The sequence below is a fragment of the Cyprinus carpio genome, chromosome A1, assembly GCF_018340385.1.
Source record: "Cyprinus carpio isolate SPL01 chromosome A1, ASM1834038v1, whole genome shotgun sequence".
Classification (NCBI taxonomy): domain Eukaryota; kingdom Metazoa; phylum Chordata; class Actinopteri; order Cypriniformes; family Cyprinidae; genus Cyprinus; species Cyprinus carpio.
Genome location: NC_056572.1, coordinates 22,773,639 through 22,845,727, shown reverse-complemented (window position 1 = coordinate 22,845,727; position 72,089 = coordinate 22,773,639). Strand labels below are relative to the sequence as shown.

Here is a 72,089-nt window from a genome sequence, read left to right as displayed (position 1 = left end):
AGAAATCACAGATTTGGAATGACCAACTTCTCTTGCTATGGCTGCTATTGGCCTTCATCTGGACAACCTGCTGTCAGAGGGTTTCAGTCACTTTAGAATGGCTCATTATCTTGCAAAGTCAGTGAAAACTGGAAAGTTAGGCTACCGGTTAAATAGGGTTTGTCAGATAATTAAGGAAATTAGCACCAGGTACCAGATTAACACCAATAACTCTGAAAGTGTTCTCTAATTTCTCATTTAAGTTTTTTATAATGTGCTTCAGAATATATTTAACTCAAGAAATATGCTTAAAAACCTGCGCTCTTACTCCTGTTAGGATCATTTCAAATTCAACTAAACAGTGACCTCGAAATTTAGGAGATTGTAGGTTGTACTCTAATTTTGTTTCCCAATAAAAAAATAATGAGTAATAAATAATATATTGGTGAGGATTTTGCACATATACACAATTGTTTTATTATTGTGTATTGTACATGAACAACTGAACATTTGTGCATAATGAAAATTCATTTTTAAATAAAAAATAAATATTACAACAAATTTTAGTTTGAATAAAACCATTGAATCCAATAAGTCATTTAGACCCTCTTTATGCATTCATGTAAGTTTTTGGGTCAAGCATTCTACGGTTAAACATCCATAGATGCTTTAGTGTCACAACAGGACTTATTTTCAGGACTTACAGGAAATGCTTAAGACCTGTAGCACTTTCTTCTATAACCGGGCAGGTGGCCGCTTCAATCACCGGGCTAAGCTCTCGGAAACAGCGTGTTACGTCTCACATAGTGGGTGCGTGCCGGAGTACGGTTGCCTCCGGGAGACTTGTAGTGTTGCAATAACCATGGAAAGACTTGCGGATGAAAAAGCCTGTTTGAGATCACCCTAAGTGAATGGGACAGCACGAGTAATACAGGGGTCTGTGTGGTTTTATAATTCAATGCCTGAGTTTTGAGCGTGCGCTCTTTTCAGCAACGTGGGTGGCGGGTTACACTATCATCCCTCCACCCTCCAACTCCCCTCAGTGCTGTATTGTCATTGGCTCTTTGCAGTCATCACTCAGCTGCTTGGAAAATGGTAATATTGTTTTTTTTTTAATAATGAAAGCCGAATTGAGGGCTGAATTCCTAAACAGATGGTCCGAAAGAGTTGTTGTAGCTGCAGATGTCCAAATTAGATTTACATATTAATTGTTTTCACTTAACTTAGCACCAATAGCAGCAGCAGAGTTACATTAGCACAAGTGTCCAACCCTTTCGGACTGCCTGCAAAGGCCCTCAGAGTGTCAATAAACAGAACTGAGAAAAATAACTATTGAAAGACAGAGAGAAACTTTCCACTTCTGTGTTTCCTTTTCTCCCCAGGTTCACTCTCGCTCCCTCCTCTCCTCTCTTAGCTTCTTCCATTTGTTTGCTTTTTATTTGTAATGCCAAGCTCGGCGTTAAATCTTATTTTTCGGTAAATAAACCAGTTTCTGGTAGGCATTACATACAACTTGGTGTGAGGTCTGCTTCATAAAAAGAGGCCTGGAACCTTTTATTTGAAATGTTTCTGTTTGTGTCCTGCTATAGATGCTTTCTGACAGCTTTGAACGAATAAGAGCAGGTTTTATTGCGTTTCTTGTAGTGAGTTTGTGGAATTTCTCGAGGCATTGTGGTCTGAGATATTAGATGAGGCTATATGTTCCTACATTTCATTCCTTTGTTCTTGGCTGTCCCGTAACAAGTTCCAGTGTTTCGAGTGCTCTCTATTTCTCTGTGAAAGTCCAATGTGACACCTGCCGTTGTGAACATGAATGGAGTAAGGGAGTCTGGATGCAGCTGCCCATTCCTACCGCTGCCAGAGCTCTCACAGTACCAGCAAGAGCTCGACCTGAGCTACAGTGCACTCGCATTTTCTCTACTTTCCCTTAATTATGTTGGTCAGCTTTTCCCGTACTATATCCTCTTCAATATAGAATTCAGAGAACCTGAGTGAACATACTGAAGCTCTATTAGATAAAATAATATGACATTAGTTAAGGTCTAGAAAACACATCTTTCCACCAGAGGTCAGTATTTTATTAAGAAGTACTGACGTCAGGAACTACTGAGACACTACAGTGGGAAGCAGTTTTGAGTGTTAAATAACTATACCAGTCCCCTTAAAATTGATGTGGAGAGAGAGAGAGAGAGAGAGAGAGAGAGAGAGAGAGAGAGAGACCATCAGACTCATTTATGTCTACAAAAGACAAAACTGATACAATAAGAAACCATCAAAAGATAAAATTAGCATTTCAGTTGAATACCACTTTGATTCAGTTCTATATAGGAACAATATGAATTCTCATACAACAATAAACCCTTTTTACAAACCCTTTTTACTGTGATGACGCATTTTTTTTAATTTTATGTATGTTTATAAAATATTTTTCTTCTTATATAGAAATGCTATCATGGATTTTTACTTTTGGTATTTGAGCAAATGTTAATGCAGAAATTATATATGTTGTAGTTTCCGTTCACCCAACCTTTACCCAACTATGACATTTCCACTTCTGAAAACCCTGGAAAAGCAAAAAGTGTTCATATGATTAAACAACACACAAAATCAAAAACTTTTGCTAAGGAATTCCAACAGATTCTAAACTAATGCAATCCCTGTTGTAACACTTACAATGGGATAAAAGCCAGGACAGAACAAGTGACTGCTTTAACCTCTGAAATGTGCACCTCTGTTAACAACAAGGTTAAAAGCCCAGAAGATATTTCCCTGGAATTCTGCAGCAACATTACATGGATATGCTGTGATGCTCATGCTCAGTATTAATTGTGACCTTTGCGTTAGTCATCTACAGGGTCGTAAACACTGTGGCTATTAAATTCTGTAATGAAAAGAGCAAAGCACAATATTCTTAAAGTGGCTCAAGGAGATAGAAAAGGTTTAAAAGTATTTAAAAGCTGAATGAACACTGACCTGCCTTATATTCTAAAATTCTTTTGAATGAGGACTTCTTAATATTGTTTCTACAGGGTCACTCTACAACTTTAGAGATCTTTTGACAGATGAACTGATAAATGTCCAGAGCAGGAGGAAAGTATCATGAACATTTAGGCTGAGGATTTGCTAATGATAGGTAAGAGCCATTAGCTTGCTATGTGGGGGTTGCTGAAATGCCCTGTATACTGCATGGGAAGCTGTCTCCACACCTGTTCTCAGTGGATGCCAAAGTGATATCTTTTGGCATTGGTTGCTTCACCTCTCTCCAACAATTCTGACAGTTCAAAGTAGGCTGTTTCCTACACCATCCCTTACCTAGCAACAATGTGCATTTAGAAAATTTCCCCTAAGTAAAAATGGGATTTTTTTTTTTTTTTTGTCATTATGCTATACAGTTTACTATATTTATTAATCATGGTCCTAGTAGTACTCATAGACCATAGGTTTAATCGTTACATGTTTAATTAATTTTCATAGGTCCAATTCATAATGCAAAAGCATTATGAACATCTAATTTTATCTAACAAAGTTTAACACAATGGAAGGTGGGATATGGCAACATTGGGAATGTGGGATCACCTTTGCAGGTTCTGTTATCTGAAGCCAAGTGGAGCCCTGGAGGACACAAAAAGCCCATTTCACCATCTCTTTCAATACGGCAACCAAACTGGCAGCAAAGGGAGGTGCAGTCCAATTTCTCTGGAGAGAAAGAAAAAAAAAAAAACTGGAAAAAGCAACACATACTGTTTATACACTCAAATATTATACTTGATATTATAAATGTAAAACAATTAGGACACACGGGAAATGTATACAGCATTAAATTTCCCTCTTACCACAAATGTGGCAACCAATTGGTTAAATAAAGTTTCAGCGACGAATGGAGCTCAAGCATAGTTCAGGCAGAACACGCCGTGACTGAAGCATCAGCTGATTCTCAGTTGATTGTAACTCCTCCCACTACAATTAATAAGATATATAAGACCATCCATACTCACCCTTGCCATAGTCTGTCACACAGATAAACAGTTCAGTTCTGTCGCACAGAGACTCACTTCTAGTTCAGCTCAAGACAGCTTCAAACGCTAATTTGTTACACTGATACTCGCCTAACATTCCTCTAGATGATCACAAACACTCAGGACAGGTTCAAATGGATTTAAGGACGTGACCATACAGTTTTCGCTTCAGATTCAGGTCATGTTTTGAACACACATTTCACCACATTGACCAGCGTACGCGGCATGATTTGGAAGGACAGTTCAGTCGAGATCGGCCCTCCCTGCATCGGGAGTAACCTACATCATCATGAAGATCAAGCATCCTAAACAGATGTGGATATACTCCATTCATCTGAACGTGTCTCCATGAAGCTAAGCAATTTTATTTTTCTTTTCTTTCATACTCCTGCTCACACAGTAATTCAATCTCATGTTAAACTTGAGTACATATAGAGTAGTACTGCATCCTTCATATCTCAAAAAGAATTTAGATCTCCAAAAGACTTTAGTTTATTATATTTACAAACAAAGCTACAGCTTTTCGATTATCTCTGGAAACAACCAAGCTCCTTGAGGCGCTTCGTGCGCGGAGCTAAAGATTGACGAGCATTTGAGCTTCAAATGCCAATGAACAGACATTTGATTCCGTATCACTTACCGTCTGCAGTTCTGAATCACGACCAGGATCTTTTATAGCTGGGACCGCTCCATCTTCAGAATCAAACGATGTGCAAATCCAGCATCGAACTGGGCCTTGTTTATAAAACATTCCTCAACAACAAAACTTGTGATACTCCTTTGCTGCCCCAGAAGACAACTGTATCTGCCGTTTACATAACGCTGGGTTCCTTAGGAAGCTGAACAAGTTATCTTTCCCTTACAACCAAAAACACACTTCTTTGGAGACCTTCTTCCCGAGCAAGTCCCATACAGCACTGCAGTCTTTCGCTTGATGACAAAAAGAGAGTTCTTTGTTGTTCTTCTTCTTGTGTATGTTTTGTGGAGGATTGGAGGCTTGCCCTCTTCAGGTTATCTGAAGAACTCCATCTCTTAGAATAAATCCTCAAATTAAGACCAGTGTGGAGTAAATAACTTATAACATTTGTTATTTGTTCTTTCATATTCCTTATTTTCAAGAATCAATTTTAAACATAAAGATGAGACTCTGCAGCATGAAGAATTTCACACTCCATTACTACATGCTTCACGGTTTCTAATTCTCCACAAACATCGCGTCTTGGATGCGATTTTCAGGGAGAAATGGCCATATAAGGAGTTTTACCCTCTCCACAACTCTCTAAACCTGTACGAACCCGGAAGTAAGAGATTTGGCACATAAATACTCCGTCATATGTCCTAATTATCTTGAAACTTGCCCATGCTTAGCATGAGAATTCATCTCTTTAACAGTGTTAACAATCCGGATGCATAAAGCAGCATTGCACCCCCTCCCCCGTTTTTAAGTTATTGGTATTGGCAGCACGCTCGTTGCTAAGCTAATTGCTCAGTACATGCTGTAGCTATATCTCCCTGGCCATAGCTGTTTGGAAACTGTGTTGCTTAAAGCTATTTAGTCACTATTCAAACCTACTGTTTACCAAGATTCATAGACTGCTCCAAACAGAAGGAAGGTAGAGCCTTCAGTAGCAGACCCAAAGGTGTGCTTCAACAGGACAGCGGAAAATATGCTAAAAAGCTAAACACAGCCCTGTTTCACCCCAATTCATATGTTGAGCCGTCAAAGACAACAGTTTCCTTCATAGTCACATCATCATGAAAGGACCTGTTCATGCTCATGAATGTTAGCGCCCTATCTTGACCAAGATCTTGAAGACACCATCTCTGCTAGCCAGATCAAAAGCCTGGACAAGATCATTGAGTCCATATTAAAGGGGTTACTGCTGCTCACTGTACTTTCTGCAACCGTAGGAGTGATAAGATCATGTTGACAGTGGATCTGTTGATTCAGAACCCACACCATGGCTTGAGATAAACTCTCTCAGCAAGAGCCTGAAGGTGCTTAAGGACAACTCAAAACGAACAGTTTCCCAACTACGATTAGGAGAGATATGCATGATATTTATTACAATCGCTTCTGATGTCCATGTTCTTATTGAGTATGACAATGCTTGCATCCCTCATATCCTGTGCACAGTGCCTTCTCTTTAACAGAGGCAAGGATTTTGTGCAGCTACTGAGCATTTTCAAGATCCAAGATTCAAGATTTTATTTGTCACATACAAGTTATATGACATACAAGCAGTAATAAATTGTCATATATTCCGTTGCTTCAGACAGTTGAAATAGTAACGAAATGCTCGTTAAATTCTGATAATTCAGATGTTTGTGACATATCCCATTAAAAATGCTGGATGGAAATGCCAAGATGCGCATAAATTCTAAAAATGTGTTACGATGGAAAACATGCTTTATTTGCATATGTTTTATGCAATATTCCAGTTTTGTGCATAAGTTAATTCGAATCTTTGGAAGGAAACCTAGCTATTGACTACAAAGTCTCTATACATAAGACATTGCTTGTCGCTAGGTGCTTGGAAAAGTCTTTAAAGGTCGGGAAGTCGTATCTAGCAATAAGTTGCATATTTGTCAACACCGATGGAAGGAAGTGCAGCACGCAGAGTGGCCGATAGGTCCCGCCTTCTAAGTTATGAGCAATTCATGATAGTTGCTTCGGCAGCTGTTGAAGGCTTCAGGTATCATGGAGGAAGCCGGTGTTCTGAGACGCGCATTAGGACAGCGCACAGAATTGACTGCTAAGCATGAGAAACACAATTTATCTTGTGTTTAGAAACCATTATGAGACAGTCATTGTCAGATTTATCGGTGATTTAAATGATGATGTTTAGTCAGAGACTGGTGATAACTTGTGAAGTGGTGTTTCCCCGGTCATGGATAAAGGAGCTGAGCTGCTTATCTGAGAGGCATTTCATGGACTGATTCGCATGAAGTCAACAAAAAGGGACTTTGATGACATGGACATTTCACTGGCTACATGTGATTTCATTTCAACTGTGTTATAGTTCGATTCAAGAGGGTACACATTAACGCCGCTATTTAGCTATTCATTATTCACATTATTTCTCTAGGGCTGCAGGTGGCGTAGCTACATTTGCAATATTATTAAATCACTCAATTAACAATAGTGTGATATGCTATTCATGCTAGCACATCACCATTTCAGGTAAGGTACATTTAAGGTACCTTTTCATTTTTAAAACAATTCAAACATCAGTTTTCAGTGTTTTATGTTTAAAATATCAAAACATTATTTATTCATTTGTAACTTCAGGTTAAAGTATTTCATGTCCCACAGAGCTGCATTAAACAGTGAGTAAAAACTTCTAAATGGCACTTCAGATGCAGCTTCTGTTTTCTCTGCATTGCAAATATCAATTTTGTTGATACTGATTGCATTTACTTGACAATTTACAATTTACACAGATAATGCAAGGTAGTGTAAATTGTAATTTGTTGTCATTTGATGGCATGTGAACAAACGAAAATAACATTTTTGTTTAAATTACTGTTGTTTACCCTGCAAGGGGGTAATATAGCTCCAACATATATGAACCTTGAGTGAGTTGCACATTTTTTTTCACAGACATGCAAAGTGGCAGAGCACCACGCTTATTATGAGATGACTGCACTTGATGACTCACCCTTAAAAGGCAAAACTCAAGTCAGTCTCATGTGGCACAGAATAAAAACGTGTGGCATTTCAACCACAGTACCTTTTTTAGTCTTAACAATGACACAATGAGTGCAGAGGAGAAGCAGTTTTGCAATGTATTTCACTGTGTTAAAGCTTCTTAGATTTGTCTAGTGCACCTCTGCACATCACTGGGTGGGTAGAAAGACCAGTTAGCATTATCTGCCTTTGACTCCCTGCCAAACCTCAGAGCCTGTTCATTGTGATAACACAATTAAACATAATCCTGGTACTTGAGCGAGTGTGCTATCATGCAGAGGCGATGCTAAGCTCCTGGGATGTCACAGTGTGTGGTTCTAAGATTGATGTGATGCCACCCACCCCCCTTCACCCCACCAGATGATTTAAATATTCGTATATCACATGACTTCACATAATTTTAAATGTATCACAGATTTCAGAAGGTCACTCATGGAAGTCATTGTACAAATGACAACAATATTTTCTGTCAAATAATCTTTGAGTTTACAGTGACACCAAGAAGTAGTGGAACAGTTAAGACATAATTAAATTAATCTCACTGAATATATATGAAAATATAAAAACAAAAAAATCAGAATTAACTTTACCTCTCTGAATTGTGTTTGAAAATTGCAAGCTGGCCCTAAGGATTTAAAGAGTATTTATGCAATATCACATAAGCAAGAGGATGGGAGTCACAAGGCCATTTTTAATTTTAATTTATAACCCCCTCCCCCCACCCCCCCAAAAAAAGACTACTCAGCCAGACTAAAATTTTGTGATTAGTTCCATAAACTGTAAACACATTTGTGATTGCCGGCTCAGTCCCCTTTAAATTTCATATGAAAATGGTGGCAGAATTCAATTGGCTCCTCCCCGTCTTTCGGCATATTATTTTTCAATTCGCAGACCACAGCGGCGCAGAGGGACAAACAGAGGACAAGGTGGGTGTGGGTGGAGATGCAAGATGAGGTACGGAGCTGAGGGGGGGAAAACCCTGCAGCCACGAGAGAAGTGGCTGGAGCCAGTGCACAAGCTACTCACCTGCAGGAATGCCGTAATCTTTTCCGTGATGGCTCAATCGCCTCTTTAGAGGTGTAAACATGAGATCCGCGTGAGTTGGACGTGAGCCAGGATGATGACGATGCTTCAGCCGGTGAAAGCACACATGCAGGTTTTGAGCTGTTGAGGAAGTGCCATCCTTCCATAACTGAAAAGGAGGTGAATAGGGTTGAGTCTGGCCCAGCACGGGTGCATGTTAAGCTGCCCAGGTCTGATGGATCTGTGCCTGCTGAGCCCTATTTTGCACAAGTGCAGCTGGCAGCCTGGCAGGCTGGGTGGAGTAAAGAGGATTCAGCACGTCAGCTGGCGCTAGCACTAGAAGTGCTGCTTGATCTCACAGAGCAGAGCAGAGAGACCAAGCGACTCTTACAGGGCCACTTGAACAGTGGTTCGGGGCACGGCAGACAGGAGAGCAAAGACGGGAGCAACTGGCCAGCAGACGGAGTTAAAAAGGGGAGAGTCTGGGTGCTATGTCCGCCAATGTGCGAGGATACTCACAGTGCTCCGCAGCTGCACAGGAGGAGCTGGATCTCCACGCATTCCTGCAAGCCCTGCAAGACAGCATGTTCGATTATCTGGCCCCGAAACCCTGACTCAAGTACTGGCAGAGGCAAAGAAGGTGGGGAAGGTGCTCTATTAGATGGGACCCATGTTACGGTTGTCGGGAGGTGGGGCATATGGCCCGTGATTGTCCCATCCCTGCACCCTTGCCCCGAAAGTCTGCGGTTCAGGAAAACTAGGAGTGAGCGTTCGGGTGGAGCGATGGCCTCTCCAACCACAGTCTACACCACTCCATGGGAAATGTTCATTGGTAGATCACAAACAGGGTTTGTAAATTTACTGTGTTCTAAACGGGCATGCCAGCAGAGCCCTCACTGATACGGTGTCCACTATTTCCATTGTCCGTCCGGGGACCCTGCCTGGAACGGAAGGGTCAACACTGACTAAGAATGGTAACTGGGGAGTGGGTGGACCTTAAAGGAGGAAGGCGCCTGCAGGTGACGGTGGGCACAAGTGTTTTCATCCATGAGTTTTGGTTGGCGGACATAGAAGATGCTTGTATTATGGGTCTACGCTTAGTGGGGCCTATATATGGGCATGGTTTACCTTCAAATTGGTTGGGAAGTCATTTCCTTAAAGAAAGGCAAAGGGCGGTTGATGTGCCCTTGGACCAAGTAAGGGAGCAGGCAGCTGGGCAGAATAGTCCAGCACTCACATTGAATGAATGAATGAATGAATGAATGAATGAATGAATGAATGAATGAGCACTTTTTAATTAATTCAGCACTCACATTAACAGCAACCAGGACATCTTTGCCGCACGAGATGAAGACTGTGGATGAATGGGGCTAGTACAGCACAACATTGATAGAATGGAATCAATGGAAAGGGAAGGTGTAATCAAGCCATCTAACAGCCTGCGGGCAGCCCCAGCTGTGCTCATCACTCCTCCTGGCGATTTTGCGTGGACTATCATCGCTTAAACGCGGTCAAGAGAAAAGACTCTTTCCCGTTACCATGAATCGATGACAACTTGGACTATATTGTGGGGTCTAGTTGGTTTAGCTCCCTTGACCTCAGTTCTGTGTAATGCCATTTGGCCTCTGTAACACTCCAGCCACCTTCTCCCGGTTGATGGAGCAGGTCTTGGCAGGTGTCTTTCGCCGTTGCTGCCAGGTGTATCTGGACGACCTGTTGGCACATGCACCAGATTTTGAAGGGGCACTACAGCATCTCCAGGTGGTTTTTGCTGCTATCCGCAGAGCTGGGTTATGACTCAATCCCAAAAAGTGCCACTTACTACAGAGAGAGACTGTCTACCTGTAGCTTGGTGAGTGCTGCAGGAGTCGCAACTGACCCCGCCAAGGTAGTGACAGTGAAGAAATGTCCTGTTCCAGAGCTTTTTGGGCCTGGCATCTTACTACTGGCACTTTGTCCAGAACTTTTCCACTATTGCCAGCCCACTGCACCAGCTAAACAGAAAAAGGGCCGATCCTTCATCTGGGATGAGGCATGTGAGATCCATGAGTTTTGGTTGGCGGACATAGAAGATGCTTGTATTATGGGTCTACGCTTAGTGGGGCCTATATATGGGCATGGTTTACCTTCAAATTGGTTGGGAAGTCATTTCCTTAAAGAAAGGCAAAGGGCGGTTGATGTGCCCTTGGACCAAGTAAGGGAGCAGGCAGCTGGGCAGAATAGTCCAGCACTCACATTGAATGAATGAATGAATGAAGTGAATGAGTAATTTTTAATTAATTCAGCACTCACATTAACAGCAACCAGGACATCTTTGCCGCACGAGATGAAGACTGTGGATGAATGGGGCTAGTACAGCACAACATTGATAGAATGGAATCAATGGAAAGGGATGGTGTAATCAAGCCATCTAACAGCCTGCGGGCAGCCCCAGCTGTGCTCATCACTCCTCCTGGCGATTTTGCGTGGACTATCATCGCTTAAATGCGGTCAAGAGAAAAGACTCTTTCCCGTTACCATGAATCGATGACAACTTGGACTATATTGTGGGGTCTAGTTGGTTTTAGCTCCCTTGACCTCAGTTCTGTGTAATGCCATTTGGCCTCTGTAACACTCCAGCCACCTTCTCCCGGTTGATGGAGCAGGTCTTGGCAGGTGTCTTTCGCCGTTGCTGCCAGGTGTATCTGGACGACCTGTTGGCACATGCACCAGATTTTGAAGGGGCACTACAGCATCTCCAGGTGGTTTTTGCTGCTATCCGCAGAGCTGGGTTATGACTCAATCCCAAAAAGTGCCACTTACTACAGAGAGAGACTGTCTACCTGTAGCATGTGGTGAGTGCTGCAGGAGTCGCAACTGACCCGGCCAAGGTAGTGACAGTGAAGAAATGTCCTGTTCCAGAGCTTTTTGGGCCTGGCATCTTACTACTGGCACTTTGTCCAGAACTTTTCCACTATTGCCAGCCCACTGCACCAGCTAACAGAAAAGGGCCGATCCTTCATCTGGGATGAGGCATGTGAGGCCACCTTCAACCACTTGTATGAGGTAATGACAAATGCTCCAGTACTGGCATTACCTGATGCAGGCTGGCCATTTATTATTGACACTGATGCCAGCAATGTTGGTATAGGTGCATTGTTGTCCCCAGAACGGGACAATGGAGAACACGCCATTACATCATTCCGCCAGGCCATGAAGAAAGCTGAGAGAAACTACTGTATTATCCGCAGAGAGCTGCTAGCCTAGTGGTGTTGGCACTTCATCACTTTCGGTCCTACCTGTATGAGAGGAGGTTCCAGTTGCGGACAGACCATGCATACATCGCCTGGCTGTTAAATTTCCAAAACCCTGAGGGTCAAGTGGCTCGGTGGTTGAAGATTCTTCAAGACTATGATTTTGAGGTACAACACCGAGCCAGCTGGAAGCATGAAAATGCGGATGCCCTGTCCCGCCGCCGCTGCAAAGTGGTCGACTGTCAAAATTGTGGAAAGCAGGAAGAATGGGAAAAGGCCGAAGACAAAGTGGTAGTGCGGCAGGTAGATGGAGGGGAGGGGGCCTGTGACCCCCTGGAACCTCAGGAGTTGCAGTGGCAACAGGAAGCAGATCCTGCCCTAAAGAAACTACTCAAGTGGCTGGTTGCAGGTGCGGCAGGAGGTAATGGCACTTAGACCGGAAGTGAAAGTCTATTACTCGCAGTGGGCTACCCATACCCTCCGTGACGGTCTGCTTTACCATCAGTGGCAGACACCCGACGGCGAAGCCACCTTACTGCAACTGCTAGTGCCCCGTTCCTTGCGGTTTCAGGTTCTACGTCTAGTGCACGGTTCAGTGGTGACCAGCCACTTTGGAGTACCAAAGACCCTGCAGAGATTGAGAAGCTGGATCTATTGGCCAGGATGCCAGGTGGATGTCGAGCTGTATGTTCACTGCTGTGATGCATGCACAGCCAAGAAGGGACCTACGCAGCGACCCCATGTGCCACTGCAACAGTACCTTCCAAAGTGGTTGGAGGCATATGCAATACCTGACCTGAGTGCAGCCACCATGGCAGAGAAACTGGTGGCGGAGATGTTCTGCAGATTCGGAGCCCCAGATGAGATCCACAGTGATCAGGGATGCAATTCCGAGGCTGAAGTGTTCCATGAAGTGTGTTACCTCCTGGGTATATGCAAGACACACACAACTCCCCTCCATCCACAGAGAGATGGATTGGTGGCACGCTTCACCCATACCCTGACCACCCAGCTAGCCATCCTAACCAGTGAGCACCAGTGTGACTGGGACGACACATATCCCTGGTACTCTGAGCCTACTGAACGGCAGTTTAAGAGTCTACGGGGTGCACACCGGCTGCCCTTATGTTCGACTGGGAACTACGAACACCGGTGGAATTTAGTTTTCAGCCCCCCACACAAACCAGAGATTCCAGGGATACCGGGGTTGGAGTATTTCCAAAAGCTGCAGAACAGTCTCCATGTAGTGCATGAGGGAGCCCAGGACTGACATTGAGCTGCATCAGCCAAGCAGAAACTGGTGTACAATGTCCATAGTAACAACAGAGACTTTGCTGCTGTGGACAAAGTTTGGGTTTACTCCCCTAAAAAGAAAAAGGGTTATTCTCCGAAGCTCTACAGTCATTGACGGGGCCTATGTGAGGTGATGGCCAAGATTTCTGATGTTGTGTACCAGGTCAAGCTGGGAGGACGATGACGGCAAACAGTAATGCTCCATCGTGATCGACTTGCCCGTACCATCCAATGGCCTTGGAACGCTCTGATGAGGACCCAGAGGAGGTGGTACCGCAGGCAAGCACGATACCACACAAAGCCTAAAGCCTATTCCCCGGCTAGTCTACCTGCTATGGCTACTGAGTTCTTTAATGGACACTGGGACAGTTGTCTCTTAAAAGAGGGGTAGTGTATTGCACAGAGTTTATAATCATTGGGAAATTGTTCTTATATATATTTTTTGTACCGGCAATGGTAGTGTTAATGCGGGGAGTTCAGGACCCAGAAGAGAGAGACGAGCGAGTTAGTCAGGCTGGTGCGGCTGTAAACGGCTGTTCTGCGTTGTAATTAAATGTGAATACACGGAAAGTCTTTTGTCTGTCATTCTTCATCTACTGTAAATGTATGTGTTTTGTATTTAATTGTTAATACACGGAAAGTCTTTTGTCTCAGCTGTTTCCTCCTGTGAAAATAAAGCACTTTATATACTTTATAAAACAATGTTGCCATTGTCCCTTGAATATATATATATATTCAAGTAAAACAATGTTGCCATTGTCACTTGATATATATATATATATATATATATATATATTGTTTTACTTGAATATATATATATATATATATATATATATATATATATATATATATATATATATATATATATATATATATATATATATCCTCATTGAGGGCTGAGCTCCCCTAAAATGAAAATCCTTGAATCGCCCCTGAGCAACACTACTGCTAGTTCTTTAAGCTTCACCAACGAAAATAGCTCCAAATAAAGCCACAGCAGAACATTGTGCATCTGTGAGTGACATGTAGTTGGCGATTCATTTCTGAATAAATCAATGTGCAAAGACGGGCAAAGTGATACAAACAGCAATCAAGTGCTGTTGGACTGTTGGATATGGGGACCAAAAACTAACCATTGCATAAATTAAAAGTATAGTTCACCCAAAATACTGTCATCGTTTACACACTCTCAAGCTGTTCCAAATTGTTATCACTATCTTTTTTTCTTTCATGACCTCTAGACTGGATTATTATAATGCACTTCTAGGTTGTTGTCCTACATTTTTAACAAACACGCAACAGTTAGTCCAAAATGCAGCTGCTAGAGTTCTTACCATATCAAGAAAATATGATTATATCACCCCAACTTTATAATCTCTACACTGGCTACCTATTAAACTCTGTATCAATTGCAAAATACTGCTACTTACTTATAAGATTTACACACAGTTTAGTTGAGTGATAACATTTGCCTTCTTTAATGCTTTTAAACTGAATCAGCATCACCACCTTAGGTGTGCATCATTTTCTAATAATTAAATGGCCCGTCTCAATTATTTCTTACATATAATGACCCCCCTGAAGGCCACTGTGTAAATTGTACTCTGGCTACAACCCATCATGCTCTTTAAGGTTGCAAAACTCTGGACTTTTTGTAGTGCCTAGGATAGCAAAGTCCACTAAAGGAAGTAGAGCATTTTCACATTTAGCTCCTAAACTCTGGAATTGTCTTCCTGATAATGTTCGGGGCTCCGACACACTCTCCCAGTTTAAATCTAGATTAAAGACATATCTCTTTAGCCAAGCATTTACATAATGCATCTCATAACCATGTACTTAAATCTGATCAAATGTATGATTATTCTTTGCTTGAAATATTATGAACAGCAACTACATTAATTATTCTCGATTCGATTTTCTATTTCTACCTCGGAATGCCCATCCTGTGGTAACTAGAGACTGCGCAAGCTCCAGTTTGGATCCAGCCTCTTATGAAGACATCAGAAGACCCAATGACCTGAGAGGAGATGGCACCGAACCATACGAATACCTCAGATAAAGCCAACTATAATTAAATATACAGAACAGCCAAATTTCCTTACATTTTAATCATTATTATCACAACATACAATCATTACCTTAATGGTGTTCATCGTTTGTGCTTGAATACATGTCATTAACTAACTGCATGATTTGTATTTTACTAGAAATGTACATTTCTGTCATATGGACATTACTTTGACATATTATCCTCTGGAAAAAAAAAAAAAAAAACTCTTAATTGTAACTTAATTGTAACTTTACATCTCTTGTAAAGCTGCTTTGAAATTATATGTATCATGAAAAGCACTATACTGTACAAATAAACTTGCATTGAATTGAATATGAGTAGCCTAAGTGATATAGAAGAACTGCCACCTTCCATCTCCCTTGAAAAAGAAAAGAAAATGATTTGTCCTGTGTGATGATTATCTGTTCACAGATGAAGCTTTGATGCAGTTTATTATGGAATGTCATTACACTCCATATTAGACTTGATAAATGTCATTTGGATATACTGAATATGCCATATTACTTCAAAGTTATGACATTTAAGAACTGAACCAAAGTTTCTTTGCCTCACAACCTATTGACCTCATGTTGAAAGTCTCTTATGTGAATAGTAGAGCTCTCTGATGTGTTCAACAGGTGCCAGGCAACGATGAACACAGCAGGGTCAAAGGTCTTAACTGGGCTTCTTCCAGGTGTTGGAGGTCATAGGCCAAGCCACGGGGTTCAGAGGGTGTGACAAGACACCTGCAGAGGGGCTGACAGGGCATCAGTGATGCATAACTGTGTGACATGTTTGACACAACAGGGGTGGGAGACCAAAATGATGAGCTCTTGGGTGGGTCATAGATGAAACAACTCAAGGTCAGGAAGGCCCATTGTTGTCCACCGATTCATTGGACAAGACATTCTATATACATGACACCTGTGGCAGCAATGATTTATTATGTTCTTACACGTCTTATATTTATCTTTAGTGTTGTTAGCATTTGAGCACACTGGTTATTTTGCCAGTTACATGCCATGCAGCTCATTCAGATGTGTTCATAAAAATCATTAAAGTTGAATAATTTTATGCTCTTCACATTGTGATATTGAGAAGTGCTTCACCAGCACTCCATGCAACATTTATTTCAATATCAACACACTCAAATATGTGTCTCAGTGCAAAGAGATCTTCTGAACTAACCAGGTCTGAAAAGGAATTATTCTAGGATAAATGTGTATTTTGGCACTGGAGATCACTTTTTGCTCCCAGTTATTTGTTAAAGGTGCATTCAGTAGTTTGGTGCTAATTTAATATATTGTATTTTTGTGAAGAGTCATCTGAATTGTGTACTCATTGAGATGAATTCTGTACTCATATTAGTTTTCCATAAAAAAGTTTTAATTCATCCCCCTCAGTGTACAGTATTCGCCACAATGAAATGATATTAAGGCCGGGACACACTGATCGATTTTCGGCTGATGTAGATGAAAGATTAGCAATTGCGTAACAATTGTGGCTCCTAATTGGTGGTCCGATGTTGTATAGTGAGAAAGGTTCGAAGATGGCCACTGTCACAGTCTTGTGACAAAAGGGGTGGGATTTGTGATGGTGGTTATGGAATTGTACTTTTAAACAGTAGGTCTGGGATTCGAGTCTTGGTGCTGGCAGGAGTTGTAGGTGGGGGGGAGTGAATGAACAGCGCTCTCTTCCACCCTCAATACCCATGGCTGAAGTGCCCTTGATTCAATTCAAGTTTATTTGTATAGTGCATTTTACGATACAAAACATTGCAAAGCAACTTTACAGAAAATTAAGTTTCTTTGTAGTAGTAGCTTATCAGTGATGACTGTCAGTTTATGTGCATACGGCAGAAATGTTCAGAAAAATCAAGAAAAGACGTAAACAAACAGACGATTAACACTATTAACAGCAATTATGCAATCAAACTTATAGCAAAATGTGATAGTTCTGTATGTAGTCTCTGGGTTAACATCATCTGAGGTCCTCAGAGGGGCTGGCATCATCTCTTTTAGGAGTTCTGGATCCAGACTGGAGCTTGTGTAAATCCTAGTTACAGAGAAACAAATAGAGACATAATTAGTGTAGCTGCTGTTCCAGCCAAGTAAAATTTATTAGTTTAACCCAAGCTAAAGAATAATAATGCACATTTGATCAGATATAACTGCAGTCCAAAATTATGAGATGCATTATTTGAATGCTTGGCCAAAGAGGTGTGTTTTTAATCTAGATTTAAACAGAGGAAGTGTGTCTGAACCCCGAACATTATCAGGAAGGCTATTCCAGAGTTTGGGAGCCAAATGCGAAAAAGCTCTACCTCTTTTAGTGGACTTTGCTATCCTAGGTACTATCAAAAGTCCAGCGTTTTGTGACCTTAGGGAGCATGATGGATTGTAGCGTGGTAGAAGACTAGTTAGGTACGCAGGAGCTAAGCCATTAAGGGCCTTATAAGTAAGTAATAATATTTTGTAACTGATACGGAACTTAATAGGTACCCAATGCAGAGACTGTAAAATTGGGGTAATATGATCATATTTTCTTGACCTGGTAAGGACTCTTGCCACTGCATTTTGGACTACCTGTAGCTTGTTTATTGAGGATGCAGGACAACCACCTAGCAGTGCATTACAATAGTCCAATCTAGAGGTCATGAACGCATGAACTAGCTTTTCTGCATCAGAAACAGGTAACATGTTTCGTAGCTTGGCAATGTTTCTAAGATGGAAGAATGCTGTTTTTGTGACATGGTAAATATGATTTTCAAAAGACAAGTTACTGTCTAATATAACACCCAGATTTTTGACCGTAGAGGAAGTAACAGTACATCCGTCTAATTGCAAATTGTAATCTACGAGATTCTGTGTAATGTTTTCTGGTCCAATAAGTAATATCTGTCTTATCTGAATTTAATAGGAGAAACTTATTGGTCATCCAATCTTTTACATTTTAACACACTCTGTTAGCTTAGATAATTTTGAAGTTTCACCTGGTCTTGTTGAGATATATAGTTGAGTATCATCAGCATAACAGTGGAAACTAATCCCGTATTTTCTAATGATATTACCAAGGGGCAACATGTATATTGAAAATAGCAGAGGACCTAGGACAGATCCTTGTGGCACTCCATATTTTACTGGTGACAAATGAGATGACTCCCCATTTAAATAAACAAAGTGGTAGCGATCGGACAGGTAGGATCTAAACCATCTTAAAGCCTGCCCTTGGATACCTGTATAGTTTTGTAATCTATCTATGAGTATGTCGTGATCTATGGTGTCGAACGCAGCACTAAGACCAAGTAAAACTAGCAATGAGATGCAGCCTTGGTCTGATGCAAGAAGCAAGTCATTTGTAATTTTAACAAGTGCAGTTTCTGTGCTATGATGGGGCCTGAAACCCGACTGAAATTCTTCATAGAGATAATTTTTTTGCAGGTAGGAGCACAATTGAGCAGACACAACCTTTTCTAAAATTTTAGACATAAGTGGAAGATTTGAAATGGGTCTGTAATTTGCCCAGTTCACTAGGATCTATTACTGGTTTCTTAATAAGAGGCTTAATAACCGCCAGCTTGAATGGTTTTGGGACGTGACCTAAAGATAACGATGAGTTAATAATATTGAGAAGCGTTTTTTCTGCTACAGGTAACAACTCTTTCAGTAATTTAGTGGGTACAGGATCTAATAAACATGTTGTTGGTTTAGATGCAGTGATAAGTTTATTTAGCTCTTCCTGTCCTATAGTTGTAAAGCACTGCAGTTTATCTTTGGGTGAGATCGATAAAACTAAAGTATTAGACACTGTAGAATCTACATTTGTTATTGTATTTCTGATGTTATCTATTTTATCAGTGAAGAAATTCAAGTCATTACTGTTAAACTGTGAAGGAATATTTAGATCGGGTGGCGTCTGGTTATTTGTTAATCTAGCCACTGTGTTAAATAAAAATCTTGGATTGTTTTGGTTGTTTTCTATGAGTTTGTGGATATGCTCGGCCCTGGCAGTTTTTAGAGCCTGTCTATCTGGACATACTGTTTTTCCACGCAATTTCCAAGTTAGTTTTTCTCCATTTGCGCTCAAGACTACGAGTTTCTTTCTTGAGAGCGTGGGTATTACTGTTGTACCATGGCACAACAGTAATACCCCTTGAGCAAGGCACTGAACCCCCAGTTGCTCCCCGGGTGCTGGATATAGCTGCCCACTGCTCTGGGTGTGTGTTCACTTCTCACTGCTGTGTGTGTGCACTTGGATGGGTTAAATGCAGATCACCACTTCCGAGTATGGGTTCTCACTTTCAAAAGATAGCCTACAATAATTTTCTAACAGTGTCAGAAATTCAGCATGATCAGTATGTATGCTGCTACAACCCATGTCTACTGACCCGCCAATAAAAATGCAACATGAAATGGTGTGTTGGTCAGTGCAACATGGCACTAAAATTTAAAACTGTGTACCTCAAACTCTTTTCCCTTACTTTCACATCTTCCTCTTTTTTTTCAGCACACATAAAAAGTACAACTGCCAAACTATGATTTGTCATGCTCTTTTTGTTTCTCTTTTTGTCTCTTCACAGTCTGATAGCAAACAATTTAATTAAAGTTGTCTGCTGTAGCCAACTGAGCCAGAGGGTGTTTAGCCGGTGTGGAAAAAGAACTGATTCCGTCACAGAAGTGCAAGCCAAAATTGGAAGACATTGGGGTAAAACAAGGGTAAACATTGGCAGTGTTTTTTAAAATATGGAATATTTGGGTTTCAACTGATACAACGGACATGTAGAGTTTGTTCTCGACAGGTAAGCTAAACTTCAAAAGTATTCTTACTATGTTGGACTTTTCATTGAAAGGTCCAAAGTGTGCCTTTACTTTTATAGATCCGTAAGAGCTGATGATTGAGTAGGCGGAGGGAGGCGTGATGCACGAAAGGAGCGTTTGCAAAGGTTGTTTGCAAAAAAATGCTTTATTTTTGTAATTCCACTAAGAGACACTTGTAGCACAGAGACTGCATGCTCCAGCAAGTACATCAGCAATGCTAAAGCTACCTAAAGAACTACAGAATGCACCTTTAAATAGTACATTAAATACTTCCCTAGAGTATGCAAAAAACAGTATGCCAGAATTAACAGAATTCATTAAACAGTATGCGTTGACCTAGTATAAAAGAATACTTTGATGGCATACACTGATCGGTCTGTGCAGTGCCGCTTCAAGTCGAACACACTGGCGGTGAAGTGATGCAATTAATGCTGGTAGGTCATGTGATATTATGTGTATTTTATGTGAGGCTTCCAGTGTTATCCACTTCCAGTTATTTTGCAGGGAACAAAATAGGTCATTATGCTGCTTGATATTGCAAGGTACTTGTCATGGTATGTGGTTGTAGCAATCTCGCACAACGAAGGAGTAACCAAAATAGACTTTAATTTACTTTAAACAAAGGACAGGAGAATAACCTGGAAAACTTATCCACATCAACACACTTCCATTTCAAAACATTACACCGAGACAAAGAAACACAGGAGAACACAGGGTTTAAATACTGAACCAAACAAGAGACTAATGAGTAAATTAACAAGGAGCAGGTGACTGACTAATAACAAGAACAGGAATAGAACCATATAAGGGCAAACAGGAACTAAACAGAAACATACATGTGACAGTACTGGTATTTCTTGTCATACAGTATTATTTTAAAGAATTCTCTCTCTCTCTTTCTCTCTCTCTCTCTCTCTCTCTCTCTCTCTTTACTACACTTTGGTATTCAGCAGTTGGTATGTTGTTAAATAACAGTACAATCAATTGAGACTCTTCAGTGAGAGCAATATTACACCTCAGCAGAATGGAGGTGTCTGTAAACACATTTTAAAGATCTATTTTTTTGTTTACAAAATTGACATAGATTTCATCCAGAGCTCCTTGTTTTCCATTTTCTTAAGTGTCTTATACTATAGGACTCAAAACTTGTTTGGTCAATTCACAAAAAAAGAAAGAGCTTACTTAAAAGAATTCAAACGATAGCCATCAGTCAACAGTCGTCCAGGACTGCAGGTGACACAGAATGGGTTATCAAAAATAGTTTCTTGGCTTTTTGAAACACATCCAGTTAAATAACTGAAAATTAGTATCACTCAAAAACGATTTAGGCCTGTTTCTTATCTGTTTCACTTACAGTATGTATGACTGACAAATATGCATCAAATTAAAGTTAATTAGTTTATGTTAAAACTGTGTAATCCAGTTGGATGGAAATTGTATATGCAATTCAAATACATAAATATTAAATTTAGGTCTATATATTTTTGGTTGTCTAACTTGTTGAAAGACTTGAAACTTAACAGTGTTAAAAAAAATATTCATAAACCCAGGTACACTGCCTCCCACCACACACCACAGATACAGATAACAATGTCAATATACAAGAAACACTGGATTCTTATGATATTAAATGATGCAGGTTACATTAGGATGATCAATTTATTTTCAGCAGGCACATCTGGTTCAGGGTGGACAAGACCACGGTCTGATTAAGATGTTTCCCATTAAAGATGTGTGTGTTTGTGTATTTCTCTGCATGCACAAGTACATGTTTATCAGGAACGTGTGTGGGCTGTCAGTTTTGACTGTTATCCCTTCAGATGCAGCTTGTAAATTCCAGATTCTCAGGGAGTTGATAGACAGTAAGGCAACTTACACAGACAACAGCAACACAAGAAATCATCACGCACATCATGGTCCAGCTATGCCTGGCCTCATTAACCAACTGATACACAAAAGAGCCATTGTAAACACAGCATGCTTGAGTCATAAGCACATACTGTGCTGATTAAGTTCTATTGTGAGAAATATAACACAAAAACATTTATATGACTACCAAATCTATGTTTAAATTTATCAGTCTGAGGATTTCAAGTGGGTTTTCTTTTTTAATAAGGAAGAGGACAAGTCAAAGAGTTGTTAATCCGGTAAAATCTTGACTTTTTTATTCTTTCTTTTTCTTTCTTTTTTTTTAAAGCAATTAACACTGTTATTAACAAATAAAAGTTACAATTCTATTTCAAATTAATGCTGTTCTTTTGAATTTTCTATTCAGTCGCATCATAGTTTCCACACAAATATGAAGCAACACAGCTCTTTTTAAAATTGATAATAATAAGAAATGTTTCTTGAGCCACAGATTATTGCAATGATTTCTGAAGGATCATGTGACACTGAAGACTGGAGTAATGGCTGCTGAAATTTCATCTTTGACATCATATGAGTAAATTACTTTATTGATTGGAATGCACTTAGGGAACTCAAATGAAGATATTTCAAAAATGTATTAGTAACTTGTAGTTTGTAGAACTTGTAAAGGTGAGGATAATTTCCACTTTTACAGATGACCTTGCAAGGTCTTGAGTACACATCTTTGAGCAAAAGCTCATTCATCTCCTTTGATCATACTGCAGAAAGCTGGACTGTGGCTTTTGATGTAGCCTGTGTAAACTCAAGGACCCTTACAGAGTTTGCCAAGATGAATGAACGTTTGCACAGGTTAATATAACAATACACTATGCAAGTACCATAATAAAACATTTGCATAGCTTGTTTTAATGTGTTTGGGAAAAATTGTGGCCACAGTTTGAAAAAAATATCTCAACATGGAAACTTTTACCTAGGTGGTCCCATTCTGTTGATACCAGTTGTTTACTAATCCCTGCTAAGGATGACCTGCGTCACATGGAATGGATGACCTATGGTACAGGAAGATGGTACAAAAAGACAAAGTGTCTCATTGCACAACCACATGAGTGCAGTGCCACACACATTCACCCGTTTGCAGTCACATCCTGCATCTAAAATACCACACGTAAACACCAAATTGGCATGCGAATTGAAGTCCTCTACACCCATCCCCCTTCTATCATTCTCTCATCCTGACATCTACCTGTCTCCTCCTGCCAATCTCCAATCCTTGCCCTTGGATGGGGCTGGGTGTGTGTTTACATGACAGATTGGGCCCCAGTAGGAACCATAATTGCATCATTTCATGGATGCGAGTCAGAAGTGAAGATTCAAGGCCTTGGAGAGAGTTTCTCTTTTAAGCTAAACTGCCATATGCAATATGCTAGAGTGCTTGACAAAGAGAGATTAGTTCTAATAGAGGTTCTAACGAGCTGTTGACATGTAGGGTTTAGTCCTACCTTGTGTGCTGGTTTGATTGTTGTTACCTGAAGCTTAAAGGCAATAATAATAAAACAAAAGGGAATTACATTTAAGACATTTAAGGGAAATGGTGCAGTCAAACCACTTATTACACAACATTTCACCACAAAAATAATTAAGGCAATAAAAGAATTAAGACGAAAAACTTTGCCAGTTTGTTGGTTCTCTTATAATCCATTATAGCATACAAAACTATCATAGCAGCAGCTGCATTTGTATGAAACAAAAGCAAGTCTGCGATACCAGTATGACATAGTTAAATAATTGTACACCATTTTGAATCGAGTTTTAATATTTTATTAGCTAAACAAACGCAAAGCTTTCACCAAGAAAAAATAGTTCAAGGAAGAGTACAGTGCCGACTTCTGTTACCCGGATGAGCCTGTGTTATTAGCTTTTACCAGTTGTTATTGAGGGATAACGTACCTCGGAATGTCGTGACTGACCAATCAGAATCAAGTATTCCACAGAGCCATGTAATAAGTATATATAAATACACACACATACATGTATATATTTAAGAAAAATATGTTTATTTAAATATATTTATATATAATATCAACTATGTGAATATAAATATATACATGCAAAAACATGTAAATTCGAAATATACACTGTATGTGTGTGTATTTATATATACATACTAAATATGCACAGTACATACACGTTATGTAAACAAAAACTTTTATTTTAGATGCGATTAATCACGATTAAACATTGCCTAGCACTAAAATATATAAATATATATATAGATATATATATATATATATATATATATATATATATATATATATATATATATATACATATATATATATATATATGTAAATATATATATAGCGTTCAGCATCAGTTCAGGCAGGCCGCGTAGTCAAGCTCCACTGTCAGCTGATACCCAGACCTAACAGCTGATCTGATTGCTAAGCACTCAACTGGTCCCTTTCAAACAGGGCACCCTATTTAAATGCATTCTCAGTCTGCTGCTTGGCTGCTTCCACTGCATTGCTTGCAACCCACCTCCTACCCTAACCCCTCCTTAACTTTCGTTTAACTTATTCAGTGTCATTCTGTTTTCGTTGATGCATGCTCTGTTCTCAATGGGGAATTTATTTGCTGCTTTCCCAGTTTTAAATGGGAGATTGCCCCCAGAAGATGCTGCTGTTCCCTGACTAGCTTTCATGGAGCTCATGAAAAGGATGGGTAACTCTCAGAACAGAGCCATACCGCCAAATGTAACTTTAACAATCATGCAAATAAAAATATGCAAATTTGACTAAAATAATTGTCTATGGTATTTTTGACTCGCATCAACACATCTCAAAGTTGGGACAAGGCCATGTTTACCACTGTGTGGCATCCCCTCTTCTTTTTATAACAGTCTGCAAATGTCTGGGGACTGAGGAGACAAGTTGCTCAAGTTTAGGAATAGGAATGTTGTCCCATTCTTGTCTAATACAGGCTTTTAGTTGCTCAATGGTCTTAGGTCTTCTTTGTCGCATCTTCCTCTTTATGATGCGCCAAATGTTTTCTATGGGTGAAAGATCTGGACTGCAGGCTGGCCATTTCAGTACCCAGATCTTTCTTCTATGCAGCCATGTTGTTGTATTTGATGCAGTATGTGGTCTGGCATTGTCATGTTGGAAAATGCAAGGTCTTCCCTGAAAGAGACGACATCTGGATGGGAGCATATGTTGTTCTAGAACTTGGATAAACCTCTCAGCATTGATCCTGCCTTTCCAGATGTGTAAGCTTCCCATGCCACACGCACTCATGCAACCCCATACCATCAGAGATGCAAGCTTCTGAACTGAGTGCTGATAACAACTTGGGTTGTCCTTGTCCTCTTTAGTCTGGGTGACATGGCATCCCAGTTTTCCAAAAAGAACTTCAAATTGATTCGTCTGACCACAGAACAGTTTTCCACTTTGCCACAGTCCATTTTAAATGAGCCTTGGCACAGAGAAAACGCCTGCACTTCTGGATCATGTTTAGATATGGCTTAATTTTTGACCTATAGAGTTTTAGCCGGCAACAGCGAATGGCATGGTGGATTGTGTTCACCGACAATGTTTTCTGGAAGTATTCCTGAGCCCATGTTGTGATTTCCATTAAAGCAGCATTCCTGTATGTGATGCAGTGCCGTCTAAGGGCCCGAAGATCACGGGCATCCAGTATGGTTTTCTGGCCTTGACCCTTACGCACAGAGATTGTTCCAGATTCTCTGAATCTTTGGATGATATTATGCACTGTAGATGATGATAACTTCAAACTCTTTGCAATTTTTCTCTGAGAAACTCCTTTCTGATATTGCTCCACTATTTTTTTCGCCGCAGCATTGGGGGAATTGGTGATCCTCTGCCCATCTTGACTTCTGAGAGACACTGCCACTTTGATATGCTCTTTTTATACCCAATCATGTTGCCAGTTGACCTAATAAGTTGCAAATTGGTCCTCCAGCTGTTCCTTATATGTACATTTAACTTTTCCGGCCTCTTATTGCTACCTGTCTCAACTTTTTTGGAATGTGTAGCTCTCATGAAATCCAAAATGAGCCAATATTTGGCATGACATTTCAAAATGTCTCACTTTCAACATTTGATATGTTATCTATATTCTATTGTGAATAAAATAATTGTGAATAATTCATCGCAGATGAATCGCATTCGATTTCGAACGCGATATCGTCTAGCTTGTCGGTGAACTATGGCTCTGTGTAGTGAAAGCCTCTCAATCTGAAAGCAGGTGATGGTGATTTAATTGTGATGTTGTTTATTTTGCCATTGTATAAATCAGTTGGATGTTCAATACTACTACTACTAATGATAATAATAATAATAATTATTATTAATGATAGCCTGAATGCACTGTAAGTCGCTTTGGATAAAAGCGTCTGTTAAATGCATAAATTTAATTTTAAATTTAAATTTTAATTTAATACTAATCATGGGACCGGCTTTACTAAGGAGATGTGAATGACAATCGAATGCGATTAATTGCACAGCCCTACATTCTAAATGATTATCTTTCTTCTGCAGAACACAAAAGAAGATATTTGTAGAATCTTTCAGCTGTTTTTTTTCCATATAATAAAAGTCAATGGGCTCCAAAAGCTTCAAGATTCAAAAAGGTCGTACGGATTGCTTAAAAGTAATCCAAACTACTCCTGTGGTTTAAATTCAAAGTTTTCTGAAGCAATACCATAACATGTGATGTAACATCATATTCACTCAAAAACCAATGAGGTTTGATTTTTGTCAATGTTTGACCATCGAGACCTCAGTCAGGTTAGACACCAAATTAAACGAGGATTGTGAGGGATCGACTTAGTCTTTACAATGGCATGCACTGTGTGAAAGTCCAAGATCATGTAATTTTCACAATGCACAATTTTCAAAATGGTTTAATGGAGTTTTTGTCTACTGAAAGTTTTGGTCCCACTTTATATTAAGTGGCCTTAACTACTGTGTACTTACATCAGAAATAAGTACAATGCACTTCATATTGTACTGCAAAACACTTTTGCCGCTATTATGGTGGGATATAGGAAAAGTTAGGGGCAGGTGTAAGGGATGGGTCAACAGTGTAATTTTAAATGTAATTACAGAAATTAAATACAGATGTTATTACATGCAGGTATTTTTTTAAAATATAAGTACAATTTAAATACATGTATGTACATAATAAGTGCATTGTACCAAATAATTAATTTAAATGTAAGTACATAGTAGTTAAGGCAACTTAATATAAAAAGGGACCAAAGTTTCTTTGGAGTTTCTTGAATGCACTGTACTTTTATCCTTTACAGCCTCGTTTTCATTCCTGTCAAATTAAATATGACTCTACCCTGACTAAGATCTAGTAACAACGTATTTGAGTTGGGTTTGATTTGATAATAAATTATTTTCCTCTGTTCTAGTAAGTGATCATACTACTGAATTTTGAATGACGTGAGTAATTGATGACAGAATTTTCATTTTGGTTGAACTGAGGAGGTGATTTAAGGAAGACTACCATTGCATATTTGCTTTAATTTTGAGGGTGTGTTATGATGCATAGCTTCATCAGTGAGGCTCTGAGGGACTCAGACTTCCTCAGTCATGACCACACACACTTCAGCAGTAGTCCTCACTGACTCAGTCACATAAATATATGAGGTAATTGAATACTCTGCTAAAGCACGGGTGTGATAAAAGTAGATGTGTGTGTTCTGTTTAATAGATTAAGTACGGTGTTCGTGGAAGTTCATTGATATACATACATCCACATACACAGTATATATAAAGTAGTATGTCTCTATCTCTTGTCATTCTCTTATCTAAACCCATTATCTGCCCGATAAGTCTTTATTCTGTGTATATGATATTATAAGCGAGTTTTCCAACCATCAGAGTTTCACAAATATTTAGTATACAGACTCGTCATGTTTATGCGGAGTGCTGGGTTACACTGTTTATGAAATATAGCCAGGCAAAGGCCCTTTGGGGAAGAGAAAGAAAACCATTCCAAATGAAAAGTAATGATTCATGCCACAGATAGTATATAAACTCAAATACACCACTATCGGCCCTGTTCCCCCAACACAATTATGATTGGCTCCGAACAACGCACAGACAACTTAGTATTGCGTTACTCTAAATACATTGGGGTGACTACGGTGATGTGGGTGGTCTTCATTCATTATTATAACGACCACTCAACCTGACTGATGTCTGGAGATGGAATTTAATAACACTATCAACCTACACCGCTCTGTTTGTTAAGTTTTCAGTAAAGATTTGCAAAGGATGGCACTGAACAGGTATTTTTTTTTTAAAGCGAATGTTTTTTTGTTGTTGTTGTGGGCATACCGTGTAACATCCTTATTTAAATATGGTACTTTCATCTGAGCGGACTGTGACAGAAGTGACTTCTAAGTGCCCTCTTTGGCAACCTCTCAGTGCACCTTACGCTCCACTCTATCTTTGCTGCAGAAGAAAATGGAAACTTGGATGGTGATGCACATGAAATTAGACACTTTCCAGCACTTAATGAAATGAATGTAAAATCGAATACCTTGTCTTTACTGCAAACTATTCTCCTTTTTCTTTAGTTTTGCAGGAGAAAACGAATATGCATGCTTGTGAAACTATATAGACACTATAAACTCATATAATATAGATTCATGTAGTAAAACATCTATGAAAAACACCCATGGTGAGTTACATCTCATCTCATATCAGATCAAATTTTTGAGATAAAAAATTTGAGTCGTTCATTAAGTTCTCAAACATGCTATACACTTTAATAAACATATTGATATTTCTGAGAAGAACCCAAGATAAACCTTGTTATTTACAATAAATGATTTCTTCACATACAACAGTAAAAACATTGTAGACCACTTAAATAACTTTAAGGCGTAACTACTTAAATAATAAAAGAATCAGGGTTACTCTATTCACATGACACCTTCCCAGCAGCTCCAATGCAGGTTTCACATTAAGTGCTAAAATTATAGAGTAGATTTACAGCATGGATTCCTTACATGTAATGTAACAAAGAATGCTAAAATGCACTGGAAAGTCATAAACACGTGGGGGTTGTTGTTGATTTTCTTGTGTTTGGAAGGAATAAATGATTATACTAAAAACATCAAATACACCTGACTATTTCAGAGGGGACTGTAAACTTTCAATGACAAGAAAACAGGCTCAGTGAAAGCTGTGTAATATTTATGACCTCTCTGATTACAAATTTCTAAACTCAAAAGCTGAATAGAATGTGATCCCATTTTAGACTAGTTTGAATCATATGAAAAAAAAAAGAAAAAAAAAAGATCTGATGATGAATTATGATGAAGTATGCAAACATTTGTATTAGGTGTTATAGTGCATTTTGCTAATTAATCTACTGGATAGCGTTCAACCAACAACAGTTGGTTCTATAAAGTATCAGTTTTTGGAGGGATACTATAAGGTTTTGATGAGACATCCTCTTCTAGTCATTCATGAGCAGGTCTGGAAAAAAAATAAAAAATAAAAAATAAACTGCCTCTAAAATTATAGCTTGAGCCTTGTATTACAGAAACATCACATAGTCGGAAGGAAAGGTCTATTTTTTTTCTGTCAGCACTCTTGTAGTAAGAGAACAATGTTATCACTTTAAATTAGACTTTTATAGATGTTGCCTTGTCAATAGAACTGTGTAAGTATTTAGTAAAATACATAAAATGAATTTACAGGCTCAATGCAAAACTGCTCCTCTCCCATATATTATTCCTTAAAAAAATAAACCCTCCTCTATTAAAACAATGGCAAATCTAAGTAGTACGTATCTCAGTATAGTACTATATGAAATGTACACCAGTCACCAGTCTTGTTCCCTTTTGTATGACAAAACTGAATATGGTTTGGTGTTTAAAAAAAAAAAATATATATGGAGAACATTACATGAAGCTTCCCATTGTGACAGTCAAAGAATCTGTGAAGAGACTGTATTATTTGCTAAAATCACCTTATAAGGGTTTTCCATATGAAAAAAAAAAAGAACTAAAAACTTCTGTGCTTGATATCACACAAGAAAAAAAAGATATATGAACATTTTAAAATATGATAAGATATACAATTTGCAATGAAAGCAGCGTGCATGGTCATGAACAACTGTAGGAAAATGATATAGCTGATACTGCAACTTTAACCAGAGCAGTTACCTCTTCAGGGTAGTTTCTCTGCAAACCAGTCACGTCCAACTAATGCATTAAATTAACAATCAAAGTGACTGTCCAAACATTCTTACAGATTTACATTTCACTTGATGTTTTCATCTAAATGAAACATCAATGGGATACAACCAATATTCAGCTTGACTCTGCAGGATCCTCATTGATCCGTTTCTAAACTGCATGTAAACTGGCATCAAGTCCCTTCATAATGATTCTCCAGTTATACACAGACCGCTGAATAAGACTAAGTCTGTTGTATGGTTTTGCGGCTGTATTGACAGCTACTTCCTCTCCGTTCTTCAAACAACCTGTGAATCCATGGCAGTGATTTTCTTTATGGTGCAGTTCAGTTTGGTAGACTGTCCATCTGACTTTCCTAAATGAGTGTTGTTATTCCTGACTCCCTAAAATCCCAATTAGTCCTGTAGTACAAACCAGTGCCCATGTTGGGATTGGACCGAACATGAGTTGGTGTCATGTGGGGCTTCCAGTGCTTTGTGAGTCCACCTCTGCAGGGACACTTGACTTTAAAGTGGACCAGACTTTACACACCATACCAGCAGTAAAAACTGGGCAGCCCTGCGTGGGACCTCCAACATGCGACCCCTTCGGCTATGCCTGTTGAGGTTCCATTGGCCACCCTGTTATTGTTTTCTGTGTGTTTGTGCATAGGGGTGGGGGTGCAGATGGTGTAGGGGAGCATGGAGATCAAAGCCTGTGGCTCATGAAACAGTGGTGGGAGAGGAGGATCAGATGAGGGGCAGTTGGAGATTGGGGATGGTGTCCTGAAGGCCTCCGTAAAGTTTAGTCTGCCAACCGGTGAAGAGCGCATTATCATCCTGCCCTGCTTTTTATACAATATAACTGGTGAGGTCCAGCAGGTAAGACGTCATGTCAATGATGTGCTCCAGGATGCTGTCTTTCTCACCGTCCCCTCGTGTCCCTCGATCTCCTTTCTCGCACTGGCTGCCAGTGAATCCTTCCTTGCAGAGACACTTGTTGGGCTCCACACAGACCCCGCCATTGCGACAGGCTGGTTCACATTTGGCTGCGAATGACAAAGAGAGATAAGTTGAAAAGCCATTGAAAAAGGTTGCACAACTTTGAAATCAAAGACAGGTAAAGTGCTCTTATTAGCTCTGTACCTCGTAAGCAGAAGGGGCCCTCCCAGCCAGAACTGCAGCAGCACTTGCCAGTTGGTGTACAGTGGCCATTCTTGCATTCACGGGAGCAAGCGGTGCTTAGCATCTCTAGATCCTCTACTGGCCGTCTGCACTCCTTAGGGACCTGTGGCCTGCATGAGTCACAGAGCATTGTTCAACTAAAGGTCTGCTTTTCTCACCCTACACTCAGACATATTTTCCATTCCAGATCACGAACTAAACACTTGCCAAACATGCAAAAGTGTATTAATCAGGCAAGTATTTCATAAACAAACTTATATTTGGAAAACTTGTTTAGAGACAAAGAGCCATTCTATCATGGGATGGTCACGCACGCTAACTTTTGAAAAATGAGCTGTATCTCATTTTAGAGGCTGCGTCCTCCGGAGGTCACATTTGTAGGCTGCATGTTTCATCAAGGATGTCTTATTTAAGAAAAGTAACCATAATAAAATTCACTAGTATTCCTTGTGAGGTGTATAATACTGTAATTTCTTTCTTTCCAATCTAACGGTTACTTTTCTTAAATGAGACTGCCTTGATGACATATGTGGACAATAAATACGACCTCCGGAAGATGCAGCATCCAAAATGAGATGCAGCAATGGAGTGGAGATTTACTTTATTCGCAAAGATAAAGATGCACAATATATCAGTAACATAGAAATATTAGAAATCTTTTATGTTTCTTTAATTTTAAAACCGCAAGCAAATGATTTTTTAATAGTGTAAGTGCAGTAAGTACATTAAATGTGATGCCTAAATTTACTTGTAGCATTTAGAATTACTGATTTTAGTTTTTTGTGTGTGTTTTATTTTTGCATTTCAATATTAATATCAGCCATTTATCAGATAAAAATTATTATCCGCTTATTAGTATCAAGCAGAATTTTAACCTTGGTGCATCCCTACACAAAGACATCTATTTTCTTGAATATTTGTTTGTCTCAAACAGAGACTTTCTCAACTGTTACCTCTAATTTTATAACTGTAAAAATATGTATTTTATTTATTTACAGTCACTTGTTTGTGGGATGCAATCATATGCTGATATTTTTATATACTGCTGTTTCACAGACACTTTACACAAAATAAACCAATGACAATGACTAAATCAGGTTGTTAATTGTGCAAGTAAATATTTAAGATAGTCATTAAAAAAAGTAACTGAAAAAAAATGTATTGTACAGTAAAATTTGTGTTTATGTTATATGTTTTACCACAGCTTATTATTTACAGGGTTTAAAGCAACAGATTTATTTAGGTGTCATCTGGCAGTTCATCTACTGCAAAAGATCTGTAAATGTGAAAAAGATGCTACTTTATCTGAATAGACACAGAAAGATAGAATTATTGATGTGATTAGTTCATGTCTGTGAATTAATTAATTCTCTTACAATGCATTACACCTATATTCAAGTGTGTGGGAATTGTGTTAATACCTACAATAACACATCAAATCTTGAACTCTGTGTGGCAATGTCTGGAAACAATAATGCTTTTGTGTGTAATGGATTTCAAATGCAAAACCTCAGTGTCAAACTAAGTGGTTTGTGATGAACCTGTCCTGAAGTTCAGCTCTCCTAACATTCTTATGCCTCACTCAGCTAAACACACTGCTTAATGAGCCAGGCAAATCTCTTCAAGGCTGTCTATTAGTGAGCAGCAGGGCTGTTGACATACCCAACAGGCCAGCACACACACAAACACACTGTAATTGGACTCCAGTGAAGCAGTAACTGTATGGGAAACAGGCTGGAGAGCTCTTGGTGAGTTCACATCCTGTGTATCTCACTAGAGGTGGCGTATGGGAAAGTTAGGTAGCCAATGATTCTTTGGTTAACGATGATGCTTGTGGAACGAATGGAGGTGGAATCTGAGCGTTTAAAACTGAAGTGTGTAATTTTTCCTATGTTAAAATACTAAAGTTTTCTGTGCAGAGACTATAAGTAAGCCATTTTAAGCTTGACTTTTATGAAGTGTGTACATAGTGTGGGCAACATCATGCAGCATTCGGTGCAGAAATGACTCCCTCCACCTTTAATGGTTTGGACTGAGAACTTAAGATTTTAAATACTTCACCCCAGTTTGCAAAAGGCTAACACATAACTGACAAATAGCATCACCTCATTTGGCATTTCACACCATCTCATTCCCAATCTACTGGTCTACAAGCAAATTTAACTGTACCAAGTTACCTTCTAATTTCCTAAATCCATATCATTGCTCTTATTATGAACAATTAGTTTTTGCATGTGTCTTTTATTGACTCGTGTATTTAAAAAAAAAAAAAAATCGTTATTCCTTTTTAATTAGTTCTATTGGACTTTTCCAATCACTTAGTCTGCTTAAACCCTTCCTCTTTCTTACAATCGACAAGCTTGCATTCGGTCAATCAGCCTCAACTCTGGTGTATGTCATATAATGCAGAAGAAAAGATCTGTCACTACTTCCGTTTCATTGTGACTATTGTGAAATATAAAATATGGATTAAATTAGATTAATTTTTCAGTTTCAGCAGTCCAGCAGCAACACATTTTTTTTTTTTTTTCTGATTGCTTTATCACATTGGCTAAAAACAATTAAATTGTGATTTGACAGCCTTGTTTCTTCCGTCCACCTGTCATAATTATGGACTTGTGTGTTTCTTTCATTTCCTCTTCTCCTGTTTAGTTTTATTCCTTTGACCTATGCTGCGTCCAAAAGCTCTAAAATGCTGCCTTCCGAGGACACATTCCAAGGTAGAAAGGCATCAAGGCATGTTTGAATCCAAAGTTAGCTTCACTTCCTGTCTCATGAGATACCTTAATCTGATCGATATTTGAAGGCAGCATAGATGTATCCTTGGCTGCCTTTGATATCCCACAATCCTGTGCGTTCCATTCTGTGTTTGTTGAGCTAAAAAATAAACATGGCGTCTGAAAGTTGTGTTTGGTGGTCAGTTTGTGTGTAAATGTATATTTCTGACTAACTTTTGCACATTTGATGTTAGTTCTAGCGAGAAATCAGTATTATAGTAATTAAATATTTGTTTTCACCAAAACTCATTTTATTTTGTTGTAGAGCATTAAACTTATGCTGCCTCAGAAGCCTGTCTGAAATCAGTTTCATGAGGTGCCTTCGTGCAAAAAACGCTGCCTGCAAAGTCATTGCCTGATAGGGCTGCAAGGCAAACAAATCAGTTGCCTAGGCTTTTGGATGCAGCTCTAGTTTCTGTCTTCCCTTGATTATTTTAGTCAGTTCACCTGTGTTTTGTTAATTATCCTCATTTGGTCTGTGTATTTAAGTTGCTCCCTTTCTTTTCACTCTGGCTGATTACTGATGTTGATTTGCTTGTGTTTGGATGTACCCCCTTCAGAATTATCAGTAAAGTCCTTGTTGAATAATCTTCTTCTTCTTGTTTTACACCAGTACAACCGTGACACCACCAAGACAGTTGCAGCAGCTATGCAGAGTTGTTTCAATGGAGCTGATTGCAATGACAAGGGTTTGCAATTAAGTCTTATGTCAGTGTTTGTTGGAATATCAGAACAAATGATGTTCATTTAGTAAAAACAGATGTCGTTAGCTTTAACAAAATGATCAACGAAACGCAACAACCGTTGGTTGTTGTGCTTGTCAGCATTGTATGAACCAGCCTTAGTAGTGTCTATGTGAGAGAGTGGGATGTTGGATCTCTGAGTACCACTGACAGCTTCAGTGACTGATGGCAGGAATAGGCTGGTAACAAGGGAATTGTGGCAAGATGTGCTGGGGGGTCTCTAGTGGGGGTGCAGTTCCCATGCTCCCCTCAACCACAATCAGCACCCATATCAGGTCTCCCTTGTCTCTCATCCACACTTTTTGTGTGTGTGTGTTGTTGTGACAGGCTGTTACGTTGTGAAAAAACAGAGACAGAAAAGATGAGGGAGAGAAAGAAATAGAGATGGATACTGAAAAAGAAAGAGAGGGAGGGAATAGAAAGAAAGAGGCGCTCCCCAGAGGATTGGACTAACACTGTTAATGATGTCGGGGTCAGCGGCGCTACTAAACAGTTTGTATTACTGGCAGGGTGGCCGTGAAAACAACACCTGCTGCCGTGGCACTTGACAAAGACAGCTGGGTCAACAGGCACTGTGGGAATGTATCAGCTCTGTGAGGCCACTTGCATAAAACACAGACTGATAAATTAAAAGAACGCCCCAGCTTATTAGTTTAAGACAGTTGTGTAGCTTGAATGGGAGGTTGAACGCATCAGCTGCCCAACTTCTCTTTTTGTTCATCCAAGGATTGTTTGGCACAATATGCCTGCCATGATCCTAGTCCTACATCATCTACCTAGGCAGAAATCATCTACACTGGAATTGAGATATTTAAGTGTTTGGTAAGATGTTTTTAGTGCTGTAAGTGCATGTGATTCTGTAGAATCAATTTAGATGTGTTAAACCTAACAGTACTAGACAGTTATTACTAGTTGAAAACGTAATTATTAAAGGGTTAGTTCACCCAAAAATTAAAATTGTGCTTCGTTCTACTCACCCCCGAGGCATCCTAGGTGTATATGACTTTCTTCTTTCAGATAAATCCAGTCGGAGTTACATTAAAAATTGTCTTTGATCTTTTAAGCTGTTTCATGGCACTCAACGGGTGTTGCATTCCTTCAGTCCTAAAGACGTGAAATAAAAAGTGTCCTTCCATAAAAAAAAAAAGTGTCTCACGCAGCTCCGGGGGGGTGAACAAAGGCCTCCTGTTGCGAATCGATGCATTTTTGTAAGAAAAATATCCATATACAAAACGTAATAATCACTTTAATCTAGCTTGCACTCACTGTTGTAAACTAAGCAGTTACGGGAGCATGACGTATGAGGTCAGCGTTGCGCATGCGCCGGTGAGTCTTGTGAAAACCAAAGTTTGTTTACAGGATCAAAAACGTAAGGAAGCAAATTTTCCTTACTTTAGCAAAGAAAAGCAGTCTCCTCTTGGCTTATATCAAAATCCTCTTACATTTGCTTTATGTTTTGTAGTTATTTTTAGTTACTGTTGTTTTGTTTTGATCTCTCCGCTGCGTGCAAAGCTGACCTCATACGTAATTCCCCCAAAACTGAGCGCAAGCTAGATTAAAGTGATTATGTTTTGAATATGGATATTTTTCTTACAAAAACGCATCGATTAGCTACAGGTGGCCTTTGTTCACCCGCCGGAGCCATGTGAGACACTTTTTTATGGAAGGGCGCTTTTTATTTCATGTCTTTTGGACTGAAGAAATGCAACACCTGTTGAGTGCCATGAAACAGCTTGAAAGATTAAAGATAATTTTTTATATAACTCCGACTGGAGTCATATACAACTAGGATGCCTCGAAGGTGAGTAAAACGCAGCCTAATTTTCATTTTTGGGTGAACTAACCCTTTAAGCCAAAATATTTCATAAATTGGGTGGGGAACTTGTACAACATGGTGAGTGATGGGTGGTCCATTTCTGTTGAAATCTGTGGTGCTTTCTGTGGAATGGGTAATGACTCCAGTAGCTCGGAGCTTTTCTTCAGGAGACAGTTTAATATCTTTTGGCTTAACTTGTTGGCTTTGATAGTAAGAAACAGTTGAGTTATTTGATGAAAGCAAGCACACGGGTAGAGGAGTGAAGGGCTGAGGGGTGTTCAATGAAACAGTATAAAAAAGCCTTCGTCAAGGCACTCTGTATGACTCCTCTGTCCTTTTTTGTCATCTCTCTCTTTTGTTAGCACCTCTTTGTGGTTACATTGTATCAAAAAATTTACTGTGCATTGTAGCTGTAGGCCATTCAGTACCACCCTAAGGGTCTTTGTCAAGGGGAAGAACACAGTTGTGAGCAGGAGAGATTTAGGACAGACCAAGAAATAAAGGAGACTTGTAAGAGATGGGGAGCAGGAGAATGTGAACATTTTTTAAAAATGTTTGTATATCCTGTTCTTGACACACACACGTAAGCCTAGAGGAATTTGCAACCTTTATATCGCTACAGAAAAGTGCATCTAAAGAACCTATTCGACACATTCAGCCAACAAAATCCAAAGTCGTGGAAGATGCACTGTTATACTTGCTTTCTTTCTGAAGTATCTTCAGGTCTGTGGTTCTAAAATGTAATGAGTGAAAAAGTCACTTCAGAAATCACTCAAGTAACACTCAACCAAAACTCCACATCTGCTTTGGTGACAAAACAATGAGAAAAGTGTTTCTGAGATGTGTTCTTCAAACATTCTTTGGTTTCTACTGATATGTGTGGATGTTGTCATTAAGCTGTCAGAACAGACAGATCTGCCAAAAGTATCACTATGAGGTTCTCATTTCTGGTAGCTTACATGGGGTGAACTCTGTTCTCTGGGCTAAATTTGACTTATATTTCAACATTGCATACACTGGACCAGTGAACAGTAAAACTGAGGATGTGCGTCAATTTGTGTTAATATTACAGAAAACCCAAATTATAAATAGTTCACTTACTGGCATCTTTTTAGTTATTGCCACTAGCCAATAAACAATCCTAGAATCTCTCTCTTGTGGACATTGGACACTGATACCTGTACTTTTCAGTGTGCGGTGGCTTATTTATTATTCTACATTAACAGACTGCTAAACAAACTCCGATGAGTGCAGTCATTCCAGTGAGGGTTACTGTAAAATCTCAAAAATTTCACTTTTTATATGATATTGTACTCTATGATATATTTTATGCTCTCTCCCCTACCCCACAGTTCCACAACCCGAAAACGCTAGGTGGCAGATCATATTCCAAACACAATGTAGGTATTTTGAAGCCCCCATCCCTAGCAAGGACACAAAGCTTAAAAGGTGAAGAAAAGATGTATATGTAGATACTAAAAATGTAAATTATGGACCACCCCACTTGACAGTGCTATTTACTCAGAAATGTTATATCACCTCTTTTATTTGGTAATTATCTCACAAAAGTGACATGATATATAAAACAGTGGACCCAACGCCACAGGTCCAACAGACTAAACAACTCCAATCAACGGTGAAAAGAATTCTTCTTTGGAAAAATGCAGCAATGCCAGAAAACATAAATAAAGTAAGTTTGAGGGGCCTTGTTTAGGAGACTCGTGGAAACATCTGTGGTAATTAATAGCATTAGACTTGGGTGGCACTGTCGTCACCTGGGTATATTTAAATATTCAAACCTTCAAGCAACTTTCTTTCAATTCTTGCTGAAATCCTACATTGGTTTATTTGATATCTGCATTTCATAGTTTACATACTGATTCAGTACATTTTCCCAGTCACTTTTTGTAGTAATGACCATCTCTATTTATTTATTAAATGTGATATTGGCTCATTATTCCAGGCAGATTTGCTCCACTATGGACTATGGACTGGAAAAATGTTTGGATTGAGATCAGACTTTGACTGGGTCATTGTAGGACATTGACCATTTTGTTATTGTAATTTCTGTAAATAGTGTTGATACACATTCTTTTTTAAAGCCAATTCCTGCTGATGAAACACAGCCCGATGGATTCGCCAACTTAATTCACTGCAGGTATAGCGTACACTAAGATGTGGGCAGAGTTAGATTTGCCCCACACAGATTGCTTTAAATCTAGGCCTTATCTGGAGCACAACTGAAACAGGGCCACTACTAAGGCAAACTTAAGATGTGCTGTCTCATGGTCCCCTATACCTATCAGTGTTACAAAGAACTCTTATCTTATAATTGACTGGTGCACCTCTATGTGGTTCTTAGAAACTGAACTTTGTAGCTTTTCAAAGTGATCATCAGCCTTTCTGCTTCTTGCTGAATGGAAAGTTTTGAGGAACAACCAGTCAGTGGTTTCCACTTCCAGATAATTGAACATCTTGGATAATCACTTGGATCTTGTTGTGTACTTTTCCTTGGAATGCTTGTAGTAGTTTACATTTTCACAGCCTTAAATAAGGATGCATAAATTATTATTTTTTTTTTAATTCAGAATATGTAGATTTTTTTTCAATGCAATTCCTCTTTAGAGTCATACAACTATGTAAACTAAGATTTGATAGTATCGCAAGGTGCAGTTTATAAAATGTGAGATTAAATTTTGGCTTTTTTTTTAATTTTCTATGTAGGATTTGTACTTCAGCAAAATTATTCTGCAAAAAATGGTTTGGATCTGAATAATTTAAGACAATTATTGATAATTGAGGGTAATTTATAAAGTTCTCAAGCTATAAAAAACGTCCAGTGAAAGGATTTTGAATAGCGTAGAAAGCACAAAAAAAGGTTTCATGAGCGATTGGTTTGAATTAGAGACTTCACAGATCTGCCTGCGCCTATTGTAATGTCCCTTTTTTTCTGGAAATGATATATTTGATCTATTAAAAATGCAAACACTTGGCAGTTGTTATATGGGAATTCATATGCTCATTTCTTATAGATGATATGCCTTTCATATGTACTTGGCTTGGTGAGAACAACATATTTTCAAGATCTATCGTAAAAGTGGCTTTTAGTGGTGTACAACACACGGGTTTAATTACTCCATATTAAAAAAAGTTCACTAGCATAAATCCTTTAACCAACTCCATTCACATGTTTTGAATCTCTCGCCGTAAACTTGCACACATGTATGTCAATTGGATAAATTTGGTTCTGCCACAGACCCGAGGGCATATGAACATACTCAAGGTTCTCAAGGAAAACATTCCCTCTGTTTGAGACAGGTGTAAGTCCTGTCAAAGCAAGGAAAACACCCAAGCGACCACACAGGCTTGCTAGTTAACCAGCGCTGTGTCTGAGCCACCTTAACTGTGTTGGTGTTAGAAACACGTTACACTAACATTTGGAAATGGTATGCTTACTCTCCAATTATAGCAGAGGTTTGTGTTGGCTAAGAGCGGCAGTTGTGTGATGATTTGTTTAAGGGAAGCTAGAACCCTTGTGCGTGTCTGAGAGTGAAAACGAGTAACGCTTTAACCAGATAATTCAGCCAAAAATTAAGATTCGGTCATCATTAACTCACCCAAAAAAGAAAGATGTTTTCTAAAATGTCTCAGTGTTTTTGTCCACACAATGAAATTTCATTTGATCTTCAATGCATGAACAAATCCAGTTGTAACATTCTTCAAAATAACCTTCTGTCTGTTGGTATGAACTAACCACGCAGATGTTCAAACCGTAGCACGTAAGAAGAATACCGAGGGATATTTTGTAAAGCGGAATAAAAATGGAATTAATTATGCAAGTTTCAATATTAGCATTGCTCAGCAGTAACATCACATATTTCACATGCGAGCAATGAAAATGGAAAAACAGAGAGGCTGTTGCATAAACTCGGTTGTATACAATATGTTGCTCTGTGTATTCGAAGCTCAACGCACCTTTTAGGGTCCACCAACTTGTAGAGTTTTCCGCTGTGCGACTGTATCGCCGTGCTTTTGCTGGAAGCGAGGATGTAGACCTCACCTGAAGAGGAAAGAAAACATGTAGGTCTTTCAGGGATCTCATTTGTCTTCTCTCACCTTCCTTCCTTCCTACTCATTGCACTTGACACTTGTGCATTAGAGGGTTTTGAGAGGGGGCCATTAAATCGTCATGCAAGTAATTTAATGAGGAGCAAGCTTGCAGCACTATGCACAGATTGTAAACATGTGTCAGGAGACTGCCATGTGGGTCTCAAGTACAGCCTCCACTGAATCCTTCTTACAAATCAGCAACAAATGCTATCTCTCCCTCACAGAGGCCCACTCTTGGCAAAGCACAAGATTTATTCTCTGTCACACTTGACCTGGTGTTTGGATTCGAGAGTTTTTGTTCCCTGTGATGCACTGAGTTGTGGGGATATTACATGGTGGCAGAGAGTACAGCCTAGCAGCAGTGAGTGGGCATAACTTTGCTTTGGCAAGCCACTCTCGGAGGGACTGGCATCAAGTTTATATAAAAATGACCCCCATTACTATTCCAGTAAGCCAGGAATCAGTTATTATCAATGTTGAAAGTAAAACTAAGGAAATGGAGGAGATTGCGCATATAAACCCTATATGCTGACAGATTGTGCTGACCTTTGGTTTCCAATTGTACCGTCTGTTAGCAGCAAAAAAGAGGAAGTAATCTTTCAGGAAACTAAAGGAGTACTGTGTCATAGCAGAATGTTCCTTGGAGGAAAGATATTTGAAAATGGGAGGTAGGACAAAGAATTGATTTTCTTTCTGTTCTGTATCATTCAGATGACTCTTGGATTCGGGAGCCATTTTTTCTCCTTCCTGTGACTACGGTATACACATTCTAATGTAAAACGATTGCTTCATTAGACCCTGTCTAAACTAAACAAATCCTTTTTTTTTTTTTTTTTTTTTTTTCGTTAGTCCTTTTGAGAAATGTCTGTACTTACACTACTGTTCAAATGCTTATGCATACCAAGCACGAGCACACCATTTATTTAAACAGTAAAATCAGAAATATTATGAAATATTATTATATTGATATAATAATATTTTTAAAATAACAGGTTAATATTTTAATAGATTTAAAAAATGTGTACTCCACTGTCTTCAGAAATCATTGTAATATGCTGTTTTGGTGTTTAAAAAAAAAAAAAAACATTTATTATTATCAATGCTTATTTTTGTGGAAATGATACTTTTTTTCAGGAATCTTTGATGAATGGAAAGTTCAAATAAACAGCATTTTTTTTTTGTAACTATGTAAATGTCTTTACTGTCACTTTTGATCAATTTAACATATCATTGCTTAATAAAGCATTAATTTCTTTCAATAAAAACAAAAAACAAAATAACATTTGAACAATAGTGTATGTACCTTCTAGGTAATGTAGTTTTTAAAGAAAACTTGATAGAACCATAAGTAAAGGTTATGACAGAAGCACAAAAAAGTGTGGTGAAATGAACACACATTAAGCTTTTTGAGATCTCACTGACCCAATTCATCTTCGCCAAACCCCAGGATGTGGCCTACCAGCGAGGAACCACAGGAACTGCCAGTACCAAGACAAAGAGGCTTCTCTTGCCACAACCTGTCTTCTGAAGGCCTCTGCAGAATTCTGAAGTTCCTGTAATAATCATAAAGTCAAGGGGTTAAAAATGTCCTTGCTCTATCTATCCTGAACAAATTCCCAGCAGACTTAAGTAGACATTTTAATCTTTACAAAATACAAAATTACATGACAAAACATCAGGCATAATTTACTGCTTTGGATTTCCAGGAACAATTTATTTTCTACAGTTTGTCTCTCACTGTTGACAAAAAGGCAGGCTGATAGCGAGGATGAATTACAAACCTGCGTAAAGTGCGAAAAACAAATACCAGCGGCACATTGACCTGGCAAGAAACCTGCTATCAGTTTTCCCTGAAAAAGCTCTTTTTCTTGTGTGTGTGTGTGTGTGTGTTGGCACAGTCAATAACACAGGAAAGATGACAGTTTCCATTCGCAGTTTAACAATTACCAAAAAAAAACAAAAAAACACAATGAGCAGCAATATGAAAATGGAAGCTCAATATCTTTTTTTTTTTGGAAGCATAACAATGTTCAAGGGATATACTAAGCAGTTTGCATAATTTTGCATAGTTAATAATTCTAACATCACATCATATAATAACACAACATACCCATTTTTGTCTCCAAATACATAACTTCCATAAAGTCTTCTTGACTGACATCCCCTGTAGATGAATCCACCAACTGGGACGGCACCTTCATTTGACCCCAAATCAAACATAGATGGCTCATGTTCTGTGGGCAGACACAACTCACCATCAAGAAATAAAAGCAGACCAAGGTAATAAGTCAACATGAGTTTTAGGTTATTTTTATGAGTTATAGGTTATTTGAACTTCAAAATTCAACTGAATCGTTTAAATAACTCAATTTTACACATTTTACAAACTAAATGTCTTCAATCACCATCCTACATGTGTCGCAAAGTTGATTTATCCCCATAATAACAGTTTTCTTTGTTTGTGTAAGGGATATCCATGTTTACCACAATCTGTCAAGAGACCATTAGCACTTCACACAGGCTGGTTTTAATTAGCTATTCCCCAGACAGTTATAAAACACTATGTAAACTTGATATGGAGGGCAATGTTCATTTCACTAAATGTCCTTATTAATGTTCAGTCTGAGCACTGTTAAGTTCACATAATAGCTCAAATTGATTAGGAAAAGGACACAAGAGGAAAGGGTGAGGTAATCCTACAATTACTATCCAGTGTTTGTGTATATTTGTGTAAGTTTGTATGGCTACAAAGATTACAGCAGCTTAGAAAATGGCGAGTATTGTAACCTCACATTCAGAGCACCATAAAACAATAAAATATGATTTAATGAAGTAAGTCATTCACCATGGTGATGGTTTAACATCGTAAATGGCTTGGTGTTTGGGGTAATTTGGCACACTTGTGAGACAATCTTTTTGGGGCTTAAATGCATTGGTTGGGAGAGAGCCATATTTGTTTGTCGCCAATGTGTTAGGAGGAGTACAAGAAAGCCAATCCATTACTTAGCCATAAGAAATAATATATATACACTTCTGGCATTGATCGTTTTGTGTTTCAACAATGTACTAAATGACCATATAAACGCTCTTTGACAGCGAGGAAAAATATAGTTGTATATGTGCTTGCAATTCCCCAGCGATTAAAATAAGTATTTTAATATTTAAAGTGTGTTCTCACGTTATGAAACGATAGTGTTGTAATAGTATCCTTGAATGAAGAGTAGATCAGATTATACTGAAAGTCTTAAATATTTTTTTTTTTTTAGAACGTATTCCCATTCCATCGAAGACATTCTGTTTTCAGCATAAAAGCTTAGCTTTATTTCATAACCAGTACATGGACAGAGAATTTAATGTTTTCTGAAATACAATACAGGAACTTCTTGAGTGGTTGCCTGGTTGGAACTACTTGGCTTGTTGAAAAGCTTTTCCGCTTGTACAGTAATCCATCATGTTTTTAGAAACCAGCCACTTCTAACAGACATACCGTAATCTTTCCCTTTGATGACCTGTAGGATCCTGCCTGTTGTCGTATTTTTGCCAACAGTATCTGTGCACAGGATGAGCAGACTCCCATTGGTGTCCATGTGGAGCTTATCCACTGCACACCTAGAACACAAAGTACCATTTTAATGCATTTTGCAAGACAGCAGCAGTGTAAACACTTCTATTTGATATATGACACTTCATTTAATTATACGGTATATATGTTGGCATACAGTTCTAATTTTAACAGCCAAGATTGTCAGCATCTCTTAATTCCAGACAAATCCTAATACTATGGCATACAGTTACATTCTTGTGAAATTGTGTGCTTCCAACTTTATGGTAACAGTTTGGGATGGGCCCTTTTCCAAAATGAGGTCCATAAAGAAATTATTTACTGTATCTGGTGTAGAAGAACTTGACTAGCCTGCACAAAACCCAGACCTGAATCCCAATGAACTGGAATGACTACTTCAAACAAGATCCCATCACAAAACATCAGTGCCTGACCTCACTGATGCACAGGTGCAAATTCCCACATCCATATTCCAACATATAATGGAAATAATTCATAGACCAGCTGATACGGAGGACAAACTCCCAAATGACCAAATTTCAAAATTCAGTAAAATGTTTGACCTTACCTCCCTGGATCATGCAGCCCATGGGCAAAGATTTCAGGGGGCTGATTTGTGCTGTTGAAATAGGGGTTATTTCTGGGTATAGAGTAAGGACTACTACACCAATCTGTGTCCACATCCACCCGAAGGACAGATCCTGTGAAATCACTATGGCAGAAGAACACTCTATTGAAAATATCTAAAGCAATTCAGATATCACTATTATATAACTTGACTCATCAATAGAGCCTGATTCACTATAGCTTTACACATTTAATGCTTACCTCAGACCATCCATCTCCTCCATATCGTCCAAAGTGATCATGCCATCACCTAAAATAATGTGCAGAAGCCCATCAGGGCCAAAGAGGAGCTGTCCTCCTAAATGCTTTCGGTGGAGCTCAGCTACTTCCATTAAAACCCGAGTAGTCCTTGTGTCCACCTGGTTTGGGTTTTTTTAAAACCAAATATTAAAACAAAGCTAAATATAAAACTAAATCCATCAATCCATCCCTTTTCCAAACCACTAGGGTTAAAAATAAATAAATTAAAAAATCATGTAGGGTCACAGGAATGTTCTTTCCCAGCATAGAATATAGAACACTACTTAATATGTTTAAATACAAAATTGAATTAATTTATATTTATTAATTTAATATTTAAACTTTTTTTTTTTTTTTTTTTTTTTTTACAATTAAAGGAGATTATTCCACTAAAAATCAGCACAGAAAATGCAAAAAACAAACAAACAAAAAAAGGGGTCAACAGACACAGTCTAGGTCTGATTATCACTACCAAACAGATGACAATGGCAAGTTTGGCATTTGAAAGGTCAATTTACAAAATGTATACTTCAGCTCGTTTTGTTAATGCTGGGGGTTTTGCATTGCAGCTGGGGAACTGAACACAATCAGAATGGATGTCAGCCTTCGTGATAATTATATGTTGTGATTACATATCTCTATAAAACATTCATCACTGTCAGTGAAAGCATTTCATGAGGAGCTTGGCTTCTCATGATTTATCCAAAACTGCATGGAAAACATTATGCATACACATCCACGTGTAAAGTGTTTGATCCAAGGTCGTAACCACATATTGACATTGGGGTAGGGCAGGGTTTTGTCCCTAACAAAAATTGTTCCCCTTTTTTGTTTTGCTTTTTGTAATATCAAGGTGGACAGTTTGACAATATCTGAATATGAGGAAGGACACATCCCCCCATTGTCTATTATGGTTACGGCTCTGGTTAGTAGCCCATATGCTTGGCCAGGTTTTGTCTGGTTTCTCATTACCTGGACACAGTGTACTCGACTACACGAAGAATGTGGTCGTGTGGTCCGATAGCCCAGCGCTCTTGGTTGGTCGTGTAGGAGATGTAGAGCTTTCCATTTTTCTTATAATTGGGGTGGAATGCAAGGCTTAGCAAGCCCCTTTCATCTCCTCCCTGCAAGTCAGATGGGGTACACAAAGAATCCAGAAGTTAATTATGTCCCTTTTTTAGATTGGGCTGGGCTGCAAAAAGCTAAAGCCGGGCCTCCCTCTCTCTCTCTCTCCTTTTTATTTCTGTCTTTCTCCATCTCAGTCTCTCTCCATATGGGGGCCAGTTACCCCATGCCCTATTGCCCCCTTGCTTTTTTTTCTTACCTCCCCTCTCCTTGACTACTGCATTACAAACGATTATAAAACATTTGACTTCAAGAAAACCCCCACCCCACACACCCACCTTTTCACCAACCCCGTCTTGGTTATAGGCACTTGAATTTGGGGCCAGGCTCCTCTGGGATGCCCAGGCCCTCCTTGCGGCCTCCATTGTGCAAGTGATTTGTGTGTGTAATCTTTGGGGGATATCCGTGAATGCAGTGCCGAGTGGCTGAAACAATTCATTAGCTCGCTCGCAGTTCATAGACAGCACAAAAGTCCAAGATTCCTTTAGCCCCCCACATCCCCCCTCTTCTCTCTCTCTCTTTTTTATTTTTAAACCCGTGCAAAATTTGAGAGAGGCTAGAAAAAGAATGGACAGAAAGGGAAAAAAAACACTCCCACTGTCTTGGCAACAAGATAGAAAACATTGAAATTGCTTGTGTAATAGGTAAAACCTCTCATCTCTGAGGCTACTACATGAGTTGTCACTACTCTGGTGGTCCACTCATCATAGCCCGTTGTAATAAGCAGCTATGTCGCTTTAGTTCCTGGGGAAAGTAATAATGTTGGGCTTTCCTCCCTTTCATCTTTCCAACTTTGTTTTCTTTCTGGTTATACAAATGAAATGAATGAACAGATTGCTAAGCACACGCCTCATGAATGAATCAATGAATGAACAAACGGGTTTGAGGCAAGTCCCTGAAAAACGATTATGATTTAATGCATTGGGATAAGACATAACACCAGTTTAATTACAGCACATACACTAACATCTTAGTGATATTGGCTGTCGAATAAGTAAACAGAGTTTTTATGAAATTAGCTGTCTGTGCCATCTCTGTGGCATTCCTTTCGGATTTCTCACAGGAATTCAGTAAAGAGAGGTCTTCTGTGGATTGCTCAAGTTAACGGTGTGGTTCAGCTCAAAGTACACGCCAAAACATACAGATCATAAACTGGTCAGAGCGACTCTGTTGGGCTATGCTGAAGTAATCTAATTCGAATAGGCTTCAAGTGCTAGCGCTCCATCTCTGGAATGCTCTGGAGGAATTCGAATTGGATCTGCAGGGACATGAATAATAACACTCAGGAGGACTCTTTAGTAGACCACAAGAGTGAAATCACAAGCAAAACTTTGTGGTACCCATTAAATGTCTGTTCTACGTTAGTCAAACACAAAACGAGGTTGGGTTGAGTTAACAGCAGGTTGATATCATTTGCCCATGCTCTGCTTTTTCGAATGAAAAGTTCTTCCTTTTCCCGAAATTCCCTCTTAACATGTTGGACTCCTGATGCACTGACCTGAATCCCAAAACAAACACAGAGGGAGCAGGTCAAGTTAAGAATTCCAGAGAGTTGTATGATCTCAGGCCAGGGACCACCAAAGAACAAAATTAGCTGAAATATTAGCTTTTGCTAATGATCATTCCTTCAGCAAGTAGGCACAAAAAAAACTTTATTTTTCCAGGCCCATTCCTCTGGGTGCTACCAAAAACTTAATTAAGAGAAGACAAACTTCATGATATTCTCCCTCCATCAATCATAGCATATGTAGGGCTACGTGTACAAGCCTCTGCTTAGTTGCAACACTGGTACATGGTTCCACTGTAGCAGCCACAAGAACTTTTCTTAAACATTTCATCAGGGTAACCTTGCAGCATGCTGATGTCAATAGGAACAGTTCAGCTCTGAAATGTGGCTTCAAAATGTCATGGTCAGAGGTTCTACGCTATGTTATTGTTGGCATTCTGTGCATTGCCTGTTGCTTTGACAGTACGAAGATTAGGATATAACAGCTTCTCGAAAAGAATGCATGTGAGAATACATCAGGGTCAGATGTATTCGTAGACAGGAACAGGGAGCACTACCGCCCCCCTCTAGGAATCCCCATCCGCCCCATCGGCAGCTGCTTGGCTTTCAGAACTTGATGCATGGCTTGGCTTGCACATTGTTTCTGAGCACCTTTTGATCCTTATTGGCTCAGGCAATCCTACATAAAAAGGCATTCCACCCGAGCTGATTGGAAAAAAACAATGCGTGCCTACCTCTAAGGCAATCTGAAATGCTCACACTAATTCAAAGTTCCATTTAGTTCAACACAATGAATCCCAAGACCCAAGTAAAATCCCCCTCCTCCACCTGTTAACACACATTAATCCTGTGACAGTGCTGGAGTGAGGATCGCTCACTTTCAAGTGGTGAAAAGAGCAGATCGAATCGTAGGATAACATTCACTTATTACAGCGGCAGCTCTCTGGAGCAATCCACAAATCTTCTGAATTGCTCCATCACAGGTGCTCATCCTGTCTCAGGGGTCCTCGCAAAGTCAAAACCTTGGCCAGGAACTCAGAGGAAGCTATGTGAGATGACAGCTAAGCAGAGGACGTTTCTTAAAGAGAACTGATCAAAGAGTCAAAGGACGAGAGAGGAAAAGGTCCATTTGTCAAAGCTAGGATACTTATTTTTTGACAGAGTCGAGAGCCCTCCTGCTCATCTAGCTGAAAGAGCTCAACAGCTGTGCGTGTCAAGTGACAGAGTGCACAACATGCTGTGATCTATTTGCTTCGGCAAGAAATAGTTTTTTGCAGCTGGACTCCTTGAGTTAGTTGATACACCACAATGGAACTCTGCTCACATTGTGTGCAGATGTCTTCTTCACTACGTCTAGAAAGGACAACAGCAAAGCAGTACTATACTTGTGTACCTATCACGTCAACATGAAGTGAATAAGGGCTCTTTCACACAAATAGTTTAGAAGATAAACACTTTAGGGTGCTGAAATCCTACACTTCAGGATTTTGCTTGTCACTGTATGACTCTTTTTTTTTCGGCATCTGGAACACTGTAACTAGTTTACAAGACATCCCAAAATAGATAACCGGAAGTTAACTATTTAAGCACCTTCACTGATAGCACTCTTACTTTGTTGAAACCAATACATGGTAGGCAGACTGGTGCAGGGTTGCGCTTTAAGACCAGCCACTTTGAATGTATTTGAGTTTTTTATAGTTTGCATTTTTTAACATCATTAATTATTAATTTATGAATATCAAAAAAAGTAAAATTATCTAATATTTTAAGGGATTTATTGACATTGACACCGTCATGAGTGTCTGCAGGTATCCTCTTTATAGGTCTGTTTAAAGTCTGTTAAAATGTTTTGTTTTTAAATAATGTAATAATAATCATTAAAGCCCAATTAAAAGGTTTTCTGTTTATTATATTAGGACATTTTGACTTCATGCCCCCCAAAAGATATCAAAATTAATTTTAATTCAGAAATTAAAACCATGCCATCATAGAAGAGGTGTATTCAAGCCATTGTATGCATTTATTTGATCACATTTTTGAATAAAATTAATACATCTGGACAAAAAATAAAAATGAGAATGTCATTGACCCACCTGTGATGAGAAAAAACATTTTATAAAGGTGGTATGGGTAAGGGTGAGGGCAGATGATCAGTAGACGGAGGAGAGCGTGTCTTTGCATTTCAGTACAAAACTTCTGTCAGTAATTGGAGAAGCACAAGTGACAGAATATTTGATAATGTCACACAGTGTGTGTGCGTCTGTGAGTGACTGATGAGATACGGTTTCATCAGAGAACACCCACAGTGCTCTGGGAGACTCCCTCAAGAACTCAAAGCATTGTTTCCAAGCAGTTTGGCTTAACTGGCAGTAAGGGGATTGGGCTTGAAGGAGATACAGAACATTAGAATCAAAGTCATGATTAAACACTATCATCCCCCTTCATGCCCAAGTCGGGTCCCAGTGGGTCTCCAAGCCTTCCACGGGCACAAAGGCCACATGTCCTGTTGATGCTCCAAGTAAACACAGCCGACTCAGAATGATAACAGCTAAACTTGACAGAATAGCACTCTTGGGGACTGCCGGGGCTTGAGCTTACTCTAATTGTCATAATGATTGCTTTATCCACAACCAATTATGTTTAATGACGATAAGGCACATTGGGGGTCTTTCCTGTGAGGCTGTTGCATGTTGACTCCATAATTGCTCTTATTCCTTTTATATGTGAAGCAACGGGAGGTATGCAATATACATAAACTTCCTGTCAAAAAGCAGGTCTCTTCCTACATCTCCGGACACTTCCTAAACAAAATGTTCTCAAATTACAGAATGCTTCAGTTCTTGTAGGGGCAGATAAACATCTGTTGTGACACACGCCATAACTACTACTGACAGACATGCATGTAAGCGAACGATACAGCTGCCAACATTTCAGCCTTTCTCACCGATCCTCAACAATCAAACACAAGGTTTCCTCTGCTGGCAGTCAGGTTGACAGCAAGCAAACCACACACATAGAAGCCCACATTCAGAATACATTTGTATAATAACACCCTCCATTCAGGTTTTGATTTGTGGTGGGAGGAGAGGAAAAATGGAAATAAATCCATAGAAGTTGTTATTATGCTCCTTAAAGATTCTATTCTGTTAGGGTGCTTCATTTATCCCACCTCGGCTTCGTCTGAGAAGTTGCCAAACCAAAATGATGAACAACAGATCTTTCAGGTTACAGCGAGGCTTCCTGATTTATGCGAGATAGAATTTTCTGATGGTGGGAGGTCAGGCTGCATGAATATCAAATAGAAGATAGTTCCTTTTCAGAGGCAGATATGCCAACAATGTCGGGAGTAAAAAGTTTTAGCTAAAATTCAGCATTATTAGCATGCTCAACAAAAATACTTGAAAGAATGTATTAATTCAATTCAATTCAAGTTTATTTGTATAGAGCTTTTTACGAAACAAATCATTGCAAAGCAACTTTACAGAAAATTAAGTTTCTGCAATATTTAGTAGTACCTTATCAGAGGTATTAATCCACTGGGATGTGATTCAGAATAAACAATCTGCTGATAAATTAATTGCACTGCATAATATGTTCAATTCAATTCAATTCAATTCAATTGAATATGTTAAAAGGTGCACTTTCAATTTTGGTTTCGTTGCATTAGCTGACATGGCATTTGTCTTTGTCTTTAATGTGACATACTGTACATCAGAGTGAAACAAATTATTAGATTTAAACAGGCTAAATTATTGGAAAGTCAATATAAGTTAAAAAAATCAATTAAAATTAAACATGTATGAATCAATTGTTTACAATATGATTTATAACATGCATTTGCAAAATAGACAGGGTTTTCCTTTCATGCCGCCTTTATACCATTTTAGAAATTCAGCTCTATTCACAGTCAGCAATTTTTCATGTATCTCAGAATAAAAAGTATCCAAAAACAGGGTTGTCACCAATAAGGAAGGAAATCAGCAAAGTTTCACATTATATGCCAATAGGCCTTTATCACAGTCCGCGTGTCGTCACATCCGGCTCCGATTAGTAGCGTTAAGGAATTTCTGCCTGCTTTATTGTCAATGGACAGAAAATTAAACTAATTTAGTTTAGTTGAACATTGACGCAATAAACGTCAATGTTAAAACTGCGTATTTATACCGATTCCATACCATGTATCATGTCATCCTTCATTTTAATGTGCAACATTAGCCTATCTGAGCGACTGTAAGCGCTGCTAATGTTGCCAGTCAGATTAATGAAGAGCACGCAGCTTAAATAACTGCCAGAGGAATACTCGGACTGATTAAATCTTATTTTTAATATTATTTTGTTTATTTTTGCATTATTTTTGCATTATTGCGATTAACCTCCAGTTCTTTTTCACAGTATAATGACATTCAATCGTTGCACGCAATCACTGAGAATATAACTTGATTAAGATGATCAAACTTATTTTTAATTATCGTCTATGGGCTGGAAATATTTCTTTATTTTAACAACTTCAATTTGATGCAATTGAGATTGCATAATAAAGTCAGCGTGTGAAAAAAAAATGTGAGCTAAATGTTTAATACAAACCTTTAAATTTAATCCTTCTATACAGCCTTAATTTAGCCATAATTAATGTTTTAAGCTTTGGCTAATTCTAATGCTTATGTGATATGTTGTTTGCATATTTTTCTCGCTGTTCTGAAATGAAATAAGGTGATCAGACTGTGAAGAATTGCCTATACACATACAGCATGGCTCGCACACTCCTGTTTAAGTCTCGAAATACGCATCGGGATATCGTGACAACTTATTCCTTCATTTCATAATACTCAAATTCTCTTGTAAACTGAGGTTGGTGTCTTCAGAAGACATATATGTGCTGAATTCTAGATAAATAATCCACAACAATGGATTATGTTTTTAGAGTGGTATATTTTTTTTTTGTTTGTATATGTGTTTTTATTTATACATTTTATATTTGCTTATTTTTTTATGTTTATATTTGTATATTAATATGATATAAGTTTGTATGTCCAGCCAACTGAAAACACCAAAATTACAACAAGGAAGAGCTAAATATCACTTACCTTAATACCGCTTTGTACCAGCTTATGAATGTCCAGAAAAGGCTCTTTCAAGAGCTCCATGTCATGTGTTAGGATACGGACAAAGCCTTCCTTCTCCAAAATAAAAAGCCGCTGTGATCCATCCCCACAATGCACCATGCCAACAGGCTGTCGAAGACCACTAAGGATCTCCTGAGTGCAGTAGCAGTTGTGTTTATGTTTTCTGTAGGAAAGGATTGAAAAGATTAGAAAAATAGATGGGTTAATTACGCATCAGACTTTTAAGTTGTTGTCTAATGTCTATTATTTGTTGTAAACAGTATAACTGTACAAGTGGAATTGTTATAAACAAGTTTATTACAGTTAGGAACAAGGCAGAATGGTTTCTGCTTGACAGACTGGTTTGGAAGTAGACTGAATAAAACACCACAGGAGAAGTTCATTTAACATAGTCAGACGTTGGGGGCTCTCAAGCTGTGAAACAAGTGTTCCATTAACCACAAGTCAAATTTGATGTGGGGACACGCCAACTCACATTATGCCTTAAATAAAACAAGGGCATCAGCGGTGTGGGTGCTCCTGTTAACAAGCAGTCTTGGAGGGATTTTCCATAAATGTAATAGGGGGTGAACTGGCAGCAAATGTATGCCTGACATCTCGTGCCTGAGCTGTAGAATAACGTCATTCTGACGTGCTTGCAGTGACTGTGCCTGATCAGATATGCTGCTTTACTGGCCCTTCGCAATGGGAGGTCCGATGAAGAATTATGACGATCATTTACAATGACTATGGGCTCAAAACACATGGTGGATTCACAGCTCGTCATTATTTGCCTCAGAATGTCATACAAAAGCGAGGCATTTATCACTGTTAAAACGAAAGGTGCTTAGGGCACACTTCACTGAAATGTGTCATTATATCAGATCAATTTAATAACCAAAGTGAAGTGAAGGTATGCTGAGGGTGACAATGACACATGTCACTAAGAGAAAATTAACTCACTGCTTAACTACCCCAGTATGATACATAGAGAAATTTTAGTTGTGACTGTTTCCTGAAACCGTAGTAACATGGTCACACCTCCGTCTTTTGAACTACCTTGGTTCAGCAATATTGGATGGTTTTGGGAAACGCTGAAAGTTAGTAACAACAGAACTTGCGACCATAGTTGGCAAACAATGTTTTTTGGGAGTCCTACATGTGGTCTTGAGTACACGGTGGCGGGAGGAGCAAATGATAAACACAGTGGGTGTGACGTCAGGCCTTGGAGAGGCTTTTATTAACAGAAAAGGGGAATAAAGTGTCCAAAATAAACAGGGGATCTGGTTGCCTCGTTGTGCTGTGGGGAAATGGTGAAGGTGGGGCAGTGTTCGAGAAGGAAGTGTCCAGGTAAGGGGTGGAGTCTGGCGGCCGCACGCAGCCGCACGCAGCACTCCCCTCTTGGTCCGGGGCGCGAGGGGTGGTGGCTTCTTCTGAGTGGCTTTGTCCTCCTTGGCCCACCGTGCTTTCAGGTGATAAACAGCTCTGCATCCTGGCCCGTCAGTCATATAATGGGTGCAGTTCTCTTCCGGACGGCGGGTCCGGCAGTTCATGGCTGTGGCAGCACGGGAGTCCCTCTACGCACCCTTCCTGGACCCACGAGGACACCAGCGTGCATGCACGGGGAAGAGACCGGTCTCCCGAGGAGAGGCATGCTCGACATTTAAAAAGCTGCGGTGATGAGGCTTCATTCGGTTCAGGTGTGCCTCATCCCACGCCGCCATCCCTGGTTACAGCAGCACCCACTGCTGTCAGAAGCCTGGCGATGGGCGGTGATTAAGGGATGGGGTGATGATGATAATTAGGGGGGAGGCAGCCAACTCGTCACAACACATATGAATCCATCATTGTAAAGTTGTGAAAAGTGAATACTTAAACATTTTCCATAACACTAATTTGAGGTTACAATCAACAGGATATTCAGCTATGAGCTAAATTTTATCAGAGTCAGCCCTAAATGACATCCCTTACTTCTTCCTGTCACAAATGGTCAAAGCCCTCTGGCTGTCACCAACAGCTCAGAATTCCTGCAGCATAAGCACTTTCTTTGTGTTCTTAAAGCTGGCTAAACTCATTCTGGACACAAAGCTCTGGCTTGGAAAGGGGGGCAATGGACCGGTCAACGAGTACATGCAGGAATGTTGTGACATGGAAGGTTAGTCAGGCGTGTCTTGTCTCTAGTGACCTTGTTGAGGCTGCCCTGATGACCTTGTAGTCAAAGCAGGCCAGTCATACTGGGCCACGGGACATTAGATGACAGTAAGGAAACTTCTCTAATGCCTGATAAAGAACGCTTTTACACGCAGATGTCATTACAGGGAATAGCTCATCCCAAAAAATGGAAATTCATGGAACTTCATTTCAAATGGATTGGACCTTTCTTCCATACAGTTACAATGAATGAAAACTGGAACTTCAAGCATCAAAAAGGATGCAAAAGGACCTTAAATGTAGTTCATAAAACTTGTTCACAAGATTCCAAGTCTTCTGAAATTATACAGTACAATTTGTGTTACACTAAGCCGTTGTTCACTGATAATCTTCCTTGCCATTGGCTGTTGCAACAGGAGTCTGAGCTGAACCTTAGAACCAATTAGAAGAATTTAGAACTATTTATGAGTCATTCAGACCGGTTTTGTTAACTAGATCAACCGATTCATCAAACAGATCTGACTCAAAATAATAATTAGTTCAGAAATCAGACATTGTTACTTAACTTATATACACTAATTAAAGTGCCAAGGAAATCTAGTATAGTTGTCAAGATTTTTGTGAATACTGACTTAATTTTTTATAAAATTACTGAGCAGATGAGGTATATATACTATATATATATACATCAGTCATGTTGGGGGTATGGCATTTTGGAGCTTGACAGCCCCATTTTACATTCATTGTATTGAAAAGACTGACCAGGATATTCTTCATAAATTCATCTTTTGTATTTGGAAAGACATGAGTAAGTAAATATTGACAAAATTTTTATGTTTAGGTGAACTATTTCTCTACAGTTCAGCATTTCAGATAAAAAAAAAATGTGTGTGTGAAACTGAATTAAATATACCTGTTAATCACTTCTATTTTTTCATCTAACAGGTAGTTGGAATCTCGGCGCAGATGCTTTCTGTGAAAATCCGGAAAGCACAGGCCTCCGTCCTTCCTTCCATAGTACTGGCAGAACTCATCCACGTCAGCTTGGAACAGTTCTAAAAAACACACAGACAGACAACTGGTCTCAGCCTGAGATAGACACCACACAGGGTCCATGGATGATGTAATCACCTCCAAAACCAACTGAATCCCCAACAGTCAAAGCTGTACTCGAGTCAAGTATGTCCTCAGCCATCAGACGGCTTATTGTGTGGCAGTTTTGGTGGTGATTTCTATCTTGACAATGGTGCATTTATGAAGTACTGAGTCTCAAATCAAGACATTTGTTTTTGCCTCTCATTTCTGACAAGTGCAAGTCATGGTCATTCATATCGGTCCAGACCTTTAACCATTTGTTAAAATCGGTCATATTTGACAGTGCCACAATGATACACACTTCTGGGTGCTACAATTATGTGATGGTTGAACCCCAGTGAGACATTACAAACCACTTCAGACATGTGTGGTCCGTATGTGGAAAGTTTGTGTGTTTAATTAAACCCACAAATGCCAAACGCTCAGTCTGTATCTCCTTTGCTGTTATATCTTTCAGCAGAAACATGCAGGTCAAATCCAAAGTTCACACCCAAACTGATTGATTATATTTAAGAGATTAAGTTTGCTTGCTTACTTTCATGGAAAACACCCTTAATTTATTTCTTCAATAGAAGCCAAAATAAATTCACCATAATTCAGGCATCTAGAGTTGAGGAATGCATAACAAAAATTTTGAAAATTAAGTGTGTGGCAATTAAATCACAGTCGCTTTCTAGGAACTGTCTTCCTTTTGGCTGAATGAACAGCACGATAACAAGGAGAGAGAACATGACTCGGTTTGGCAGCCCCTGTGACCTAAAAACCTCACTGATATGGTTACCACCTTAGCTAAACCCTCTCATGGGGAGGAGTAGAGCAAATACAGCAGTGATAGAAACACAAACACACTCCTCTCCTTCCTTTCATCTCCAGTGAGCCCCCCATGCTGCATGAGGAAGGGGGCTACGTGTGGGAGGGAAGCAACAGCACCAACAACAGAGGTGATAGGATATCCCTAAACATCTAAACACAACAGTGAAATCAAACACATACACACACCCACCACCTCCACTCACACTGCCATGCCACCCACACACAAACCGCAGTGGTTATCTTGGGCCTGCTGGTGTGAGCGGTAAGGGTCTGAGAGCTGTTGTCAATCGTAACTGAGAGGTCAGAATCTGTATGCAGTTCCCACACTTTTGAATTTTCCATATCCTTTCCATGTCCATATTTCATATTGATGGAAAAAACATTTTCATTTAGACCTTTTTACTAATGAATCATTCAGACTAATGTATGAACAAGTTCAACCAATACTGATTTAAAAGAATGATTCAAAATAAAGAGAAAATAAAATATGGTAGAAAAAGTATATTATACACTATAAAATCATTATTTATAAAGCCCATAACATTTCTATGACTTTTCTAAGGCTTAGAGAACAAAATTTTAAAATACCCTTATATTTTCTTGGTTTTTCAAGACTTTAAAAAAATAAAGGTTCTTTTTTTATATCTATGGTTCCATGAAGAACCTTTAAAATCAATGCACTGAAGTTTCCTTGCTCTTCAGATTATTAAAATGTTCTTTACACTAAGAAAAAATGGTTCTTTTGGAACAGAAGAACTGTTTACTAAAGGGTTCTTTGGGAAACCCAAAAAGGTTCTTCTATGGTATCGCAAAAACACATTTTGTAATCTTTTTTTAAGTGTCGGAACCTGTTTATGTCTCCGTTATATCAATAAGGTCATGGGGATCAAAAAAGTGTCTGCTGATATGGGGTGTGAATACAGTATATCCTCTCAAAAAAAATTTGTGGTGGCAATATCTTCAACAAGTGGAGTCTTAACATTCCAACCTCTCACTTGATTAGATTTTTTTATCCAGTTCTGCTATAACATTGCTGAATGTGTTTTTTTTTTTTTTTAAACCTAAACTTATTTAACAAAACTAATTCAAATTTTAATCTTTACCAAATCAAATGTGATCAACACACTGAACAGACAAACAAAGTGTTTTTCCTTAATCTCAGGGGACTAAAAAGTAAACACCATGAAAATAAGAAGGGGCTTTTATTACTGTTGAAAACCAATGTGCAATCACGGTCGTAAAAACATGGTTAAAAAATATGGATAGAAATGAAACACACAAACTGAAAGGACTGCATAATTTGAACAATTTATGACTTCCCTAAACATGGCAAAAACACTGTGGCCTCAACTAGAGTCTCAGCCCCTTCACAATATTCTCTAGTTTTATTGTACTGGCCTACAAAAAACAGGACAGAGAGAAAGAGACTCCACATCCTCAGCACTATAGTTATACTTCCATCTGGTTATCTTCCAAAGCAACCTGGGTGGCCACCCAAAGTACTTGACATCTTGATGCACTTCAGCAGTTTTACATATACACAACCTTTGTAGAAAAATAAATGTGTCATTCGTCACCACATATGCTGATTTGGGAGGGGGAGAGGGGGTGGGTAGAGTCTTTTGGCCCCAGCTCCTGTTCTCAGAGTCTTTACCACTGTTTTCTCTCTCTCTTTCCCATTCGCTTACTCCCTCTACAAAGAATCGCAGCAGACAGCACACCCTTATTTATCTGTTTTGTAGAGGAAGACTGAAAGGTAAACTGTATGTATACAGTGTCTCATTTTTGTCTGTCTATTCGCATTTCCGTGGGTGCGTATGTGCGTGTGGCTTGCGTCCGCTCTCTGTTTGCATATCGGTCCCCATCTAATCTGTTATGGCTGCGCTGATAGGAAGAAGGTTTGGTCTGGCGGCCAACTTTTGCATGCCATTCCATCTGATGGAATGCATCATGCAGCAAATGTTGCAACACCATAGAGCAGCTATTGGATGTTTGCTCCTGATGTCATTCATGTTTGGCAGAAAATACAAACCTCATGATGGCTTAGAGCTTTTCAGGTCTTCGGACTCCTCCCCACTGCCATCTGTTCCCCCCCACCCCTTATGTTTCAAAGGCTTTAATGTTTGTCTTTTCATTGAACGTAGGCTGCCACCAAGAACAACAAACTGATTATGTGAGCATTGCCTTGAACGGGCTTCGTTTTCCGCTGTATCCTGTGTGTGTGTTGTGTGAGGTTTGAGTGTCAGTCATGTCTAGACCGACCGTAGTCAGACCATGCACACACACACATATCCAGAGACAGACGCACATAAACACCAAACACATCTTGGCAGGCTGTTCTGACGTAAAATAAGATGCTTGCCAAAGGACGGAAGGGAAGAAACATGTCATAAAATCATTCATTTACAGCTACAGATTTTCGAGCTTCGTTTTGGGTATTTTATTGCTTATTTTAAATATACTTTTTTTTATCATTTATATTTTTATAATACCAATAATTTAAGGCCTTTTGTGATGCTTAAGTCATTGCAAATATTTAAATAAATAAATTAAATAATTAATTAAAAATAAGAAAGATAGAAACAGCAACAAGTGGTTCCTGAAAGGCATTTCTTGAACATCAGATGAATGAATCCCTAAGTTTCAAAGGAACTTTGCCATGATGGAGCTGCAACCGATATTTTGTTTTTTCCCACTATGCGACTTTACAGTCTGATGCATTAATCTGAGGTCATTTGTTCACCTGGACTTAGAATAAGTGCAATACATGTGTCAGAAGAGAAATGTTCCTGATGAAGTTACTAATGTTCTTTATGCAAAACTCTTGCTTTGATCTTGTTTGTTACCTGGTACGTGTCCCCGGCAGGTGTAGTAGAACTCCTGGCAGTAGTCGTGGCATAAGCGGGGTAGATCTTGTTGTCTGTGTGGTGCTTTTTCAAGTTTGGGCGAGTGGAAGAGCATCTGGGCATGTGGCGAGCAATGGGCACACTTAATCTCCTGCAGCAGTCTAGAACACTCTGTGTTATTGGTTGAGAAGATCTAAGGAGCGAAAAACAACCAGCAAAGGTTAGAACTGTGGTTCTAATTGAATGGCTAAATCCAAATTTTACTCACGCTACAAAGCTGTTCCTATATAACAATTGTATATTGTATATATAATAGAAGAAAAGTCAAACTAGGTGGTTTGACACATTTTTGGAATGTTTTCTCATTAATTGGATGCAATTCACCTTCTAAACATCTCTCTTAACAAATGCCACACATCCATGTGGACTTGATTTCTTCTGATTTGTTTATTTGAGCTCACAAACAGCTAAGCCAAAATTGCACCTCGCATGGCATCTGAACCCATGCTGAAGTGAACGGACCGAAATGAGGATACTCAAAATGTTTCTTAAGTCACCAAACAAAAGTAAACAGTAGATTAGGGCCGAAAAGCAGAGAGCAGGCTTATTTATGTAACAAATTAGCTGTAATAAAACAACAATGTAATCTGCTCCCTTCCCCAGACATGCGCCTGTGCCGCAGCAGTCTGGTAAACCTCCCTCTCTCTGTGTGAGGTCCATGTGTAAACACCAATTCATAGATAGACGGGCACATCATTCCCGTGCTGGTATCAACAAATTATCAGTCTGTCCAAGTCAATTAGGCCAGCACACCCAGCAGACAGCGTATTGACGGCCCACCTCCTCCCCAGCCCACTGCTCTGCATAGTAAACCATTTTGACAGATTTCTTTGATTTTGATTCTCCAGATTCTTTAGAGTGAATCAAAACCATCTTTGTGGGCGGAAGATAAAACGGTGTCCGAAAATATGTATTGACACCTCCATATGAACCAGAGAGTTTGGAACGTGAATTTTCAAGCTCTCTTCGCTCTCAGTCTTGCAGTGGTTGGTGTGTTAGCCTGGTCTGTGAGTGGCAACTCTCCTGCTTTAAATTGCCCATTGATTTAGTGAGCCACGGACTGGCACATGGTCCATGGAGAGAAGCATTTGTGTGCTCTCAACCATGCACTCTACCCATATGTTGCTGGGATGGGCTCCATAGTTGCCATCACCCTCACCAGCAACAAGAGGACCTTTGTTTTTTCTTTTTTTGTGTTTTCCAAAAAACACCAAAAGTTGTTCAAAGCTGCTTCAAATCAAACCACGGTCTACATCACAGCCTTTTAAAAGCCATACATAACTACTGTCGAAACATGCAAGTGTAAATAGGTGGCATATATGAGTTTACAGTTGATGCTTTGAAGTGTGGTTCGGCATGAAAAGATAATGAAAAAGATAATAATGAAAATGATATGTTTATATAGTGAAATCTGAGCAGATGTTGGGATCACTTAAACTGACAGAACAAACGTAAACACAAAAACTCATTTGAAAACAATGGCTCGTCATTTAGTGACAAACAATGAGGTTCTCACTGAGGTGCGAGAAAAGGGCGATTGATGATCGAAGTTACCGCAACCATAAACAAACAGATGATTTAATGAATGAATCACCTGACATGATTCACAGAATTCACAGTTCAGCCCCCCCAAATGAAACCACAACTGTGCTATCTTCCCCACAAAACCTGCAAGCTTGTATTAAAAAGCTTTAGTGAAACCATTTTGGTCCTCTGGGAATTAGTGTAAGTAAGTTTGGGGTGGGGAGCAGGACAAATACTCACTCAAAGGCATTAACTAACACTTGGACAGAGCCAAGGACTGGGGGAGAATGATGTTCTCCAGCTTCACCCATTAGTGAAACTAACAAACACAATGGTGTTGTTGTTATTCTTTTGCCATAAGCAAAAAGACTCCGTGTGTGGGCAGTGTAGTGGGGAGGAGGAGATGTCGACTCTTTTTTGTTCCATTCAGGCTCGATCTTATTTGCATGACTTGAGCAAATTAAATGATGCAATATGGCTTTTTGTCACAAACCGACGTGCGATGCCACCCAGCCGCGTATGCCGATCTGCGGAGGTTGTTTACATGAGAAAAGAGCGATTTCTCGGCACAGAATGTGTTCATTGATAAAACCATGAGATGAATCTTTTCACGTCTATAGAAAGCATCAGAAAAGTGCGATTCATTACCAATCGAGAGACATTTGTTTACCATCTGTTTTATGTAAATTATATCCATCACTACGAGTAGCACATGCTGTCATTGAAACATCAGCGTGAAAAGTTGCGCAAAATGTCTAATCTATACATACAAACATTTATCTGGTGGAATAAAGCTTTTAAGGGCGATTCAGATTTCGGAAACACAATATTGCTGCAGGGGAGCATGAAAATTACGCGATTTCATTCATACGCCTCGTGCTCGCGAGTGAACTGCACTGCACGCGTCCTTATCTAAGTCCGAGCTGTTTTTAATTGTTTTTCTATGTAAACATGCACGAGAGGACGTCTTTAACCATTGCGAACGATCTCGCCGTGTTTGTCAGTGCCACGTGCTTTTACAACGCCGTGTCAAATTAAAACAACTTCAACTTTTAAAAACATATTACACTGATCCGCGTCTTTGCTGTTTTAATGCAAAACGCGTTCAATACACACAGTGCGCATACTGCTTATATGTAGCCAATCCATATGTTCATTACAAGATCAATTATTAGACATTATTCCTCTACAAACTGCTGTTACAAACATCTCAAAATCAATGCATGGACCCGTTGCCATAACAAAACACGCACGAGAATCACTAAGTCAGTTTGAGGCTGCAGGGAGCCTGAACATACCCGAGCATCTCTCCGATGGAGGATCTGATACGGAGCCCTCCTGGACGTACAGCAGGACACGCGAGGATAGAGTCTGTGACAAAGCTCCTCTCCGCCGCTTCCATCCAGTGACAGTTTTCTCTCCTTCTTCTTCAGGCGTTTCGGCAGACTTCCATCGTAACATCTCCTCCTCCTTGGACTTATTTCTCCTTTCTCGCCGAATTTCGCATCACCACATTCCCAAAAATTGGCCGCGATGGCCAACAAGAGCACAAATTTCAAATGCTTCATTTTCTGTGGGATTAAACCAAAAGCGGAACACGCGACTGCTCAGAAATCAGGACTGCTGTATGACAGTCCCCACGCGCGTCCAGAAAGTTGTTACAGAATAACTAATTTTGATTAAAACAACTATTTGCTAATAAAGTAGTCCAAATTAAATAAAAGCAAAGGTATTTAAAAAGAACGAAAAAAGAACGAAATTACTATAATAAATAAAGACAGGTGCTGGTTATGATGTTGTTAAAGTGGAAAAAAAACATGATACTGTATTCTAATAAGAAATAAAATAATAATATAATAAAATAATAATAAGAAGTGGTCGGATATACAGAAATGGTATGTCTCCTTTCCCAAAAGTTAAATCCCGTTGGTGCACAAAGGTTGATGCATGTGATCAAAAGTTGCACTAAGTTGTCTGATGCATGCTCTTCAGTGCACTCACATGTTTCCCTTTGCTCTTTCCACCTTCTTTTTAACCAGCGCGCGAGAAGGGGAACGCGCACGATGACGTCTGTCCAGTCCGGGAACGCGCGTCATCATATAAGTAAAGAAAAGTATTATACGCTGTAAGTGTAATGTTAACGGGAAATAATGTTGCATCGCGTTTAATACACATTTTAGTGAGTGCATACTGTTCATATGTATCCATTTAGTTATTACAGTACAAACCTATTACCGTTTTATTGACTGTAAAATATTGTTAAAATGTATATTTTTATGCGTCTTTTATGTTGCATTATATCTTATTTATTGCACTCATTTATTTTATTTCACTGACATGAGTTTCACTCTGACTTGTCTTTGTGTGTGGCACTGTGGTCTGCGTTATTACTGACCACAGATGCTGGAAAGACCACTTTTAATGAACTTCATCCAAAGTCATCATGATGCTTTCCATAATGCCACATGTACTATCAAGACAAATATTAATGATATTTAAATGAAATGCAGAAATGTAAAGACTTTATTTCCTATGTTTAAGAGCTCTAGTGTCTACCTCTGGGAAGTACTGCTCTCTTTGCATGTGTGTGGCTTCTTGCACTTTTCAGCATTTCTGTTTGTGCTCAAAAGTGAAAGGAGTACTACTTTTTACACGCTGAAGCAAATGGTGGACATTATTTAAATTAATTAAAAATATTTTTATTAAAATCTAATTTTAATAACAATATTACTAAAAACATTTAGGATATTAATTTTTTTTATTTAAGGATCAATATTCTCAACACAGCATAAAAATTATACAATCACCAAATCAGTGGCGAGGCTAAGGGTGGCACTGGGCCCAACCAGATTGACAGCTGGCCCTCCTATTCAAATGAGGGAGAAGAAAAATTCTGCATACATCACATACTCCTCTTTGTCCCGGACATGCCCTCTTTTTGGACCTAAAAAATGTGTCAGGCATTTTTCAGTTGTTTTCTAAATCGGCCAAAATGTCCAGAATTTGGCATTCTACAGTCGCCAATTATTGTTTGCATTTTTGTATTAGAGCCCTGCCAGGGACTGTTTTCTTAATCCCGCTCCCTCTGAATTTCTGACCATTACTGCCCGCTCCTGCAATGTGTATGTTTTGCTCCCGAGATTTTTGTGTCCAGTTCCATCCGCTCCCACAAACATTCTAAGGGGTGCGACGCACTCATTTTTTTCCAGGCACATCTGCGCCGCAGCGGGATAAAAACATCCCAACTTTTCAGAATGCTGCAAGTGCACTACAGGTCATGTGACAATAACCAACCAATCACCTTTACCCTTTCCGTAACAACACTGAAAGCTCAGCCAAGATGAAGGAGCAGCTGATCATAGCTGTACAGGGATAGCCATTTTTAAATAAATTTTGTATAAATTTAGTAGCAGAGCTACTGCAAGCAATTTTCAGTGCTGAACATCCATTTATCCTTTGCTAAAACTTCTCCGTCGTCATGGAGAATGCAGGTCATGGTTACTTAGCAATGGCAGATGCCACGGGAGCGCAATCTTCTGAGGTCTTTTGGAGGGAGGAGGTAGTTTTTGGTTTTCAATGAATGATTAGGCACGATATGTGAACATTGCATAGAATTTTTACGCATTAGGGAGCCGCTATCAATATGTGGAGTATATAATCTCTTTTGAATGAGCGCTTGCTGTTCACTTTCGATTTTGCGATCACATGTGCTCTGTGTAAAGGAAGCACATCTTATGAGATAGGATATTTTTCAATGAGCTCAGGATCTGTTGGAGCAGCAAATCCTCCAGTTTGATCTTGTCAGTCATCTCTCCTTTCAACCCGTGATCAATAAAATCTGACCTCTACAGCTCATACGTGTTGGATGCAGGGTTGTCAAGTCCACGTTTCTTCCATTGAATTGGGCAACTTTTTAACTGTTAGATGTTCAAAGCAGCATGTAATGTCACTCTAAATGCTGGAATACACTACACAACTTTTACCCTGATTTCACGCAATAGTTGCCGAAAGTCAGAGCCAGTTTGCAGATTTGAGTCAACAGATCCTGAGTCAATTGCGTAGTGTACAATGGTTAGACTCCTGATTTTTTTAGCTTCAGACTTTGATTCCATCCAGTCAGAGGATATCAAACATGTTTGATATTTTCAGCCGATTTTGAACCACACTACTGCATGAGTTTGTTGTCATCGTAATGACTTTAAGTCTGGTAGTACAGTATGTGATCCTCAGTCGTGTGTATTATGCCCAGTTTTTCCTTTGTGACTGTTTACGAAGTCAGTAAGTGTATAATGACTAACAATTTAAAATCTGTTCCATGCTGGAATACACTCATTTTAAAATCTGTCCAGATTTTAAAACACTAGGCATCATACAATCACTGACTTTTTAAATAAGCACAGAGGAAAAACTGGCCATCATACATTAAAGTCTGGTAATGTGTGATCCTCAGTCGTTTAAAGTCGTTCCAATCACAAATACCACACAAAATGTGCATCCCTATTTTTATCTCATGTAGGCTATTGTAAAATGATTTTTGAAAAAGACACTGAGGTCCACCCTATGTTAAAAAGGTCCACTCAGTTTAAAATTTCTGGCCTCGCCACTGCACCAAATATAATATATATATATATATATATATATATATATATATATATATATATATATATATATATATATATATATATATATATATATATATATGATTTACTCGCCCTCATGTTGTTTGGACGAAAAACTGTATGACTTTCTTTCTGTGGAACACAAAAGATAAACCAAAACTATTTACATTCTTCAAAATATCTTATTTTATAATTCACAGATGAAAAACGTCCTACAGGTTTGTAACAACATGAGGGTGTGTAAATGATGACATAATTTTCATCTTTGGGTGAACTATCTATCGCTATATATTTCATCTTTGAGTGAACTATCTATCTCTATATATATAAATTCTATTTACTTTTTTTATTATTATTTTTATCAACAAAAATAAGTATTTTGTGCAAAGTCAAAGTTTTTATATCTTTTGCATTTGCTCTTTAGTTAAAAGTCATGCACAGCTGTGGATTTAGATGGAACAATTGTTATTGAATAACCAAAATGCATCATACTGTATGAGATAATGTAAATCTTTATCTTGCTAATACATAATGGCCCAGTTTCACAAACAGGGCTTAACTTAAGCCAGGACTAGGCCTTAAGATATTTAACCAACTTTTACAAAAATGCCTAAGAAGAAAACATTACAGGTGTGCATCTTGACACAGAACAATGACACTGACATATTTTAAGATATGTCAGAGCAAGATATTTTCAGTTGAGACAGCTCAAACATGCATTTTAGTCTAGGATTAGCTTAAGCCTTGTCTATGAAACAAGTATATCTTGTGTATTGTTTATTTATTTATGCACCTGCTTGATTAATTATTTCTATTAGATGCTAACATCCAAGTGCTCTGTTGGCGATCGGGGCTACAGCAGGACAGTATGTTGAGCTGAGTGTCCAACACTCTTACGTTAACAGAGTTGTGAGAATGTCTGGCATTCTTGCTCTTCAGAGGGTTTCTGATAAGACTGAGCCAAATGCAGGACAAGTCCTCTTTTCTTCTCATCTATAGAGAGATCTTCAGATTGCAGGTCCAGAGGGGAATGTCCTCTCTGAACAGACCTCAGTTGCATGAATTGCAATCAGTCGCATTACCGCACCTGTTCATCCTTGGGGGTCCAGCACTGACCAGAACACTGGCTGATTATCAGCAGAGATCAGGAGTTGCAGGAATCCACAGTGATTGGACTGTTGGGTAATTATGGAAATGGCCCTGAGCGCTGAACAGCCTGCCACCATATCCAGCCAGGCCTGTTCTGCATTCAGATGTGAGCTCAGCCTATTTAATCTGTCTTTTTGCACTGCAAAAATGACAATGATTCACATACAGTTAGCTTCAGAGGCAAAGCTGAAGTCCTTGAGGGATGGCTTAGACCGGTTTGTGATCAGCTCAGTATTGGTGGCTGACATAAAGACATGTGCGATACAGCTGTGGTTTGGGTATACATCTGTTTGGAGAGATATAACACTTCCCATTGTGTAGAAGCTACAATATTATTCCATTGGCATCCTCTCGCCCTCTTAAAGCACTGATATCATTGCCACTTACCGTGTTAGAAGGCAAAATTTATTCACAAAAATCTGAGAGTTCCTGTTCCAATTTTTTTGTGACTCAATGAAAATTCATGAGCTCTAAAATGCATTCAAACCTCATTTTCAGCATTGCTGTTGTGACAAACACTGTGACAATTACGACACCATTGGAAATATTTAGGCATTCTATTAGACATTATGAGTAATTTGTAACCCTTTCTAGGTCCCTGTTTCAACAAACAACAGATGGTGAAATTAGTTTTTGTTATGAGAAAACTCTTAAAGTTTCAATTTCAAGCGAAACCGCAATTTCACATATGCTCTGATTTAGTACCAAGGACGTTAACAACAATATGCACTATCCTTTTTTGGTTTTATACGAGAAGTTATGCCCTGACCAGAACCTAATACATAGTCATCAATTGAGGTTGGAGATGGCAGGATATTTCTTGCTTTGTCATTTGGGAAAGTCCCTGGGTTAGATCTGTTGTCTCATTCAGCAATAACGAGGCTCAGCTCTGGTCCAATAGCCCTCAAAGAAAAATAATCCCCTCCAAGGAGTGGATAGTCCCTGACCACACAGAACCCTGTAACACCCATGAACTCACAGATCAGAAGTGGCAAACCACACTTAAGCAAATATCTTAAGAGGCAAGATAAAAGGTGACAATGTCCTGTCGACAGTCATTTGTCAATGTTCTTGTTAAGTGGTGCCTGTATGCTTATTACGCTACACTCAAAATGTCTTTGTGCACACAATGCAGTTTAATAGCGGGGAGGAAAACTGCAAACAATTTTCCTCCATCACGGTAAATCCTCACAAGAACTGTACAATGCGAAATACAAGTCAAACGTGCGCTCAAATAACATGTACACCAGCAAGTGTTCACTCTGAATTCACTCATCATAATTAAAAGGCACGTAGACTGATAAAATAAATTTCTGAACCGGTATGTTATATACAAAGTCTGTTTATTTCATTTAATTGTTGTGGTGAATATGTTGTTGTGTCCAAATGATAGATAGATAGATAGATAGATAGATAGATAGATAGATAGATAGATAGATAGATAGATAGATAGATAGATAGATAGATAGATAGATAGATAGATAGATAGATAGATAGATAGATAGATAGATAGATAGATATTTTAGAAAGTATAGAAAGTATTTTCCAGATTTCAGCTTTCTGTACAGCAATAATATGAAATCCAATTACATAATTTTGCAAGCATGTTGTTTTTATAATAGTGTAATAATACTATACCTTTTTCTCATAAAGTATAAATGGGTCTTTGTATATGAAAATATATAGCTACCTTTATATTTTAGGGTTCCTCTCAAGGGAATCATCATATTTGAGGGGCTGTGGCATTAAAAAAAAAAAGTTTGAAAACCCTTCCTTTAAACTACTCTTCGTTTTTTCTTATTTCAGCACTATTGGTAATTGTCTACGGTTTCATATTCAGGCTTTCATATTCAGAGAGAATGCAATGTGTTCATGATGTTCTCAGTAGTTGTGACATGGCTAATGAGGTCTGGCCATCTGTTTATGAACATTCTGGAGAGTGAGAGCGGGAGAGAGAGGGATTCAGTAGCTCTTTCCAGCAATGGGTGCAGGCCCTGGTTTCCACTTCAATGACTCTAAACACATAAGGATGTTTTAAGTGTGGTGACTTAGAAAGAGAGCCAGCTCCCAGTGAGTGTGAGAGAGTGAGTGAGTCATTGGTTGTGCTGAGCCGCTGGGCCGCCTGCCCGGGATCAACAACCTCTAAATCATTGGCCTTTGCCATTGGACCACACGAAGTTTCCTTCTTTCCCGTCTTTTACTCCGCTTCAGTTTGACTACCTGCCTCTGTTCGTATCACTCTTTTTGTTTTCCCGAACTTAGTCACATTCTCCTTTTCTACCATTTCATTTATCACTTTATCTGTGTATCTCATCTTTTCGAATTTTCTCCTTTCTTTCCATCTTTATGTCTCTGACCCCTGTTTTTCATTTGTTTTTTCCTGTTAAAGGAATATTCTGGGTGCAAAGTTCAGATCAATTGACAGTATAATGGTATGTAGATTTCGACTTGTCTCTCATTTTCTTAAACTGTGGGTTACACCAAAAAATTAAAACACTCAGTTTCAAAATTCAAAATGTACAACTTTTACAATGTTGCCATGACAGTATAACAATGTAAACCTCTAAATGCTTAGAAAAACAATTTAAACTGCTCAAAGTTTTAACAGATGAATTACTCAAAGTGCTTTTATAAACTTATATGCTTAATTTTCTGCTTTTAAGTCCACCAAAAAAATGTGCTAAAGTGCCTCACTGTAACCTTTTTACAGAAAAGGAGTCAAGAGTTTTAAATTTTTTTGCTGTAATCAACATTATGCCACAAAAGCTGTTGATTGAGCTTAACTTGTATTGATCCTGAAATACTCCTTAAATCATTCTTTCTTAGAGATGGTCTACAGAAAGCCTCATTCTTAAATAACTGAAGTCAACGAGAACCACATCAGTCCCATAATAGCTACAGACAGACAGTACAGTAACACAAGCAAGTCAAGACGCTGGATTAGTTCAATAACTGTTAACACGACACTTGATTCTTCAGTGTTCCCCCTCTTTCATGTTAAAGTCAAAGAGTGATACTGCTTTTAAGGTGCGAGATGCTAGACATTGCTCTGGGGAAGGAAATGGATCAGTGTGGTGTCAGATTTGGTTTCTTACAGGAAGCGTAGTCCTATCAAGAACACAGATTAGTGATCGGTATGGCAAAACCAGGCTTCCCAAGAGACCCCTCCAAAGCGTGACCCAAAGCTGTTCCCTGACCTATGCGTAATGCTGGTTTTTCATCATAGAGGCATTCATTTACCACACACACACTCCCGACACCACTACCACCCCATCACACGCACACTCACACATGCCTTTCATCATCCATGACCATCTCTTTCTGATTCCTCCGCAGACCAGAGGGAACCTGCACTGCTTGCTATGAGGTCTAACGGATTGGATAATGTCATATAAACCACATCATTTATGTCCATTTTATGCTTGGCCTCCCAAATTTCATTCTGATCACACAAAGCTTCCCATCCTGAAAGGTTAGCATAGGGTTAGCACACAGATGGATTTTCTTTTTCTCGTTCTTTCTTTCCTGTCCTTAGGCTAATTATTTGTAAACGGTTCCAGTAAGGGCCAACGGCACTACCCAAAGACCCGTAGATTTGCCTCCCATATGTCAGTGCAAATTGCAGCAGGGGCTTCATTCTGATTTTGCATCTTGGGGTTTACTGCAAATGAGTTGAAAGGGAGGAATGGGTCATGAGCATGTTGTGCTGTGTGTAGCAGCATTGATGGTGGTCCGTCAACATGATCCCACCAGTGCCCCACGCTTGGCCCATCTGTTCCGACTCGGCCTACTCAAATCTCTATCAGACTTCTACTGTTTTATGAAACCCAGACTGGCAGGACACTCCACCAGTGTTGACCAAATCTACCACCGTGTGCTTGTGACAAATGAGCAAGTGGCACACAAACGATGTGGGAGTCCTCCTCAGATCTAAGAAAAAAAAAAAAAGATGTACACTACTGGTCAAAAAAAAAAAAAGTTTGTAATAAGATTTTTTTACAAAAAAAGTTTGTAATAAGATTTCAAATGTTTTTCAAATGAGTCTTTTATTCTCACCAAGGCTGAATTTGATCCAAAATACAGTTCAAACAGTAATATTGTGGAATAGTATTATACAATGTTAAAGAACTGTTTTCTATTTTAATATATTTTAAAATGTAACTAATTCCTGTGATGGCAAATTGAATTTTTAGCTGCCATTCCTCCAATCTTCATTGTGACATGATCATTCTAGTATGCTTATTTGATGTTCAGTTGTTATGAATTATTACTGGTGCTCAATGTTTAATAAAAGTTCTTATTATTATCATCATCATCATCAAATTATTACATTGAAAACTGTTTTTTTTTATTTATTTTTTTATTGTTTTTTTTTTCAGGATTTGTTTATGAATAGAAGGTTAAAATGAATAGCATTTATTTGAAATAGATTTCTTTTTTCTTTTTTTTTCTTCTTTTTTTTTGTAACATTACTTACACCTATCTTTACTGTTACATTTGAATGGTTGTCTATCACAGTTTCCACAAAAATATAAAGCAGCACAACTTTTATACACTGATAATAATGAGAATATTTCATAAGCATCAAATCAGCATATTAGAATGGTATCTGAAGGATCACGTGGCACTGAAGACTAGAGTAATGGCTGCTGAGAATTCAGCAAAATACATTAAAATAGAAAAATGTTATTTTAAATTGTAATAATATTTCACAATATTACTGTTTTTACTGTATTTTTGATCAAATAAATGCAACCTTGGTGAGCATAAGAGACTTTTTTTATTACAGTATTTTGAATATTAGTTGCATATTATCACTGCAACATACTTTAAAACACTCAAAAACA

General features: G+C 38.9%; 1 protein-coding gene across 1 annotated transcript; it reads right to left on the bottom strand.

The window, feature by feature from the left end:
• Window positions 1–28,746: 28,746 nt before the first annotated feature.
• On the bottom strand, window positions 28,747–63,484 carry LOC109058273 (hedgehog-interacting protein-like). The gene is made up of 13 exons (XM_042758063.1): window positions 62,773–63,484; window positions 59,891–60,083; window positions 56,050–56,191; window positions 52,968–53,169; window positions 46,223–46,375; window positions 45,213–45,385; window positions 44,953–45,096; window positions 44,310–44,431; window positions 42,933–43,056; window positions 42,245–42,375; window positions 40,688–40,772; window positions 31,338–31,486; window positions 28,747–31,240 (listed from the first exon to the last, which is right to left on the bottom strand). The coding sequence occupies exons 1-13, from the start codon at window positions 63,040–63,042 to the stop codon at window positions 31,044–31,046; spliced, it is 2,085 nt and encodes a 694-aa protein (XP_042613997.1). The 5' UTR covers window positions 63,043–63,484; the 3' UTR covers window positions 28,747–31,043.
• Window positions 63,485–72,089: the final 8,605 nt, after the last annotated feature.

What these genes read in the sequence shown, in the direction of transcription:
- LOC109058273 (XM_042758063.1), bottom strand. Translation starts at nt 63,042, where the DNA reads ATGAAGCATTTGAAATTTGTGCTCTTGTTGGCCATCGCGGCCAATTTT. An exon ending in CATCAAAGGGAAAGATTACG is followed by an intron (nt 43,057 to 44,309) that starts GTATGTCTGTTA and finishes GTCTGCCCACAG; the next exon opens with AACATGAGCCATCTATGTTT. An exon ending in AAGTTGGTGGACCCTAAAAG is followed by an intron (nt 31,487 to 40,687) that starts GTGCGTTGAGCT and finishes TGACTCATGCAG; the next exon opens with GCCACAGGTCCCTAAGGAGT.